The sequence below is a fragment of the Dipteris shenzhenensis genome, chromosome 14, assembly GCF_047967505.1.
Source record: "Dipteris shenzhenensis isolate YYH24624 ecotype China chromosome 14, Dip_SZ_1.0, whole genome shotgun sequence".
Lineage (NCBI taxonomy): Eukaryota > Viridiplantae > Streptophyta > Polypodiopsida > Gleicheniales > Dipteridaceae > Dipteris > Dipteris shenzhenensis.
This window is the reverse complement of record NC_141609.1, coordinates 42,663,964-42,736,052: the sequence shown is the minus strand read 5'-3', so window position 1 is coordinate 42,736,052 and position 72,089 is coordinate 42,663,964. Positions and strand designations below refer to the sequence as shown.

Below are 72,089 nucleotides of genomic sequence, written 5' to 3'. Positions count from 1 at the left end.
TCCATTCTGTTTTCGACTGTGTGTTGCTCCCTAGAAATTCATTGCTTCTAGTTAAAGTTAGTCAAGTGTTTTGCATTGTGAATTAACCTAGAACACATTTGGCAAATGCATTGTACTCCTTTAATAATTAGCAACAAGGTTGGTCGGCCTGAGCTGAAGGTCCACGCAAAGGCTGAAAGTTAGTAATAAATATATTTGTTTTCTACAACCTGTCGCAACTTCATGTGCAAGGTTATTTCATGCAAGCTGTTAGTATTTTGTGTAGTTTAAGGCTTATTTGTGACTCCAAAATCCAAGAAGTGGTATCAGAGCAGTGTCATAAGGATCTGTGGGAGGTCTTGTTCTTCAAAGGTTTCCTGAGGATGAGTTGAGTTATTGGTCGAACTCTTGAAGATCTGTTTGATTCAACTACAGGAGAAGATGCTAAGTTTGCTGCAGTATTCGATAAGGAAGATTGGGTCTTTTAGAACATGGACAAGTTTTAGAATTGCTCTGTGGAAGCAATTGTTTTAGATGATCTTGGTGGATTGATCATGTTTTAGGTTTTCAAGTTGCGTGTGTGCATATTCTTGTTGTCTTCTACTATTGCGATTGATTTGCTGGCACCGCACCTTTGTGGGTGTGGAGCTTGATTGCAAAATGTTGGGATATTTGTGAGCATGCTTGTCCAGGCTACAATGCTTGGAATCTTTTCTACTAGGCTATGATGCCTAGCCCTTGTGGACTACGATGTGCATGTGCTTTTCGAGGTTATGAGGTTTTGAAATGTTTGGTGGCAGGTTGTAGAGGCATCAAACAATATCATAATTGCATAGCAAGCAAAAGCATGATAACTATGTTGACGGAGGATTGTAGATTGCTCATGCAGATTAACCTTTCAAGCTCAAGTCACAGGTAGAGGAAATAAGAAGTTGCAGTTGCCTTTTTTTGTGTTGCTCCCCATTTTGGTCATGGGGGGGATTGTGTTTGAATGCAAGTTGCAGAATGATTTCACCCGGAGCACTAATGTAGGTCGTAGAATATTTATATTTATATTAATATTTACATATTACATATAATATATATATATGTAATGTAGATTCTACGACCTACATTAGTGCTCCGGGTGAAATCATATATATATACATATATATATATATATGTATGTATGTATGTATGTATGTATGTATGTATGTATATGTATATCTATCTCTCTCTATCTATCTATCTCTATCTCTATCTATCTATCTATCCCTTTATCTATCTATCTATCTACCTCCGTCTCTCTCACTCGCTACTTCTCTCCCTCTCAAGCTTCCAAAAAGAATATATATATTACAACTTTACTTGACTAAGACTTCCTAAGACAAAGCAACTGCTCTTTCTTCTAACTATAGACCCATGAAGAAACTCTTGACGACTCTCATAAGAGCTCCAATACACATGAGCTATCATGGGTTGGAAAAAAAGAACTATGCTCTTCATCATAACACGTATTTGTAGACAGTGCTAGACACTTTTCTCTATCGCCTCAGATCCTCGTAGTGAATCGCCATGTGAGATCCATGCATTCGACTGCCTCCAACAATATCCAATCATCTTGCACTTCGTTTGCTACCCAATCATGAATGATTGTCCGTGTCCATTGACCAACCAGAATAGACACCAAACACAATGCGCCCCTCTAAAACCCTTACACCCAAAATACATCTCCCCATGAGGTCGTAATAACCTAGACAATAATTCCAACAAATCCTTCGTAGATTACTTGACATGCACGCGCACATGTGTGTATGTGTGTGTGTGTGTGTGTGTGTGTAAGATAGAGGGGAGAGAGAGAGAGAGAGAGAGAGAGAGAGAGAGAGAGAGAGAGAGAGAGATTTTATAAGATATTTATTTATATTTTAAGATTTATTGTTTTGTGTATGTGCGTGCACACGCACGTGCGTGTGTTGGTATGAATGTATATGTTTTTTGTAAATTTTCTTAAAATTCCTCAAGGTTTGAGATTTATAAATGAAACCTTATATTTTATTAAACGCAATAGATGATTGCAATTTTGAGACCTAACGGAGCGGGTCTCTGGCCCGGCGTAGACGGGTCATGTCACTTGTGTGCTTGATGGAGTGTCCCTTTCGAAGGTGGAAAGGCCAAGGTTATAGCCATGCTAACTATGTAAGCTAATTTGGTAGGTTAGTGAGGTCACCATTGCTAACTTGGCATGCTAATGTGGCAACATGATGTGTCATGAGGCCCACCTATTTTTTGATGTGGTAGTTCATGCTTGATGATGTGTCCCTTGTGCCATCTTAGAATGGCTTTCTACATATAAAAATTGCCCCTTCAAAAAGGTTGTGGCTTTCCCCCACTTGTCCAAACTTACCACGCTTGTGTGGCATTGGTATTTTGGTTTAGTATGGCATTCTTTCTAGCTATGGAGTGTTTTTTATGTTAGAAAGGCAAAATTGATCCTTTTCCTACTCAAATTTCAACAATTTCATCATGTCAAGGAGTAGTATCCATGTGAATTTGATCCATAAGAAAAGCATGATGCTAAGAAAATAAAAGCTATATGCAAAAAAAAAAAAGAAAATTGGAGGAACTCCATAATTCATCTTCCAATCTCATGCTTCATGTATAAGACATTCTCAAAACAATGTTTTTCACCAATTTCATCATGTCAAGGAGTAGTATCCTTGTGAATTTGATCCATAAGAAAAACATGACGCCAAGAAAATAAAAGCAATCATTAGGGGAGAATTGGGGTCTAAAAAGGGCCTCATAAGGAATCGATTAGGGAATGCTTAGTGGGCTAATGCAAGGGGCTTCGAGGGTCCCAAAGAGGCCTAACCAGCCCAACCTAGGTGGGTTAAGCCCACATTTGAGCCCACCTCTCCCCCCATCAATGAGGGGAGGGGGCCACTTTTTGAAATTTGAATTTCAAATTTTGAATCTCCCTCCTCTCCCTCTCTCTCTCTCTCCCTCCCTCCCTCCCTCTCTCTCTCCCTCCCTCCTCCCTCCCTCCCTCCTCCTCCTCCCTCTCCCTCTCCCTCCCTCTCCCTCCCTCCTTCTCTCCCCTCCGCTGTCTTGCTCCTCCTCCTCCCTCCTCCTCCTCCTTCTGGCTCCTCCTCCCTCCTTCCTCTCCCCTCCTTCTCCAGCTGCCCAGGCTCCCTCTCCTCTGCTCCCTCCTATACAATCTCTCCCCTCCTCCTCCCTCCGGTAGCATGTCTCCCCTCCTCCTCCCTTCTATAACAACTCCTTCCCTCCCTTCTACACCTATCGCCCTACTCTCCTCCTCCTCTTCCTCTTTCCCTCATCTGCTTCTCCTCCTCTCTCTTCCTTGCTACTCTCTCCCTCTCACTGCTCCATCTTTGCCAGCTCTCCCCTACATTTTGGCCTGCATCACCGATACCTCTCTTTGAGTACTCATGGCACCGTTTGAGGACATAACCAACAAGTACCATGTGAACCTACAACTAGAGGCAGAATATGCAAGCACACGCTCTTTGGGATATAGTGGAACTCCTCAAAGTGTGCTCCATAATCTTCGATTGCAAGGGAAGAAGCATCTTGACCTTTGGGTGGATGGAAACTTGTATCCTTTAGACCTTGCCACCCAAAAGAGTCCTCCTTTTCATACAATGCATGATGTTGTTTGGTTTGTTGGCAAGGGACATGCTGGATTGCTTGGTTATTGCAATCGATTGAACCATTCTCAGACATTGGCTATGCAAGCAAGCGAGGTGCAGAGAGCCCAAGCAGAAGAACTTGCACATTTGGGAAATATTACTATTGTGGCAATGCATAATAGTATGTAGGATCTCTAATTGCAAAACAAAGAACTCAGCGACAAAGCACATGCACTGGACTTGGAGCAACATGAATTGGAAGAATCAATCCAGAAGCTCGCTGAAAGCAAACAAGATTTGGAAAGGTCTATCTATGGCCAAGTTCAACGTGTTGTGGAGAAGGAACGAGAGAAGTCAATAGAACGAGTACAACAGTTAAAGGGAACATCTTTGGGACTGAAGGAGAGGAAAAGACAATTGCAATCTATGGATGCATTGTCAACCAATAGTGGTGCCCGAAAGAGGAGAATACGGGCTGCAAGGTTAGTTTCCCAAATTTTCAATGAAATTTCTTACTCCAAAATATTTGTGGTATTGCATCTTTCCACTAAGACTCATTTGTACTCTAATTTAGGAATTTCATGGAGGATGTGATGGGAACAATGGAAATGGATGATAGTGATCCTTCATATGTTCTAAGAAGTTTAATAAAGCCAAGTGATGTCATGGAAGTGTTGAAGGACCCTAGACAAAAAGGGCTACGTAAACAAGTTGCTAAAGAGGTAATGGAGGCCTCCGGATCCATCCTCAATTGACAAAGAGGAAGGGATTGAGCATGACGACTCCATAGTGGTAAGAAACTATGCACTTTGAATTTCTTCTCTTGGTATACTTTTGCTTTAATGGAATTCTAATGTAATGTTGGACTATTGCAGGAGGCATTTGAGGTCGACCTATTCTCATCTCGGCAATGCCTTGTTCGTAGTAGCTTTGGCTGAGATCACTCACTGGCACATTACCTTGGCCAAGCAAAAGGGCACTTTGTGGTTATCCACAAAAAGTTTTCTCGACATGGCAATGATGACCTCCTGAAGTGCAAGGCCTTGTCACGAGTGATTGGTCATGCTGACATCAATCGCAATGCTAACAAGGTCATTTTGGTGAAGCACATGGTTGCCCTCAATGCCTTTGGAGCCAATTTTCAAGGTATGGCATTGACCACAGCAACCATGTCCCTGGCCAGCAACGACAATAGCGTTGACTCTCTATCGACTAGGTTTAGAGCTAGGAGTGTATTTGGGAATTCAAAGCCTGATGTTGTCAGTGTTTTAGAGAAGAGAGAAAGGCTCTGAGAAGCCTTATTTTATAGAAATTTTATTTTATATGAATACAGATATGCTTTTTATATAGTGCCCCATACGCACCATAGCGGATTTTGGCATTTCTGGGCTCCTTGCATGATGCTGAACACATTTGCCTTTTGCACCATGGGTGAAAAAACATCATTTGACCACTCAAATTCACACTGAACTTGCATAAACTGGTGGAAAGCATCACGTAACATGTATAATAACATGGGAACAGTAATAGAACATAAAAATATATTTTATTAATTGGCCTCAAAGGGCAGAGATTTACAAAATGATTTAGGTTACACCAAATGAACCTAAACAACATCTAGGGCCTAAGGGAGGGATGGGAGTAGATGTGCTTGGCGAGTGCAAGGTCCTTGTCCATCACTGTTACTCTTTTGGCATGGATAGCACGTAAGTTCGCGTCGTTAAAAAGACCTACTGTCATTTGCTCCGTTGCCTCCTGAATTGCTCCCATAATGCCTGAAGTGAAATGCACATCATTCTTGTAATGCTCTGCTATTTCACGTACAACACATTGGAAGGGTGCACGTGGAATGAGATTGTCCACAGTGGTTTGGAACTTGTGGATTTCCTGAAGTGCCTTCACGCCTAATTTTTTGCGCCTCTTAATCTTTGGAGGACCCTGCATTGGCCTCTGGACATGGCTGCATGGCCGCTTGTCCACTTTGAACTTCTTTTACCTCTCCTCCCTTGCAACCACCTCTTCAGACTCCTCTTCCCGTGTTTGGTGGGTCCTTCAAGGTGGCTTGTCGCGCCTAGGGGTCTACTTTGTCCTTGGTCTCTTTTCCTTTTTATGAGTCTGTGAGACAGTAGGCTGAGGCTCTTACTCAGCGCTCATACTAGAGGCTCCTCATATTTGATAATATCGAGGCACAGAGAGTCAATGGTGCTCTTTCGTGCGGTCTGCTTGGTTGGAGGATTGGGGCCAAGGTTCATTATATCTATGAGCTCACCAAATACTTCGTCTTGTTGTGGCCCCTGTAATCTCTCCATCTCCTCTCTTTGCGTTTCTTGCTCCCCTTGTTGGTCTAGATGCTCCATGCCATGACCCCATGGAGGAAGGAGGGGTAGTTGATTAGGATTGACTGGACTATTTTTCCCCTCTTGGGAGACCTCTCTACTTCCACAGTTAGTTGTGTGGAAGGACTGAGAGGACCCCTGATCGTGCTTGGATCCTTCATCATGCTCGGATTCCTCATGGTGCTCAGATCCCTGGGATTCCCCATGAGAGTCAGATGGCATTGCCTCCGTGAAGTTCCATTAGTGAGAGTGGTTCTTCAGCTTTTGCAATGCATTAAGCAAATACCTGCTGTGGCCTCAAATTCCAAGCATAAACTAGATGGAGATAGAGTAACTTATCAAGTATACGTAGTTTAGCATGCAAAGTACACACGTGTACCCGCTCCAATGGAATTGGTAGAATGGGGTCCCACTTAGGATCCTTTTTATGACGATCAGGGGCAACACTTTGGTTGCAAGAAAGGATGCCATTTTCCCACTGTAGGCTTCCCTTTTGCATCTTCTGAGAGTGGGTGCAATATAATCATGTCCATTTTCAAATTGCATCTGCACCTGTATCACAACCATATAAGCACTTGAGGGTCTTCAGATCACCAGCTAGATGCCATTCAACTTGAAATGTTCCATGCCCATCCACTATTAATGTTTGCCCTACCTCTTGTCTTCGAATAATCGATGGGATGCCGGTTCTCTCCAAATTCAATGTCTTGTGGTACTCCCTTTGGGGTCTCAAAGACAGCAAGCCACCATATGTCCTTCTCAGATTGGACTGAGAAACCCTGCTCAACTTCCTCATCCCCTTGAGCAAAATGCAAGATGTCGTTCATAATACAAATGCTCACCCTCTCTAGCTTGTGCTCTTTTACCAACTGAGCTTCATCCATTTTTATAACAAATACTAGCTTGCCATCTATACAATGAAAGAGAAATATAGTAAGGATATAGAAATGAGAAGAAATAAAGTTGAATATGAAGAGGGAATTTCTCTTACCTTCTTCTCTCATCCCATAGAATTCGACCATGGCTCTCTGCAAATTCTCTACATCCATGTAAACATTATTGAAAGCATTCATCTCAAACGTTTGGATGCCAGATTTCTTTTTACTCTTCCAAGTCATTGTGCCACTTACACAATGGTATCCTCCAAGCTTTTCTCTAGCACATTGGTTTGTTTCTTGATGTGCAAGCCTTATAGACCACGGTGTTGGCAATGGCATTTTAGACATCTTATACTTTTCCTCCATAGCAAACTTTAAAATTTTAAAAACAGACTTGTAAGCTTCACGACTTACATTAGCAGCATCACAAGCTCCAAGCGATTGATGTCTCTGCATCTTTGATTTGGGCGAGTGTTAAAGCAACAACCTCTTCTATTAAATCATCTGCTCCCAAAAACCCAGGTTCTTGCATAGTCGTGTCCACCTCGTATCCACACAGGACACCAAGAGCTTCATCCTCTTGGAGACCAAACATAACCTCTATGTCATGGAGAAAGGGGTATTGTTCTCCATCGACAAGAAGGGGAGCAAGAAACCATATCATTGTTGCAGGGTCAATAGAGGTGGTTCCCGAGGTGGATGGAATTTGAGAAGTAGAATGGGGTTCAGGAGGTTGCTGGAGCACTTCCAGGGCCAATGCAGCTTCCCGCTCCTCAACTTCTTCATCTATGGGCTCTTCATTGTAGATGTTGGGCTCATCTGCAAAAATAAGAGGATTGGAAAGGGAAGGGGTAGGGTCAGGGCTTGAGGTCGAGGCCTCCTCTTCCATTTGTCCCTCTTGGAGAAGGAAAATAAACGTCATTTCCCAGGATAGGAACCTATTTCCTGTGTTTTCGACGACTCCACATGCTAGGAGGTCATCACTGTCCACCTCCCTAAACCCTAGGGGTGTGAGCTGGGGTCTCGAAAGCCATCTAAATGCTTTACGAACTTGGGTTCTTGATTGAACAAGTACTTCAAATAATCAATTGGGAGCCATCTTTTTGTAGACTCATCAAGTTGATATGCAAAACTTGCGATGTAGTTTTGCATGTACTTGATGAGGTCTTCAAAATCATCTCAGGCTCCCAAGTAGGTGCCTAGGACATCTATGCTCTTATCAAATAACTCCTCTCTATCAATTAATGGAGTAGGGGAGATGAAATCATGGAAGGCAGACCTAGCAGAATCCATGATAGTTTGGTAGCTAGGAGAACTATGGCTATGATAGTGAAACTTTAAAACTAAAGTAACTTTATAACCTATATATACCCAAAGGTTCTAAATATAAAAAATAAAAAGAATTATAAATTTTTTGTGAAAAACTTAACATTGACATGAAACAAAACCATTCAACACTTTAAAATTAATTGCACCACTATTAATTGGAAAATGTCAAAATCCACAATTGTTCCACGGTCCACCCCACATTGTTTACAATCTTCAATATTGCGAGAGAAATAAAAGTGGCACTATGCACGAGCTTCTTTGCACGCTTTCTTACCTTTTCACCATTTAAGGTAAAGTGAAAGGACTCAGACGTGCCATCCTCCATGAGCAATAGATGTTCCCGCACGTCCCTGAGAGTCCACTGTGACATGACAGTCAAATTCTTAACCTCTCCTAAATGAGAACCAATACATAAACTTACCCCTGTATTATCATTGTCATTAGAGTCAAGGGGGAGAGGATTGCCACCTGTTTTCTTCCAGCGCCTATATTGAAAAGCAAAATATAACATTTGGCAGGAGATGTGGTACTTGACAACCACATTGTCCTTACATACATGGCATTGAAACAGATCACCCTTTTGTTCACCTGACTTGCTTCCCCAATTCACCCCAAGCAATTCCTCAAGGGTATTCTCATGTAGGCACTTGCATGACCACATTGTTTTTGTTCTGTGCATCTCGAGATTCTGAAAACAAGAAGCAAAAATGTGCAGAGGCATAAATTAAGACAACCTTACCCATTTAGTGCCAAATGTAAACTTTATGGCCATGCCCACATCCTTTTCAATCTTTTCCTTGTATGATTGCATTGTTCTTATGTCCACAATGCTGCAATCCATGTCTTCAAGTTGTGGTGTTGCAATGCATTGAAGATGGCCATAGCCTGATGTCATCCTTGGAGTAATATACTTGGCATTATACCAATAGATATTTCTCTGTTTCAAAGCAGAGGACTTCTCTCCAGCATGCATTTGCCTTCCTAAATCCTAATGAATAGCAGTAAACTTACCTAAGAAGCACTCGACTGGTTCCCACTCCTCAAAGTCTAAAGGAAATACATCTGCTATGTACAAGTGCTATTTCAAAATACAATTTCAAACTGACTCATTACACTGGTTCTATTTCAAAATACAATTTCAAACTGACTCATTACACTTCAAAATCTTACACAAAATGCAAACTTACAATGCGATGGTATTGTCGATTGATTACTTGATGGAGGAAGGCGCATGTCCTTCCCCATGTAGATGTGTTGCACCTTTGCAAGCAATCCTTTCTTCCGAAGCTTGAACTTCATGATGCGGCCCTTCCATTCATGCAAAAGATCACCTCTTTTGCTCTTGGGAAGCTTATGTGGACCCTTGGCAGATCCTCTCATGACTATCCCAAGCTGTAGGTACAAGGCACCCATTCACCCAGTGCATTTTTACTCCTATGGGACACAGAGTACATGTATGGTCTCCTCACCATGCTTGTATAGAGGTCACAACATCAATAGTGGACTCGAAAGTGCAGCTTGGAGGGAGAGAGTAGCTCTGATAGAGGGAGAGAGAGGGAGAAGGTATAGATGGTGCAACTGAAGGTTGAGAGAATCTCCAAGAGGTGTTGTAGCTAGGAATGGAGGGAGAAAGAGTAGAGGGGGATGAGCAACTACTCCAAGAGGTGTTGTAGCTAGGAATGGAGGGAGAAAGAGCAGAGGGGGATGAGCAGCCACTAGAGGAGGTACTCTAGTAGCTAGGAATGGAGGGAGAAAGAGCAGAGGGGGATGAGCAACTGCTACTGTAGGAGGTGCTGGAATGGAGAGAGAATGAGCAGCTACTACAGGAGGTGCTGGAGAGGGAGAAACACAGTGGACCAGAGCAGGAGGGGGTAGAGAAGATGCCAAATGAGTTCTCACATTTGAAAAATGGAGGGAGAATAGAGCTGGACCAGAGAAGAGTAACAAGCTGAGAGGGGGGGGAAATTCGCCCAGAAGGGCCCACTGCCTCTTGAATGACTTGTAGGTTTGTTTGGGGGAGGTGCATATGGGAGAAGGGTTAAGCATGGGTTGAGGGGGGGGGGATGGTTTGAGTGGTCCCCGGTGTAAGAGGAGTAGCCAATAGGGGTTGTTTGTACGTTTGCCCACCCTCCACCTCAACATGGCATTGCCCCACAAAAAGGAGCACTCTCATTGGTACACCTCAAATACCTCACTAATCCCTTGAAATACTAATTGGGGGCCCTTTGGAGATGCCAATTCTCTCCTAATGATGCAAAACAAAAAAGATGATTGGAGGAACTCCATAATTCATCTTCCAATCCCATGCTTCATGTATAAGACATTCTCAAAACAATGGCTCACTTGATGAAACGATTAGCACCTAGCTTGATGCATGTTAACACTAGTTTGGTAGCAAACCAGGACATAAAATTGTCCTTTTGATGTTTTGGGAAAAAAAATCACAACTTGATGTAGGTATATTTTTCAATGATTCCCACTCTTGTGCTTCAAATAGACTCATAATACTATTTTAAAAAAGTATAAGTAACATGAAAAATCATCATATACATGATTACAAAGTACCCACAAAAGTATAGTAACATTGCTTTTCACTCATGCAAGATTCAAAATAGGTTTCACAATAAATCTCGCTTTTATAGGTTTGAAGTATCCATCAACGTTCTACAAATACACATTTTTTATTGTTGGTATCATTCATTCATGACTAGAGTCAATCTATAAGTTATAAATTAGACTTTGGAAGGCTTTTAATTAATCATTATACGTTGAAATTAACATAAATTGCAAAGTAACACACAATCAAGATAAGGTTTGAATTTGATGTTCTACATCATATTAGGTCCCTTAAAGACTCATGCTACTCCATAGTATTGAAGATACATACAAAGTATGGTTGAGTTTGGAACTTGTTATACATGTCATATAATGTGTAAAAGATCAAATTTGCTTACATTTCAACATTTACAAAATTTAATTTGAGTTCATAAATCATAGTAAGGATGATTATCCAACTCAAAAAGAAATCTAAACATATGTGTTGTAGTTATTATTCGATTATGGGGTCACTTAAAAACTTCAAAAAAACTCATTCTATTCAAAAAGTATGGAAACCTTATTTAAAAGTTGGAAAACACAACTTGAAATTTCGGTGAGAGCTTGACATTTAAACATTAAGTAAAACTCAATGTGATAGGTGTGAGCTCCAATCCATAGAAATTGCAAGGTTTTTTCAGCACATAAGCTATTATGGTTATTAATCAAAACCCCCAATTTCCTTTCCAATGCCTTAAAATAATTCTAGGAAGTGGCTAAGTTAACAAGAAATAAAAGTGTCCCAGGACATTTTTATGTCCTCCTAAACTAGTGTTAAGACTAAAACACATGCCAAGCAAGTTGCATCTTAGTCGCCCAAAAACTTATTTGACCAAGCAAATTCACAATGAACGTCAAGGCTTCCCAAGCAAGGCCAAAACAAGGAGGTTTACGTGAAGTCCATACGAAGGCCCAAAGAGAGAAATATGTTCCCCTTCGAATCAAATTCAAATTAGCAGTATTAATATTAATATCAATATTAGTAGTATTGATATTAATATTAGCAATATTGATATTAATATCAATATTAGTAATATTAATATTAATATTTGAAATTCGAATTAGGAGTAATACTAATATTAGTAGTATCCACATAATATTAATTGAAACTTAGTCGTCGTTGAGTTGGTCACTTTTTCGTTTAAGTTGATGCCCATTTGATGTGCTGAGTTTCCTAGATTTTGTGGAGATTAGTTGAGAAAATAGTTGCTGATTTGAGCTGATGAGTTTTCAGTTGAAATGACAAAAATCCCGTGATTCTTTCAGATTTGTAGATTTTGAAAAGACTACTTGGAATGACAAAAATCTGAGCTCATTGATTCTTGTAGTTCCTAGATTTTGCAGAAACTAGTTCTCGACTAGTTGCAATGAAAAAAAATCTGGGTTCGGTAGTTTCCTGGTTTTTGTGAGCAAAGAGATTCATATGTGTATGCAATCCTCCATTTGGAGTTTGTACACAGTTGCTTTTACAACATTTAGTACGTTTCCAATCTTATTTGCACTGAACGATCTGTGAAATTCATTCTTCTTTAATCTGAGTGCTTACAACTTTCTCTTGAACGGACAAAATCTTAACAACATTCAGTTCGTTTCCAATCTTCTACGATCTGTCTGAGTCTGATCTTGAACTGACAAAATCTGTACAACATTCAGTTCGTTTCCAATCTTCTTTGCACTTGTAAATGTACTGCGAAATTCATTCTTCGTTCTCCGCGCTTATAACTTTCCTCTTTACAACATTTAGCTCTTGAACTTAAAATCGTTACAACATTTGGCTCGTTCCCAGTCTTCTTTGCACATAACTGTGAAATTCATTCGGTTTCTGATTCCTTTATAGCTTTCTATTGAACTGACAAAATTTTAGTCTTCCAAACCTGGTTTTGAGAGGGGACGAAACAGCAGTCAATGGCGACTGTCACTCTTCGCAAGAACGGTGAGAATCCCGATTTCTGAGCGTTGAGCAACCCCTGGCGAAACAGTCCAAAAGAACACGATTGCCCTGCGATGAGCTTCATCTTTAAGCTGTCTTCTCGCATTAATCCACCGTATTCCTGATATCAATTCTACAGCCAGGCCGGACTCTGCCGGAGTAACTTCCAGGCACACTGTGTGTCCATTGTCCCTTATTCCTGCAATCGACCAGCCGCCTCGAACCGGGGCCCTGGCTATTGGGATTGGACAGAGCGTCCTCAAACAAAAAAGCAGGCCTCGATTTGAAGGCAACAGCAGGGAAGCCTTCATTGGCTGCGGTACACTAAACAAAGCAAGATCAGACTCGAGATTGCTCGCACGACGAGAGAGAGCTAAATGACAAGATCAGAGCCTGCCTTCAGGCCAAGAGACAAAAAAGCGAGAAAGGGACACAGGGATACAGATCCTTAAATCGGCATCTCCTTTCGCTTGTTCCAAAGATGCATTGCGCAGATACAACGTTAAGACCGGCATAGTCCGTCGGCTGCAATGTCGTCTCCCCCTGCACGTAAGTTCTCAGCGAGAACATTCCTTTCCCGCAGGCAATCTAACTTAAACTTTTCTTCCGGCTCTCTCCTACGTCCACTTCCAATCCTCATCCCCACCTGCCTCACCAAGCTGCGTCTCCGAACCGTCTGTAGCTGCTTTCTTCTCCTTCACCTTGCTGCTGCTCTACCTGCACAAATACAAGCTCGTCCGAGCAAAGCCTGCGGTAAGATTTGCGAATTTCAGAACAGAGAGAACCGAGTCTCGTTGATTGTTTCATCTAGGCGCGATCGTAACCTCTTTGGTGCCAGAATCGATCCAAAAAGACGTTGCTCTTGTCTATATGAGTTTCTGATCTTTTTGAAGATCGTCATGGTCTTATTGAATCGAACTTTCTATGAACAGAGAACGTTTCAGCCCGCGGACCGATCTCCGACCACTCCGTTATTGTGCAGGACGTCCAACAAAAGGTAGGTTACAACCGTTTCCTGGTAATGAGAATGCTGAGCGTTAGCATGGGGCCGATATTGTGATCGACAGTGGCGGTATTGACTTTTGCCTCATGTTCTGCTGCAAAACAGAAGAAAACAGGCGGTGATGCACAGCACAGGCAGCTCGGGACGGTCGCACAACGCGTCGGATCTAGGCCACCACTCTGCAGAAACAAGTGTAATGCATGCAATCCTTGCGAAGCTGTTCAAACTCCAGACAACAGCAAAGTGGTGACTGCAGTTCCACCGACGAGGGTACAGGTTGATCAATACTCTAATTACAGGGCGCAAGGTTGGAAATGCAAGTGCGGCAGTCAGTTGTTCAATCCGTAAGGATTACGAACGACGAAAGATCGTTCAGATATTGATGAATATCGTCGACTGTGGATTGCAAATGAAACATCATTCAAAACGAAACATCGTTCAAATGATCATGGACTCAAATTCATATGCCCTTTACGAGTTCTAAGCATTTGAGGGAAATGCCTTCGAGAAGGGTTGGGACTTGGCCTCGTGACCCCTCTGACCCCCCCCGAGACCACAAGCTAGTTTCCGGCGCCACTTCTTGACGATTCCGAGCATTTCTCGAGCATCGCGGTTCTGAGAAAGGCGGTGCCGTAGTTACCTTTTGTAGATGTTGAATTGGTGATTGGTTGTTTAATGTTTGTTTAATGAATGCTTATGTGTGAATGGCTTACATATTCCTCTCATATCAACTTTTGTTTTTCCTACTCCATGGGTATCAAAGTGTTTTTGTGTGAAAATATTGACTTTGATCCATCAGTGTGGCAATTTACTTCGAGCAAACGTCAAACCTTGAATGCAAAGCTACATTTATTGTCTATCCTTAGTTTGTGTATACTATGTTTATCCCTTAGGAAAATATGTGACCTTCATGTTCCTCTTCATTTTTCCTATTTCCTTCATGGTAGATGGGAGTCCATCTAGGGAAACATCCCTAGATGGAAAATCCTAGGATCTCTCAAAGCCCCATGTCAACTTCTCTCAAATTTTTGGCCACTATGCTTGCTTGGGACAATTTTCCCACTTAAATCACCTAAAATTGCCTTGTGATGATGATTTTGCCACTTGAAATCTCCTTGGGATTGCTCCCCCCATTTTACCTTCTTTTTGGGAGGTGCATGAAAGATCAATTCTTCAAGGATCTATGACCATGAATGTGTAAGATAAATTGAACAAGTTGAAAATCACAACATTGAATTGAGAATACGCATTGATTGTGAGTGCTTGGATGCAAATTCATAACCATTCAATTAGAGATACAACAATGTGGGGCACATGAAGGTTGAACCAAATCTTTGCTTAAGAAAGTCTACAATTTAAATGGTGCAAATTGCTCCTCTTCCTACCATGGACCATTACGTATCAAGCTTTGTTTCAAATTTGGCTCTTCGATTTGAATTTTTTTGTTAAATCTAGGGTAAAGTGGCTACAAGAGGAGTTATACTAGAATAATTGCACTTGCCCCCAAAATATTTATTATCTCCTCGAAACTCAATGTTCACTGATGATATAGTAGTATGACAAAATGTTTAGATGTGGAGTTGTTGAGAAAATTTGCAATGATAGTGACATGTTGCAATCTAATGTTTTTACATTTGACCCCTATGGTCTGACATTTTTGGACACTCGAGTTAAGTGATAGTAAGGTTTCAAATTTGATGTTATTTAAAGATTCAAAGCATCCTTGTAACCTCTAATTATTAAAAAACATATTGATGCCTAGTTACGTCATGGGCCTCCCCTCAAAAAATGCATGTTGCCCTAAGACTAATCGATCTAAGCTAGCTATTTAGGACAAAGACAATATTTATGTATCCACGAGCAATTTTCAACCTTTTGCCATTGATTTAAGAGCTGAAAGAAGCTCCATTATTATGTCCCCCTTAGAATGTACTACAAGTGAAACATCATGAAAAAGAGGAGGTAAGTGCACAAATAAGGTTTGAGGGGCTAGCAAATGCGAAGTGTTTGTTGAGCACTTTCTCATGACTCAAAAGATTGCCTACAATTGCTCATCCAAAAAGCTCCTTCATTTCCACATACACTCCCTATTTCCTTGTTGCTCAATGAGACTAGGAAAGGTGCTCTAGACAAGCAATTGGGGTATATAATTGCATGAGAATGATCCTCCTCAATCCTTAAATTTGCTATGCAATCCTAAGCTTCACAAAATCCCTTAAGGCCTCAAATATTCTAAGATTTGTTGTGTCACAAAATCTGTTAAGGCCTTGAATATTCTAAATCCCTAATTATTTTGAGAAAGCAAGCATCATCATTAAGCCGGGCTCCTCAAGATAGGGTCATATTTTTACAATGCATGGGGATGCGTTCTAAAGAAGTATGGGTTGTGCCCTTCTAGTTGTATTGAGAAACCTTGAAGCTTGTGAATTTCTAAATTGGACTTGAAGAAGGGGACATAATCCTAAACACATTTACCTTGAAGAATTTTAAACACTATGGTTGTAATAGCTCTCGGTGTGAGCATCCAGGCCAATGTTCACAGAAAACCTGCAAACTATATGCAATGAACCTGCAACATTTTCATTTTCACCTGCCAAAAATATTTTCTCAATTTTGTAAGATCTTCAAAATTTTAGGCAATTTAGTTATATTTTAACTAATAAATTGGCAATATTTTAACTAATAAATTGGCAAATTCTCGAGAAAAACTTTCAAATGTTGAAACCCCAAGTTTTGTGATTTGTGTGAGAAAAATGTTTTCTGAGAACAGTGATCCAGGCATGTTTGACACAAACTAGAGCTCAAACTTGTCATTCAGAACTGAGAGTGTTTAATGCTCGAACTTAAATGACTTGCTATGCACATTGCAGATGTTGCAAACTTTCAAGTTGCGCGACACACGGATTTCAAGAATCGAGAACCCCTGAACGTGGCTCCTGATCACTCCATTTTTGAAAACGTAAATACGATGAGACTAAGAACGTCAGAACGTAGGTACAGCACTGAGATTAGTGTAAATTCTGATCACGGAGCTGCAAGGGGGCCTTACAACTTCAATACAAGTTATGTGGTGGGTATCAATGATCAGACGACAATCTTCATTCAGTACAAGTTGAACAAAAATCCTTTGCACAGGTGACAGATCTGGGTCAACACAAATCACGCATGCATGAGGAGTAGGTACCCCTCATCTCCTTCCGAGTCCTTCGTAGTCCTAAAGCTGCAGAAGCCTTCATCACAACGGCAGACTAAACTTTAAAGCAGTTTGTGAACGGTGAAATATTCAGTGCTATTCTCTGTACAAAGTTGAAACTCATGTGGTCAACTTCCAAGACCATAGTCTAATCGTATAACTACGTGAAGAAACCAACTCGAAAAGTGGAAGTTTGAAATCAGTGTTTCGTTACGCTGATATCTGAAGGTGGAATCTGCGTAATCCGAATTTGAGGCAGCTCCTGGCGGAATTACCAAATGGTTAAGTTTGCTGCATTCTTTTAGCTTCGTTTTTTCCAGCACACACACCCAACACTGATGATACCCTTAGGATGGTATCCGCTCCAAACAATCGGGAGTTAGCCAAGCCGTTATCCGTCTAGCAAGACACCTGCGAGTCCCGACAACATGTTAGTTATGCGCCACTCGAAACGTCAGAGGTTTGATGTCGCTCATTGGCGGCTATGGTTGGAGCTCATAAGAGGATTGGCATAAGTGGAGGTAGATGAGAATCATCAGAGTTACCTACATAGTCTAACTAGGGGCTTGCAAGTGGGGCTTAGACTAGCGCTAGCTTGGATAAGTGGATGATATGCTGATTTCTTGGCATATTTTATTGACACAAAAAGTATGGAATAGACATAGTCTAACTAGGGGCTTGCAAGTGGGGCTTAGACTAGCGCTAGCTTGGATAAGTGGATGATATGCTGATTTCTTGGCATATTTTATTGACACAAAAAGTATGGAATAGAGTGGGATTGCCTGCTAATAGAGTGCAAAGTGTGATATCCTTTCCTATTCTTACTCTTAGACATCTTCTAGATCATTGGATTGGTGAGTTATTATTAGATTGTTTTTTCCTAGTTCACTAGATTTTGGGTTTGGTCCACGTTCATAATGGTCCTCAAAGGAGTCGAAAGTGCATCTTCATTGGTTCAAGTGAGGACTCCAAGGCTTATTGGTTATATGACTTAGAATCCTAGAATGCAATGATTAGCAAAGATGTGGCATTGCAAGAGTCCAACACCCTAAATACCAGAGTATCTTGGAGATCACACATTTCTATAGACGTGGGATTAGTTGTAAAAGTAGAACGAGATGCAATATCAGACGATGCAAGGTCAAATTTGGATCGAGACCCTAGGAAACAACAAGATTCTGGCAAAGGAGAATAGGAGACCTCGTTGATGTGCCATAACATTGGAAGATTCTATGAATGTCAACGTCCTAGAGAATAGTTTCAAGGGGGTACATAGGTCTAGGAGCCTGTAGTGTATTCCCAGTGTATTATGTTTGGCCAACACCTAACCAAAAATCTACACCAAGGAATAAACACTAGAAAGCTAGATTAAATATGCCCTAGTACCTGAAGTGTACCTCCAGATGCAACATCGCATACTAGAATGGAATGGATTTCCATAGATATTGCAATTTGGATTAGGCTAAAGATGTGGACATGTGGTGATCCACATTTGGATATTGCTTTGCACTTGACTTCAAGGCCATCTCATGGCTTAACAAGAAGTGGCTCTATCCTCAAAGAACATAGGCCACATAGTACTAGTCAATCTGCATGGCATCCTAAGAGTCATCATGGTTGAGTTAGATCCTATAAGTCATGAAGGTTTTTCAATAGAGTGAAGTGGTGCAAACACCTACTGTGATAGCTAGAGCTTCATCAAAATCTCTAAATGGTATTATTTTGTGGTGCTCTAACTTGTATAAAGAGAGTGATAAGCCCTTGCTTTTGTTAAGGCACAAGCCCTCCCCTTGATGCACCTTCTTCATGTGTTGAGATCATCTTGTACAACTTCTTCTCCGGGTCCATTTTGCTTTAAAAATCTTCTCAATCCAACATTTGTAGCTCAATGTATGAGTCTCTAAAACGTGTTCATTTTGGAGTGTGAAGCGCATGGAGGCTCAGATACCACTTCAACTAGGAGCAAGGATGAGCTGATAGGAATTATCTACTACCTGATTGAGAAGAAGGCTACAGACATCTTCACCAAGGCTCTATCAAGAGAATAGATGGAGCACCTCATACTATCGTTGGACATAGACCCACTTTAAGATAGTGAGAGTGGTTATTGGTGGAGATCATTGCCTCACTTGTAAACCCCCATATGAGGAGGAGAAGAAGGCAAGTAATCTCTCAGTCAAGCCAAGTATTAGATGTTAACCCCAATAGCAATCCAAATGTGACCCATAATTTGACCAAGGATTTAGATGGGAACATGGGTTAGGTTTCAAATATGAAACTTAGCCTAGGTTCTAGTAGGTAATCTAGGATTGACTCTAGAAGGAAAGAGTCCCATGTTAGACTTGGATGGAGGGTAACCCTATAGGTCTATAGGAATAGACTTTGGTAAAGAAGGATTCCAAAGTAGTACACGGATGACAAAGAATCATGCTGATAACCTTGAGATGGGTCAGAGCACTTGATTCAAGGTTGACCCTTGTTTGACCTAACTAGTCAGATATTAGGAGATAATCTTCATAATTAATGGAGGAGATTCTAGGCAACAAAATCACAAATTAATTCTAGGAGTCACTTTGGATCCAATACCATTACAATGTCCATAACTATGGGCAAGAAAGGTAGCTCAACTAGAAGAAGGGCGGTTGAACTGATAAGATAATTGCATTGTCCATTAATAAAAATCAAGCTATTGGATTCTATGCTAGAGAAAATAGAAACTTAGCACCATATATTAGGTTAAGTCTATCTATAAGGATCATTAGATCTAAGTGTTGAGCGAGAGTGAAGAGCTACTTGTCACATTGAGATAGAGTGAGTAGACACAAGGGATTTTACTAAAAACCTACAAGGAGCAATGTAGCATCCCCACCACCATCTCTTCTTGCTTATAGGCCATCAGTTGCTATATACTTGATTGGTTTGAAACCAAGTAAAGCACCTAATAGCTTTATCTATTGAAGTTGTCATTTGGTGTGCTAGTGTTTGGACCTTGCATTCAATTGTTTCCTTGCATGTGCATTGTTCTTGAGAGTTTAGTTATGGCATCAATCAAGGATTATATTTGAGATGACAACTTAAAAGTTCAAGGCCCTCTCTCAAGGGGTGCACTACTAAGAAACCCTATATATCATGTGCATTCAAGGGTCCCTCTCTCAGGGAGTTCATTACTAAGAAACCCTATGTATCACATGCATTCAAGAGGCCCTCTCTTAGGCGATGCACTACTAACAAACCTATGTATCACATGTCATTGACAAGGGGTATTTTAAAATCCCCTCAACTAAGAAATTTCCCCCAATAAAACCACCCCTCTTTACTTATGAACTAAGGTATCTTTTTCTAAAATTGAATTAAAAAACCCCTCCTATTATTTTAATCTTGTTTAAAAAAATCAAAAAGACGACCCTCGTTTGAAGGCATGTGGTACATTAAAATTTTGTAAGGTGGACCCCCAGAGGACCCTTTGAGGGGGAATTCCTTCAAAGATCAAGGCCTTTAGGGCCCCCAAATTGGAATTCCATTGTGCATTTGAGGTAGGTCATGCCTCAAATTCAAACAGCTATATCTTCTTATGTTATTTTTTCATGTGAATTGTGCATGGTACATTTAAAATTTTCAAAATGTTCTAGCATGGTAGGCAATTGAAGCCTTGTTAAATGGGCTTATGCATCATTTTGATAGAAATGTAATTGCACTATCCAAGTAATTTTTGATGATGATCTCCTAAGTATTGATGCATTTTCTAATGTGGGAGGCACATAGTATCCACTATATAGAGTCTTCCAACACTCCATAGGTTGACATGCCTTGCTCCTTGTTCTTGTATTCGATTAAATATTTTCATGTGCAAATACTTTTGCAATTTCCTTGACAAGAAGTAGCATATCAAGAGATTTATTCCTACTTATTGGTGGTAACATCCTCAAATGGAGGATGAAAGAATTAGTTTTGAAGTTGGGGAGTCAAAGTAACAACGATTATGGCAATAGGTTGAGAAGAAGGAAAATGATTTAGATGCATAGGAGTGATGTAGGGGAAGGTTAAGAATTTCAAGGCCTTTTTCACACTTGAAATTTTTGCATTTTTGGAGGGAGAGCCATATGTGAGATAGTTTTGGGAAAGGGGGACCCTCCTTTTTGGAGATGGGGGTTCCCTAAGTAAAAGAGGAAGGTGCAATTTTTAAGGTATAGTGGAGACTTCCAAATCCTAGGTGGTGCATTGTTTACCCTCTCTTAACCTTGTTAGTTCTTAATTCTATCTCCTAATCCATTCCTGATGGGACCATTTTTGAGTCTAACTCACGGTGCACCAAAAAATACATCTTATCAAGGCAAGAAGATTTGGGAGTTCTATCATTTTGGTCATAAATTTGCCAACATTTTCCTCAAGTCTATGAAAATTATGATACAAAAGATATAGTCTAAAAGTATGATACAAAAGATATTGTCTTCTATATGAGTATGCTTTCTTATTCTCTGAAGTCTAGCGATGTAGTAAGAGCACCAACATAGAACATAGTGGGAATTCCTGTCAGAAGAATCTAAAGAACAGATCTTTTCTAGTGTGGATGGCAACCACCAACCTAACGCTCCTAATGCCCTTATAGCGACAATCTCAAAACAATTCTTATCGACTTTCATAGATGACCATGTGCAAGCCTCTAATGAGTTTTCAGCACTCAAGCTATGTGACCTATTTCAACTTGAAGCCTACAATGCCCATGTGCAACAGTTGGTTTATCGCACAAGCATCTTTGTAGACACATCTACGAAAAGACACTATGTGTACAGTCTCCCACATCGGTTAGGTGAGGCCATCATGATGCTCATTAAGGCGCAAACGAAAATTGTCAACATTGAAAATAAGCCAACCGAGATACAAAAAACAATAGATGATTTCACTTTTGTGAATTTGTTTCAAATGGTCCAAGTGTACATTCGTCATCAATGTACAGAATACTCTCTACGCCAAAAGCTCAAGAAAATCGACCTTGTATCTCCAGCAATCTGTAAGCAGTTTGTAGGTCATCACGACTTCTGTCCTCCTGTATCTACTCGTTCCTCCAGGTATCCTCGCTATTCTAAAACACGATCTCCTAAGTGCTCTTGTGAATCCTCTCAATTTCCTAAGATTTGCAAGCTTCATTGGTGCTGTCGCTATTCGCACCGACCTCAAAGGTTTCTTCGATGCCGCAGCTTCAACAATAATCGCAAGCCAGCTTCGTCAGCATGTTTTATATGTGGTAAAAAGGGTCACTTTGCCAAGGATTGCCCTCAACAGCCTTGCAGCCTGCAACAGCGCCAACTCAAGGGTTTCTTTGCAATGATTAATCAACTAGAGAATTGGAAAGTTGTTTCACAGGGTGTCACAGATGAATCTCTCTTTGAATGTTCAAAGTCGGATACTCCCCAATGCTTCCATTGTCAGCTCCATCCTGAAGATTCATCCGACCACCATGATTTTGAGGATGACCCAAATGTATATAGCTTCATGAATTATCCACAGCATCGAGGCTCTCGTATCGACATTGATGTCACTGATAGTATCATCGTCGGAATCATCGTCAAATGACTCATCATCACATGAATGTCTCTTCCTCTTCTTACCATTGATTTTCTTTTCCAATCTCTCCCTATGCTCATGCTCATTGGCCAACTGTGTCTGAAGTGCATCTAACTGCTCTTGGAGCGTGGGTGGTTATGGCTAATGTGCCATGATAATGTGATAAATACAAATAAAGCAGAAGGAAGGTAAAATAAAGACATTAAGTGTATGAGAATTAAGCAGATGAAATAAAGATGTGATTAAAGTGTATGGTAAGACAACGGATGGCGGAAGTTACTAAGTGTATGAAATATAAAGCAAAACAAATCACTTATCTCGCTTTCTGATTGGAGGTGGAAAGGACTACAGTGGGAGATATGTGACCGATGATGTCACGCGTAGTTGTTTATGCACTCGATTGATCTCCAATTAATTACTCGGTGATTCATGGTTCCAATCGCCTTCTTAGTTCGAGCTTCTTCATATTTTTCCTTGTTCTCTCTTTCTTTTCTTTTCTTTTTAAACGCACCTTCGTTGGTCGGTGGAGTAAGCTCGCACCATAGTCTGCACGCAGAGTCAAAAGTCCAAAATGATTCACTGGTCAAGACACTGCAGGTGACTGTAGGTTCGTAGACGCGCCATCACGGGGTGTGCAAAGGAGAAACTATGAAGCATAGAGGCGGCTGGGCTGATTGCACTCAATGCTTCTTCTCTTTTAATGCAAGGAAATGAAAGCGATGCAAACTGGCATTTATTCACGAAGAATTGTGGTTCTGCCCTTGATTGTAGGTCTGCGTGTTGCAAACGGGGTCGATCAAAAGTCAGAGACTTTCAAGGTCTCTAAAAACAAGGTATAAAGTTGGCCCTCTAGTTTCTCTATCATCCTGTTATGTGAAAAAAGACACTGGGATCCCACATGAAGTGTTGAAATCCTTTGTTAATGTTGGATGGTGGCAGGTAGGTAGACTCCCCTCTTCAATAAAAGTGATGCTTGTTGCCAGAACTTATCCAAGCTCAACTTCTATACATTTTCCACAAAGTCATTTCTACAAAATGGCCCACTGCTGGTTTCCTTTATAAACATGGATTCACTGACTTATACAAACTTTTCCATTAATCTAATTAGTCCTATTCCATTGTCTAGCTTCGCTCTTTTGTCTTTTCACTATGCAAACGGGTGTTGTCAAGTCTTCCACACACACACACACACGCGCGCGTATGTATGCACACACACATGCATGTATGTACATATGCACGCACACACATACGTACGTACATACATACATGTACATGCACAAGCACGTGCATGTGTGCACATATATACATACGCTCATATGCATGTACGCACGCACGCTTGCACGCATGCACATACGTAGATTCATACATGCATGCACACACATGTATGTACATACATACATATGCACATACATGCACTTGCACATGAATGCATGCGCGCACATACACACACATGTATGTTTGTATGGTTAACTCACCAAAAGGCTAGAGTCCATTATTTGAATATATTTTCTCAAGGAGCAAAGATAGCTAGTCAAGTGCATCGAGTCATTGACATCCCCATCCTGGACTTTTTTGTTACCAATTATGGGGTTCTTCATCAATTTGTGTAATAAGCAGTCTATGCCCTTTAGAATTTATTTAATTTGGCATGGCCAATAGAGTACAATTCCAAATCAATACAAACTGGGCACACAATATGATAATTATCACCATGGGCACCACTTGACTAATACCATGCACATTTCCTCTAAAGGGGATATATATATTTAATAGGCTAGGTCTAGCCTTGATAGTCCAATTGCCACCACTCAAAGGTGGCATCTATCTATGTCTTCACCTATATTTATCCATGCTCTACATAACCCAAAATTTCAAAGGCACTTCATCCCCCCCATCGGCATCTTTGTAGATCTTGATGTTGAGCTACTTCATTGTCACTATGTCAAATACAGCTTGAAAGGAAGGCCTTCACCTCTCTCTCTCTCTCTCTCTCTCTCTCTCTCTCTCTCTCTCTCTCTCTCTCTCTCTCTCTCTCTCTCTCCCCCCCCCCCCTCTCTCTCTCTTTACATTACTAATATGAAGTAAAAACTCCTGCTATGACGTAAAAAACATCTTGTGTGTATGTGATTCATTGATTTTTCAATAGCTTGCATTTTAGGCACATCTCCTTGTTGGCACACACCAAACACAAGGTTTCCTTGGTAGACATTATTGTGCCAGTCCAAGGACAACTTCAATAACGAGTATGGGCTGTTTGACCTTCATTAATTACAAAAATGATGTTTGTAAGCTACCCATGTGGTAGCTTGTGTCTTACCCACATGGTAGGCTCTTTCTTTCTCCATATCCCCCCTCCCATGCTATAGGTGCCACTCCCCTATGCCCTCCTTATTGAGGGATTACAAATGGGGAATTGAACCTTACTTTTTTACTTGACCAAGAAGGAAAAGTGTGTAAGCTTCAAAAGGTCCATTATGGTATCAAACAAGTTCCCAAATCTTTGTATGATAAGATACACTCCTATTTAGTTAGACAACGTTTCAAAAATAGTCCAACTACTAGTACCCTCTTTGTTAAGTGGATAATGGGGCTACTTACACGTAGCATGTTGTTGATTGGGAATAGTGAAGTTTGTGTAGATGAATTCATGACTACATTATGTTGGTTTAGTCCAACTCCGTACAAAATCTCTTGGATAAGTTTGGATTTTATGATTGTCATAAGACTATTTCTACTTGATAGAACACAAGCTTAAATTAAGAGAGTTTATGGTCTCAAACAAGTTCCCAAATCTTTGTATGATAAGATACACTCCTATTTAGTCAGACAGCGTTTCAAAAATAGTCCAACTACTAGCACCCTCTTTGTTAAGTGGATAATGGGGCTACTTGCACTTAGCATGTTGTTGATTGGGAATAATGAAGTTTGTGTAGATGAATGAATACATTATGTTAGTTTAGTCCAACTCCATACAAAATCTCTTGGATAAGTTTGGATTTTATGATTGTCATAAGACTATTTCTACTTAATAGAACACAAGCTTAAATTAAGAGAGTCATACGATATGGGTATGTATAGCCAAAAAATTTTATATCTTAGTTTGTTGTTTCACAAGCCCATAAGTTCATGCACAGTATAGGTACAGTATAGTTTGTTGTTTCACAAGCCCGTAAGTTCATGCACAGTATAGGTACAAAGAATTAGCAAGTTTAGGGTAAGTTTGTTGTCCTATTCTAGGGGGACAAGTCGCAGCTTTATGTAGAGAGTGATTTAGACTAGTCTAGAGATGATGATACTAAGCACATATTAGCCTCATTGCTACATTAGATTGTGTATGATTGTAGAGATTATTTGCTAGTCTTTATGAGTGTCAATAGACACCTACGAAGCACGTAGAGATACATTATCATTACATGATAGAGAGAGAGATCACGTGGTAGGGAGATTAGTTTATGAATGCATTTCCTTGAGGAAACTTTGAATCTTGTCACAAAAATTTAGGCTTCCTTTTAGAGTGATCTACTATCATGTATATACCTAACTACTATTAGAAGGTGCATCCATACTATATTAGTGCTAACTGTGAAATAGGGCCAATAGGGGCACTTTTCCACCAGACTTTTACTCCTAGACATCTGATGTATACGAGACATTGTTGCTTGTTTTTCTTAGATGGGCTTACTAGGGGCACTTTTCTCCATAGGATTTTTACACTTAGACATTTGATGTATATGAGAGATCTTATCTTCTTTGTTATTTTCTAGTTGATAGAACACTGTTTTGGTTCTGTTCATCTACATATGTGTTCTTTACTATGTCTTCTTGCCAATATTTTGTACTCATGTAATGTGTCTTTGAAATCCTTTACAAGAAAAACGTGGTGAGAACCCGCTTAAACCTTAGTTGGGAAGACAGGTGTTTATGCCCCTCCCTTGTTATCGAGGTCACAATAAAAATAGATGCTAAGCTGGCGACTTAACCAACTAGATGTGTACTTGAAAACTGAAAGAGAATGCATTAAATTGAAATTAGTATAGGGGGATTTGCAAAGGGTAGGAAAAAACAAGAGTAACAAAAGGAAAAATAAATTAGATCATCGCATGAGAGATTTGAAATGAGAAAGAAGAAGGGGGTTTAGAAGAGAAGAAGATCATTTACAAGTAAATCATGGGATGATAGAAAAGTTTAACATAATTATGAGGGCATGAGGGAATTCATATGGGATTTTTGGAAAACATAAAAAGATAAGAAAGGAAAAATAAACCTAAGAAGGGTTATGAAAGAGAAATTAGTGTATGATGAGAAGGGGAAGGGGGAGGGCATAAAGAAGGTTAGAAAAAATTGAAAATGTTTGTGGGATGAAAAAAAGGATTGGTGGGGAAGGGGGTTTGTTTAATTGGATAAGTAAATGTGTTTTAGAATTATTGAAGAAGGTAAAAAGAATGAAAGGGATAAAGTAAGGGGGTGAGGTCTAGGGAGAGAAATAAAAATCAAGAGTTTATGATTAAAAAACATAGGAAAGAAGTTTGAAATTAAGAATGGAATGAGGGGAAAAATAGAATTTGGGGGTGGGGGAGGGCGGGAGGGAGGAGAGGGGGGAGAATCATGGAGAGAATTAAAAGGGAGGGGAATCATTAATAAGAGAAAAGGGGACCTGTGAGTGTATTTGAAGAAGGGTAGAGCACATTGATGGCGGTGCAGGGATCGAGCATAAAGGGAGGTTGGGATCACATACACAGTCGTATGGGGGTGCGGGCTTGTACTCATCTTTGTAGAAGCAATAGATTACTAGAGTCACAGGGCAGTGGGGATTCTACGTAGAGGTCAGTGATGGAGCGCATAGCAGTCGAGGGACCAAAAAGCGACAGTTGTGTATAGTGTGTAGTGAAGGGAGCAGCACATATTGTTGTGCACTAGCAAGGGGAGAGTATAGGGCACGGGAGACAAAGAGGGCCTCTGAGGGAGCAGGACAGCACGATAGCTGAGGCAGCGGGACGATCGGGGGTGTGAGTGAGCAGGAGCAGGTGGAAGAAGGAGGCAGGTTTTAAAGGCTAGTTAGGCTTAGTCGCGAAGCTTAGTCAATAGAGGAGGTAGTCATAGAGACGGGGGTAGTTAGGGAGTCGGGGTAGTTAGGAGGTTTAGCTAGTTTTTCTATGTAGTTAGGTAGATAAGTGTAGATAAATTAGGACAATTAGGGAGAAAAGAGAAAAAAAGGTGGGGAAGGGGGGGGGTAGGGAGAAATTAGAGAGGAGAAGGAGACCAGGCGGGGGGTCAGCGTAGTTCAAGCACAATTAGGTTAGGCGCGCGAGGGGCCGAGAGTGAATGATTAGGAATAAGATTAGGTTAGAGAGGACTTTTTTCTTTTTAAAGAAAAAAAGGGAAAGAAACATTTGAAGAAAAATTTAGGAAATTTTATGGGAAGATAGGGAGAGAAACATTAGGTAAAATGGGGAGAGAAAAGGTAGGGAAACTTAGGAGACAAAATCAAGGATAATAGGGAGAGAGGAAAATAGGGAGAATTAGGGAGATGAGAAAATAGGGACAAATAGGAAAAACTAGGGATAGGAGAATTAGGGAAAATTAGGAAAGATGGGGAAATTGGAAAATTATAAAAAATTAAGAAGAAACTAGGAAATAACTAGGAGAAATAGGAAATAATTAGGGAAATTTAAGAAATTAGGAAAATAAAGAAAACTAGAAAAAAAGAAGAAAATAGGTTTAAAAATATAAAAATTTAGGAGACAATTTTAGGAAGAAAATTAGAAAAAAGGTAGGAAAAAATATGGAGAAAATTAGGCAAAAAATAGGAAAAAATTGGGGGAAATTAGGAGGGAGAAAATAAGGGAACTTAGGGGGAGGGATATAAGCAAATAAAGAAAAAATAAGAGAAAATATACTAAATAATTTTTTAGGAAATTTGAGAAAAATAAGGAAAACTAACGTACAAGGGGGGTAAATATTTAAAGTTTTATTTGAAGAATTTAGAAAAGGAGAGAGAGAGAGAGAGAGAGAGTAGGGAAAAAATAGGCAAAAATTAAGAAAATTTCAGAAAACTATTTAGGAAAAAAATAAAAAGTAAAGAAATTTAGAAAAAATGGAAATAATAGGGAGAATTAGGAAATAATTAGCGGAATTAGGAAAAAATATAGGAAGAACTAGGGAAAATTAGGGGAGAATAGAAAAAATTAGGAGAAAACTATGAAAATTAAAAAAGGTGCTAGAGTGGAGTAAACTGAGAGGTTTTAGGGGAGTTTAGGAGAAAGAGAGGGGAGAGAAGAGTAGAGAGAGAGTGAGGGAAAGAATCTAGAGAGAGGGAGAAAGGGGGAAAGGTAGTATAAAAGGGTTTACAAGGGATTATAAAGGGAAGAAAAGTAATTAGTATGTTCAAGAGGAAAAAAGAGGATAGTAAGTGTGTGTGTGTGTGTGTGTACACACACACACATATATATATATCTAGGAAGGGAGAGAGAGAGAGAGAGAGAGAGAGAGAGAGAGACAGAGACACACACACACACACACACACATGTATGTATCAATATACATACATACATACATATGCTTTCTATAGAGGGAAGTTGCACAGTTTGCAAAGAGGGCTGAAGGGTGCACAACATAAGTGGGAAATTTCCTATGGTGGTACTTAGCAAAAACTACACATTACAAAGTGTTCACTGACAACTGAGAGCATTTAGGGCTACAAAAAGTAGTAGTCTATTTGTGAGGATTTCTAAGAGAGGCTACACATTACAGAAGCTATTGATTACCTAAGTAGTATATATATAGAAGCTAGAATAGATTTGTTCCTATTCACATGGGGTTGAAATTTCTCTGAAATTTTAGGCTATAGTAGGCGAAAGGGAGTGTGGTACTGGAGATTTCAAGCTTGGCTCAATACATTTATGCTTTGATCCATGGTTGGAGGGCACTAGCTCATGGATGGCAGCTGAGTAGATTGTTCATGCATCGTACTCAAAGATTTCAAATTATGAAAAGTACAAAACAATATTTTTATGGGAGGTATACACAATCCTTTTCTATATTATTTTTTGTAGTCTCACTAGTATTGGTATACACACCAATTTTTTCATCAAAATTATTACCAATTATCATGGATATATCGATGCTAGTATTTTCATCAAAATTATTACCAACCATCATAGATATACCGATGCTGAGTATAGTGTAGCATATTCTAATGCATATTTTGATAGAATTTTGGCTATTGACACCCCACTATTTTTCTAATGAAATATATTTTTTTAGCTCAAATTCAAGTATCTAAAAGCATTGCCAATATACAACAAAAATAGCCTCTTGTGTAGTATTGAGATAGGTCCTATAGCTCAAAACCTATAGCCCCAGTATAAGTTTTGGTCTTCATAGCACATGTGGCATCCAGATAGTGATGTCATCAATCCAAATATGGACCTATTTAGATTACTATTCTGAATTAACCCTAAAAAAAGCCATGGATTAAAAGGAAAAAGGTAAGAAATCTCCATCTCTTTCTCTCTTCCATTCCTGGATTATGGGAGAAGTTAATTTCTAGAATATGCTTTTATCGATAAGTGTGAAGCTATTTCGAAATCTTTGTCGACTATGAGGTAACTTCACATTGGTTTAACATTGTGTCTTTTGGAAGTTTAGCTAGGCAATTCCCATGACATTTATGAATACTTGCATTACCTGATATTTCATGTCCTATTTCTTTTGTTGTAGGAATTTTGTAAAGAATAAAGTGAGGTGATATACTTAAATTTAGGCCACAAGCTATAGCAAAGTCCTAAATTGTATGGAAGGTGGCAAATCTGCTAGTGTGTAATCATATTTTAAAGTATGGTGGGAAACTATTAGTTGTTTAGGTTTTGTTAGAAGTAGCATTTGGGGCCCAATTTCTTCACAATTTATGTGTCAATTTTACGTGTGTTTCTACATGCGTGTGTGCATGCGTACGTGTTTGTATATGTGTGCATGTGCGCACTAATGTCTATGTGCTTGTATCTATGTTTTGTGTTTTTATGTGTATGTGCATGTGCATGCATGTGTGTGTGTGTGCATGTGTGTGTGCACATGCACGCATATGTATGCATGTGCACACTATTGCATACATGTTTGTGTGTGTGTATGTGTGTGTGTGTGCACGCGTGCATGCACATGCATAGATGTGCGTACACACACGCATACATGTGCATGTGCACAATGTTGCATGTGCACACGCGTGTTTGTGTTTGTACACGCGCATGTATCTCAAATTTATGTACATAAAAAGATTGCATACAAAATGTGAAGTAGCTTTGCTTGTTGTGCATGCATAAGAGAAAGGGAATAAACAGGTGAGAAGCAAGAACAAGGTCAAATGGTGGAATTTTAGACATTGATCAAAGATACAAGAGCAAGATGCTCTAAGAAAGCACACAATTTAGAGACCAATTTAGAATTCCCACTAACAAATGACACTATCATATTTATAAGAAGTAAATTATTAAAATCAAGGAGAAATATGAAATCAAGAGGGTGTGATGGATTGAAAAGGAGAACAAGGAGTATGAGACACGATTAAGTGTTAAATGTTGAGGTGGGACATAGTAGGATACATTTCTTTCACTTTTATATGCACAAGATATGTCTATTGAAAAGATTGCAAGATTGCACAAAACATACGAGTATATAAAAGACAATCCGATCAGTATTGAACAATGAAATAAGCAATACCATATTTGGGTAGGAAAAGTAGGCATTGAGAAAGCATGTAGTGCGGGCTTGTAGCCTATTTCAAAACTCACCTTTATCCAAGATGAATCCGAGGGATGAACTATACAACCCAAATTAAAACTTGGGTTAATGAATAAAGGTGCACATCATTTCAATGCAACTGTGGCATAGGGAGTGTAAAAATGCAAATATTGTTGGGATATCTCAAGGTGTATGCCTCAGGCACACCTTGGTTTCTATGTGTGTGTGCTAGAGGCACAGTTAGGTGCCCATAAGCATAGTTAGGTGGTGATAGAAGCCACATAGGATGATTGAGAGAATCTAGGAGCAAATTGAGGAGATGATTGTGGAGCTCAGAGGTCATCAGTGATGTCAGTGATCATGTAAGAGGTGCCTACTTAAGGACCTCATCTTTCTTCATTCCATAAACAAGAATTCTGAGTTTGTGTTCACTCCATGCTTTCTTTTCAATTTACCAACATGGTATCAGAGCCCTTTGATCCCCCTTGAGCCCATTTGTGCCACATCATCTTCTTCTCCATCTTCTTCTTCTCCATTTTCCTCCGTCTTCCCCAAATCTTTGAGAGCTTTGTTCTTTGCCTACAAATGACCTTTGCCCAAACCCTCTGAGCTGCAAACTCCTCTTGTATGGGCAAACTTCCAGCTGCAAGCTTTCTGTGAAATTTTGATTGTACGTGAAATGCCAACACTCACACTGATCGACGAAAATTCATGCAATTCTGCCTGTGTACCTATCTATCTACAAATTCCTCTCAGCCCGTGCTGGATGACACTAAGGGAAAGCTGCTGTTGAAATCTGAGCAGCAATGGCTGCATATTCAAGGAGAAAATAGAAAAAAACCAAACGACTTTGAAGAAGCTAGGTATGGCGACCTGACGTGGAATCGCGCCTCTCCTCCTCAGTGGATCTTCTCTGGTATAAGAGCTTTCTTTTGCTTCAGAAAGCCCCTTTCTTTGCTTTGGAGAGTGAGATACAAGCCCTCCAAGTTTAGGCCTCTGTTTTTGATAGTTTTGACAAGGTTGTGAATGTGATGCTACATTAGATGCTACTTTAGCATTTTTGAGGTTTTGAAGTTTTGAAAAGCATTAGTAAAAATGTGGCTACAACTTTCTTTTAAGTTGCTATACCTGGATTTGATTAGAAAGCTTTCATTTAGCCACCTCTGTGAAGCATGTAAGTGAAAGCATCATTGATTGAAATTTGGTCACAAGTCTTTGCTACATTAAATGCTTATATTTTGAAGCTTTTCAGTTGTTATTCTAGCCTTGTAAGAGAGAAGACACTGCCCAATTCCTGGGTTAGACCCTCTCATGGCTACCATATTGAATATAGATAAGTTCAATGGGAAGGGCTTCCACACATGGCAGATGAAGGTCAAGTTTACATTAATGAGGGAAAACCTCTGGGCACTTGTCAAACCGGCTTCAACTTCTTCTTCAACAGCCTCCAATGCTGGAGAATCCTCAGCTCCGACATGCCTGGCAAGAGATCCTGCTAGAGAGGAGAAAGCATATGGCATCATTGCTCTTGCTTTAGGAGATGACTATATTCATCACATCTCTGACTTAGGGTCTCCTTCAGAAGCTTGGCAGAAGCTTGACATTATTTTTAGTGCTAGCTCTCACATCTCAAAATTATCACTTAAGATTGCTTTCTTTGAATTGAAGATGGTTAGTGGCACTCCTTTGGCTGCCCATGTCAATTACATGCGGAGTCTCATGACTCAACTTGCTTCTATCAACTCTCCTATCACTACAGATGATGCTATGGCAGTGTTGCTCAAGAGTATGCCTAAAGATTATGATCATGTTGTTACCACTTTGAAAAATCTTCCTAATCCTAATCTTGAAGGTCTTATCTCTACTCTTCAAGAAGAAGAAAGGCACATGGAACTCCGGAAAGGCAATGATACAGCCTGTGCCATAAAAATCTAGAAGGGCAAGTTTTCACCTTGTAATCATTGTGGGAAGACTAATCACCTCTCAAAAGACTGCTTCAAGATCAATCCATGCAAACACTGTGGCAAAAACAATCATCATGAAAAGTTTTGTAGAGCCAAAAAGGAAGCAACTTCAAAGACAGAAAATGCCAATCTACTTTCAGTTGATGTGCCTCCACAAGATGAGGCATCCTTTGAAGATTATGCTTTTTGAATAATCTCCATGTATGCTCCAGATCTCTCTTTTTGTTGAGTCAAGGTACTCAGCCTGGATAGTCCTCCAAAATGAATGAAATAAATTATTGTGTGTTTTGTAAACACCTCTGGTCACCATATGATGTAGGCCATGTGTATGTGTTTTTGCTCCATGGTACCTCCTGCAAACATTATGTGCACGTACATGCAGGGGAGATAACCATTGGAAGGTCTTTTGTATCCCTTTTATTTACCTTACACCCATGGGAACCCTTGCTAGCTTGAGATCCTAGCCATTGATAGATCCATGACCACCATGAGATGGCATGTGACACCTTGTGCTAGCTGTATCCTTGACATAGCCTGAGGCATTCCCTTGAGGGGTGGTTTTGTTGGGATATCTCAAGGTGTATGCCTCAGGCACACCTTGGTTTCTATGTGTGTGTGCTAGAGGCACAGTTAGGTGCCCATAAGCACAGTTAGGTGGTGATAGAAGCCACATAGGATGATTGAGAGAATCTAGGAGCAGATTGAGGAGATGATTGTGGAGCTCAGAGGTCATCAGTGATGTCAGTGATCATGTAAGAGGTGCCTACTTAAGGACCTCATCTTTCTTCATTCCATAAGCAAGAATTCTGAGTTTGTGTTCACTCCATGCTTTCTTTTCAGTTTACCAACAAATATATGCAAAATTGTGAGCTTGATCTTCTTTAAAAGAATCTTTTTGAACGACCAAAAGTAATGGCCCAACTCCTATAACACATATACATCGATAGAGCTTTGTAGCTAATATTGTTAAAGTCTTTAAGCTAGCTAGTGAGCCCCAACATGTTTGTGTTTCAATGTGAACTTTCATAGGTTAAGACGTTTAAAGATCTCATAGATATTGATGGTCCAGGGAGAGTGTCTGAGAGGTGTGTGTAAAGGATTGAAACAGAGAGAAAACCACTTATATTATAGTAGAACTAGATCTCATACAGCAACATTTGAGATTAGGTTGCCATTAGTTCCACTATGCATCCTTCAAGGGACATATGGACATATAGTATGTCTAGATATCCCCTCTTAAATTATACTTAATAAGTAGATGCTTTTAGATTTTCTAGAATTAACATAGTAGTATGTGCACTTGCATTGTAACTATGCAACATCAGAAGAAAGTATAGGGAATATACCTAACGTTTTTTATCTTTCTTAAGTTGTCATCTGTTCTAACCAATGCAAAGCTATTTCTCACGGAAAAGTTGTTTGGTAAAGATGTGTGCAACATATTCTTGTATCCAAGATGTATTTCACCACTAAGAACTCCTTCACTATGAAACGATAGTGCACTTCAACATGCTTGTCCCAACATAAGATATAAGATTCTTTGGTATTTGTATGCTACTCATAGTTTTGTTAGATCTCTAGAGAAATTATCAATCTTTGGTTCTCAAAACCCTGATGCTTAAACCCCGATGCTTCACAAGCAAATTTCATTTGATCGTTGAATAGGGCCCTCCAACAAGAAAAAATATTTGATTAATTAGTCCATGCGTGTTTGGGCAAGAGGGGGGGGGGCAAGGGCAACGGGATAAAAATTAAGGTAAGGTGGGGGTGGCATGATTATTTAGAAGTCTCTAGAAGCAAGGGATTAATCAAGAAGCCTCCAGAAGCTAACAGGTGAGGTTATAAATACACAAGGGCGCTAATTGATTGCAGAGGGAGAAAGGGGAAGGAGAGGGCGCATCAGAGGGAGCAAGGAGGGAGAGAGAGAGAGAGAGAGAGAGAGAGAGAGAGGGGGGGGGGGGGGGGGGGGAAGGGCAACGGGATAAAAATTAAGGTAAGGTGGGGGTGGCATGATTATTTAGAAGTCTCTAGAAGCAAGGGATTAATCAAGAAGCCTCCAGAAGCTGACAGGTGAAGTTATAAATACACAAGGGCGCTAATTGATTGTAGAGGGAGGAAGGGGAGGGAGAGGGCGCATTAAAGGGAGCAAGAAGGGGAGAGAGAGAGAGAGAGAGGGAGGGGGGGGGGGGGGGGGAGGAGGAGGGAAGGAGAGATGCAAAAGGAGAAAGAGGGGATGCAGAGCAAAGAGCAAGGGTGATTGCGGCGTAGGTCAATTCACGAGCAATACTTAGGTTAATTCAATTAGGTGATCAATTGAGGAGATGCGTGATTAATTAGTTAATAGTTTTAGTGGGAGGGGAGCGATTAGGAGTGAACACTTTTAGACAATCATTTGATCCTCGATATTCTCCTCTTGTGGATGTAAGGCCACATTTGGTTTTTTTCTTGTGTTGCTATAAAACCAACAAAGGAATAATTGCTTACATATCTTCTACCATCAACACTATCAACCCAATTGACATCAATAAATAAACAAAATTTGAGATATAATAATGTCGTATTTAAGACCATAATCCCATGTGTCTATGAGGTTTTTAAAGATTCTCATTGCTAAGATGATTCTTGTTAAGACTTTACATCAATCAACTAAGGACACCAGTTAAATAACAAATGTCTAAGCATCCAATGGGTTTTCTAAAGTAATAATTCCCTGGGAAAGGATTTACAATCATACAAATAAAACTACTTTAACACTTCCTAGGTGTACTTTTTCTTGGTCAATATTTTACAATTTCCATCCCCACATATTTCTACATTAACCAAATCATCAATGTCTTCCATCTCAAATAAAATAAGAACCAACAATTTAAACCCGTGATGATCCAATCCTCAACATAAAGGACAAGAAAAATGTCTTCACATGTTTTCTTATGTAGAGTGGAAGATCTAAATCCAATGATTGATATCACTTCCAACAAAAGATTTCTATGCGATGTCACTACCAGTCGATGGCATATTTCTACATTAATAAAATCATCCATCTCATTTTGGATGGGGGTTACAAGGCTTATAATCATTTTGGATGGGAGTTACAAGGCTTATAACACTACAAGTCGATGGCATATTTCTACATTGCAGAAATCATCAATGCATCCCATCTCATTTTGGATGGGAGTTACAAGGCTTATAAAATGAGGACTAACTAATAAACCTGTGATGATTGAGTCGTCAAGACAAAGGACAAAAAGAACGTCTTCATATGCTTTCTTGATGGAGTGACAGATCTAAATCGAATGATTGGTATTGCTATTGTCTATGCAATTCATTTCAAGTCAATGGCACCTATTTCGATCCAGACAAGAATTTCTATAGCTTGCCTACTTTATTATCTTGACTTGGACAACATACCCTTCATGTTATGTCGTGTAGATAATTTCATTTAAATAAGCATGAAGAAATGAATTCATAACACTCATTTTCGTAGAAGGCCAATCAAGATGCGGGACCATGGAATGCAATGCATGTACATGCACCCCATGGTGAAACACGACAAGACATGCAATGCCAGCCCAAACACCCTCCCACAAGCAAGATAGTCCATAAAGCCCACAAAAGACATCAACAGCTATGACAAGTGTGAGTTTAATCTATTTAATACTTGCCAGTCCACCTATATAAGCATGGAATAGACTGCAAAACAGAAGAGTAAATTACCATCTTACCTTAGAAAGCTTTTGCTTTCCTTGTAAGTTTTGAAGAAGATCGTGAACAGACACAAAAGAGAGCTTCATGAAATAATGATCCAAAACAGAAACAAGAAAGAACACGACTCACTTAATAAATATGAAGTTACACTTGCCCTTCTCATAGAGCATAGCAATGTTTGATTTATGGCACGTCAATGTTTAATTGGCCTAGATCCAAGGCAATAATAACATTGAAGAATGCAATGGCAGAAGCTGTATAGCTTGTGATATAATAGAATGCCCTCGCTCTCACAAAATGTTCTGTGAACTAGTGCCTAAAAAATGTCTGTTCACTCATATTATTCCTCTGCTTGTCCTTTCTCAGGGTATAAATGAAATAGAAGACCTGCTTGCAGGCACATGATTTTAGGCGGTTCCGACTCAATGTGGAAACAGAAAACCTTCACTCGTCACTAGATCTTCTTTGGCCAAGGAGAAAGTTAGAATTGGCATGACTCATATTACAGAGCTCAAAAGCGGTTGAGGTTTGGCAGGACGGACCAGAAAATAGAGCAGGGAATGCAGGGGGAAGCTCTAGGCATGTCCCAAGAGCCATTTTCGACACTCTAAGCCCACGAAGCAAATAACAGCCACACTAAAAACACAGTAAAGCGAGTAACGAACTACAACAGACGAAGTCACGGCCTCCTGAATAAAAAGATGCCATAATGCAATCCATAAACCAGCCATGCCACAACCAAAGCCTGCTCCCACTATCACCTGTGCAGGAGTATGTAATCCTTGAGAGATCCGCAGCCATGCCTGTGTTTGAAATTATGGATATTATTACTCCAGAAAAGAATGACTCTCTCTCTCTCTCTCTCTCTCTCTCTCTCTCTCTCTCTCTGTGGATGAGCTCATCTTGTCCTGTCTATCCTCAGCCGCCCGATGGAGTTGGTCCTACAGACAGCATACACAGGTCCTGTCACTCAGATGAATGGATACTTGATCAGGTAGCCAATGGCAAGGGATCTTCCTCTCTGTCCTTGCTTTGGGTTTCTCTCTTTCGCGGCAACAGCACGATGTATTTACTTTCTCAGCCAATGGCAAGGGATCTTCCTCTCTGTCCTTGCTTTGGGTTTCTCTCTTTCGCAGCAACAGCACGATGTATTTACTTTCTCATATCAGACACCAGCCTTGGGCTGTGGATGAGCTCATCTTGTCTATCCTCAGCCACCCGGTGGAGTTAGTCCTACAGACAGCATACACAGGTCCTGTCACTCAGATGGATGGATACTTGATCAGGTAGCCAATGGCAAGGGATCTTCCTCTCTGTCCTTGCTTTGGGTTTCTCTCCTTCGCAGCAACAGCACGATGTATTTACTTTCTCATATCAGACACCAGCCTTGGGCTTGGGTGCCCTTTTAATGGCCCCACCCTTAGCTTTCATTGTATTTGGGTTTGTTTTCAGTCTCATAGACATTTGGTCTTTCATAGACGTTAATAAACTTTCTTTCTTTCTCAGAAAACCGGGTAACAACCTAATCCACAAGAGCCTCTCTCTCTCTCTCTCTCTCTCTCTCTCTCTCTCTCTCTCTCTCAGACAGCAGGATCTACTTAAGAGGAACATCTTACTTTATCACTGAAGATAGAACGCCCAAGCAACAAGCAGAAAGACGCCAGTCCTACGAAGCACGCAAGAAGAGACAAGAGGCAAAAGAGGACACCACCCTCTAGGGACACGCGGCTCATGGGACCCAGAAAGAACTCAAAGTAATGTTTTGGAACTGCAGAGGTTTCCCCTGGCAGAAGGGAGCAGGGCTTAATGATGTGCTTGAGGATGCAGATGTAGTCTGGGAGCAGGGCTTAATGATGTGCTTGAGGATGCAGATGTAGTCTTTCTTGCAGAGACATGGGAGAGGGATACGCATAGACTACCTCCAATCAATGGATACATAATACATTCGATATGCCAAACACACACTGGTACAAGAGGGCAAGGAGGAGTTGCATGCTTATACAAAGAACACTTACAAGATAGTATTAGCATATGCAAAGATGACCCTTACAAACGATTCATCTGGATCATGGTGAAAGCAGAGCCCCTACCATTTTTCATAGTTGGATGCTACATACCGCACTCGGGGTCAACATACTATCAACGATATGATAGAGATGCATCAGATCCATACGGAGACTTATGCTCAGATTTGGTGGAATTTAATTCCAAGGGGAGAGTATTGATTCTAGGAGACATGAATGCACGCATTGGGGACACCCAGTTTCAGTCACTTACAGGACATGAATATGACAAAGATAAAGAAATTGAGATAGACCCCAAGTGGCAGAGATACTCGGAGGACAAGGAAGTAAATGCACATGGAGAGGCATTGACAAGCCTAGTGAATGGGCTTAATATGATAGTGCTGAATGGATCAGGCCTCTTTCCACATACAAAAGTTCCAACATGTTTCCCAGCTAGTGGAGGGTCAAGTGTGATAGACTACGCCTTAATTTCACTAGATGCAGTACATTTGGTACATGATTATATAATTGGCCCAAAATATCCAGAATCAGATCATACCCCCCTTTATCTCAAAATGCACATACCTCATTCGGCAGAAACTACAGCCCAGGCAGCAAAGAATTGGTCTTTTCGGATGGACATAGACAAGAGGGAGGAGTATGCTGACACCACTGATGCTCTTATTAAGAATGTTTGCAGGCTGAACTGGAGTGAAATGAAACAGGCTTTACTCTCAGCTGCACATACAGTCATGGGACAGAAAAAGATCAAGAGAGTAAGCACAAAGGGTTTACCACAAAACAAATGGTTTGATGGTGAATGCATAAAAGTCAGGCTGAAAATTAAACAGATGCCAAATGACTTGCAACGTAAAGAGGCTGAAAAGCACTTCCATGCACTTACTCGGAGAAAAAAGAGGAAATATCAGTTAGACAAAGAGTGGCAAGATGCCATTGATTTTGCTAAGAACCCGAGAGGAACATGGAGACAAACTAAAGGGAGATCAAAAGAAATCATGGGAGACTTCACAGATGAGGAAATGCTTCAATATGCCAAGCAACTTTACACCCATCCACATGCCTTACCTATATTCACAGACATAGCTCACTACAATAGCCCACATATTTTCTCTTTGGACGATGTGAATGAGGGCTTGAAGAAAATGGCCAATGGAAAAGCAGATGATACATTGCATATAAAGGCTGAGCTACTAAAATGGACAGGGGACTACACACGAATATGCCTAGTCTCTTTGCTTAATGATGCAATTGCCAATGGCTTCCCCCCAGAGTGGCAAGAAAATTGGATAAAACCAATATATAAAGGTGGAGATCGTAACCAGCTTTCCAATTATAGAACCATCATGGTGGGATCCACCATGGCCAAGCTCTTTGGCACAATCATTGAGACAGAACTTAGTATATGGGCAGAACTAAATGGTAAGAGGGCCATCGGACAAGCTGGTTTTCGAAGAAACCATAGCACTGTGGATCACTTGGTCACACTACGGGTTCTAATGGAAGAGAGCCGGTTGCAAGGAAAGCCTCTCTATTGTTGCTTCATAGATTTCAAGAAGGCATTTGACACAGTGCCTAGAAACAAGTTGGGGGAAAGAATGGACCAATTAAGAGTGCCAAACCACTTAAAAACAGCAGTTTTCAGATTGTATGAGAGGGTAACTTGCCAACTCAAAGGCAGAAACGGATTGTCAAATACATTCCACAGTAATATGGGGGTTAAACAGGGTTGCCCTTTGTCACCAACATTATTTGGACTATGTATTGACAGATTGGAGGAGTTGGTCAAAGAAATGATGCAAGAGCAGCAGCTAGAGGGCCCTGAAATATGTGCATACACCGTACTACTGTTGTTATATGCAGATGATGTTGTCTTTTTCTCATACACAGCAGAAAGTATGCAGAGGATGATGCCCATTCTACACAAGCTCTGTGCAGAGAGTGGACTCATGGTAAATGCCACCAAAACTAAAATGATGATAGTAAAAACAAAGCAGCCTGCAAACACCCCAAGTATTATGTTCAATGAGCAGGAAATTGAGAGGGTAAACACATTCAAATACTTGGGAATAGATGTGCCAGCAAATCATAGATGGAATGATTGTGTCCATAGAAGGATAGATGCTGGGTGGGGAAAGTATTATCATTTTGAAAATGACTGCAGAAATAGTGACACTAAGAGATGGAGCATCAAACGGATTCTATTTGATGCATATGTGGTGCAAACAGTGCTATATGCAGTAGAAGTATGGGGAGGAAGCATCTCAGCATCAAAATGGAATGATATTGAAAAAATACAGAAATCATTTCTAAGACGGCATCTAGGAGTCAAAATTACTACACCGTACTCAATCATGCTTATTGAGACTGGTACAAGGCCCATTGAACTGAGAGCACTACGAAGGGTTTTCAAATATGTGAAGAAGGTCAAGAACATGGGGTGGCAGAGATTACCAATGAAAGCATGGGAAGCAAGTAAAAGGCCTCAAAAGACAAACAAAAGCAAGATGTTATCATCTGGTTGGTGGCAAGACATTCAAAGATGGTTCCAAAGATGGAGAGTAACATCCTACCTTGAGATGTCATCCGGGGAAATGGATGAGAAGGCATTTCATAAAGCTTTGTTGGGAATATTGCAACAAAAATGGCAATCAGCTGAGAAAAGGGCTAAGTATGAGTACTATTGTACACATATCAATCCCATTTATTGGGACACCTACTCCAAGGAGGAAGATAATGCACAAAAGTACATAACTATACCCATACCTGCAAATGCAAGAAGAAGTATTGCACTCATCCGCACCCGATCACACACTTTGGAGGTAGAGAAAGGTGCTTGGGGAGATGTCTCAAGGGAACAAAGATTTTGCAAGTTATGTGACCAAGAACAAGTAGAGACAGAGGCACATGTCCTCCTTACATGCCCACGATATGCATGCATAAGGAGGGACTTTAACAACATTACAAAGGAACACGACACCCTCGCAAGCTTGCTTTCACATACCCATATAGCCACTCTGGGCAATTTTATTGCCAAGATTCTTCAATATCGGGAATGTTGTATTACTCAATGTATTTCAGAATAGTTGTTTTCCTACCCCTTCCATAAAAGAAGGGAGACACTTGTATTGTAATTTTCATGGGTCCCATGGGTCGGTTTCTCGGCCCCCAGAGGACGGTAATACATTCTTCTTCTTCTTCTTCTCTCTCTCACCAACTTGTAAATACTCCAGAGTCAGAGTTTTAATTGACCATTTATTTGATCAAGAGTCTCTCGTTTATTTAATTATGTTCAAAAAGTTATCTTTTATTGGTCAAAGTATTGACTTCGGTCAAAGATACTTAACCCTGGTTAAGTATACTTAACCATGGTTAGGAAAACTTGGTGTAAGCCAAGAGGGTTAACTGCGGTTAACCAAAGAACCTCTGACTCCGGTCAGAAAGATATACCTTTGTAAGACTAGAATAAGTCCAATCATACAAATTTAGAAATTTTGTTGTGAGAATAAGATTAGCTGTTGCGGCTTCTGCACCCATGTAAGATCAAACGATGTAGTTGAACAGCCGGTCAAAAAGAGTTGACTTCGGTCAACAAGACTTGGCTTTGGCCAAAGCAAGCTGACTCCAGTCAACCTAGATCATCACCGACTCCGGTCGGAGAGTTCTAGCATTAATTAAGGCGCCTTGACCCCTGGTCTAAGTCCTTAATTACGGCTAGAAGGGTTGGCTTCGACCACTAAATTAGTTATTTTATGTGCACATGTTTGCTTGGTGGGGGACGCCCACAGAGACTAGGAGTCTAGAATTTATTTGCATGCAAAAGCGCTAACGATTAATGGGTGTCATGGCTATGTGCACTTTAATTAATGGTTGCAGGTTCTAAGAGGGGTTGATTGCCCGAGCGCTATGGAGCTCAGTGGGTATGTGACCAAGGGCTACGAAGACCCTAGAGTTTTGCCATTTGAGGCAAGTAATTAGAGATAGTTTAGATTTTAGACCAGTGGCTTGTTGCCAAGAGAGTTTGAGCTTGTGAGCTCTTTGTAAAAAAAAGATTCACGTATGTTTCTCAAGCATGAGCTGAACTTTGTACTCAGTTTTCATTGAATGCATAAAAACCTTCAGGGGGTCCCCGACAAGTTGTCCTGGGCCCTAATGACTTGCAGAGAGAGAGGGAGAGAAAGAGTGAGAGCTTGAAAAGAATAAGGCTATCCTGAATTTTCGAAGGTTTTGAGTGACAGGTTCTCTCTCTCTCTCTCTCTCTCTCTCTCTCTCTCTCTCTCTCTCTCTCTGAACACCAGATCACAAACTAGTTACAGCATCGGATCACAAACTACTTCACAAGAGAGGATCCCGCCCACACATCACATGACCTTGATCCTGACATCCATACACCCCAGACCAATATTAGGACAAATACAGGGTCAACAATCAGACACCCCATTCAAGGTACCTTCCTCACAGCTTTGCAGGCTGTCCCCAGCAAGACCCAGCAGGGGGACAACATAGATAGACCTTGAAAATGCTATAAAGACATCAAACTTCTACTAGGAACCTAGCCTGGCCCATGCAAATGGTCAGGTCCATCCACCTCACATCAAACGACTTCACATTGCCAGACTGCTTCACAGCGTCCAACACAGTAAATCAGATGTCGTGGATGCAGATCTAGGTTATGTTTCAGGGATATCAGGGCCCCAAAGTCCCAATCCAAACAGAGTCCACCCACCTACTATCTAGATAATCCCAGCTCCTTTGCATTATCCATTGTCAATGTTATGCTCTAGCCGAGATAGCATGACCTCGGAAAGATCGGTGGGCATTTTCTCTTAGATGACCGACTTTTGTAATATTTAATGTGCGTAAATAAAATGGTCAAGAGAAGTAACTGCCAAGGTCCTAGGTGAGGGTGAAATGGCATTGACTAGGTGGTTCTGAGTGCTAAGGCCTAGGTGCACCTAAATATGTAATAATGCCAAGGGGCAAATGGTTTAATTGTGCCCCAAGAGAGGGGTAAAAGGTGTACCAAGTAAAAAGGGCTAAAATGATGACATGTGGCAAGAGGAAACCATCTAGGGAGTTCTGGGTCTTGTGGATAGGCATGAGGAAAAACGAAATACGTATCTGTTGGAAATTGCGATCCATGGGGTGGAATAACCAGTGCCATCGCCCGTGATAATCAAGTCTAGTGAATTAGCTCAGGTGTGTAATATTTGGTATCAGAGCGCAAGGGAAGAGAGACGATCTGGGTGACGGAAGAAAGGCTTGGAGCGCAGAGGTGACGCAGGGTGGAGCGTTGTTCGACGAGCAGCTGGCCGTGATTCAGAATTTGGACAGCGAGGGTGAGGCAGAAGATAATCCAAGGCTGTGACAAAACCTACGAACGGACAGCAGGCGTGGAAGAAGGAATACGGCTGTTCGTGACGTGCGATGGATGGGAGGATCGTTGGCCGTGACGAAGACGTCCGTGGCGGTTGAATTCAATGTGCGGGAACCTTCGTGGTGGCTGAGAGCAGGCTGGCTGACGTGCTGCGATAGCGTGGCGCACCCTCTACGGACGGGCCTTGCGGGGTAGTGGTTATGCCGGAAACTAAGCCTACGGGGATTCGGTCAGTCAACAAAATTCCAGGCCTAGACCTCCCTGGTGGAGCACCGACGGGCGACTGCATGGAGTCAAGTGAAGGCGGAGCGGGGCGATGACCTGCGTATCATAGCTACCGTGACGAATTGGAAGGGCCAGAACAAAGTCGCAGTTGCAGGCCATATGTTTACAAGTTTAATTCTGAGCGCAGTTGGCAGTGTGCTGTTGACGTGACAGATTTGCACACAGGGAAAATAAGGAAGCAAGAGGCACACAAAATATCAATTTTTTCCCTCGAACTTGTCTCAGAGCGAAACGCGCATACTCAGTCTGCGTGGAGCTTCCAGGGAGCACTTTTTTCTCCTCTATACAAATTTTGAGTTGCAGTCGATTTGTTCTGTACAGCAGAGGCTGTCGTTTATTTTTCCTGCATAACAAAAGGGGAATCTGAAGAAAAAAAAAAATTCTATTTTCCCTTGTGAAACTATGGAGGCAGAGGGACAAAATTCTAGAGTGAATCCTAGTGAGTCTAGAGCACGGTCTACACAACAAATGTCCCATCACACAACACCTACTCTGGTCAATAGGATTTCGGTATTAGAAGATGCTTTACAGCAAATTATGAACCAGCAGCTTCAAGTGAATGCTGGTCAGAATGAGATTAGGGAGATGGTGCAAGCCTTGTCGGCTAGACCATCTAGAATTGATAAGGGCAAAGCTCCAGCAGAGCCAGAGCCCAGTATACATTCATCAGAGCGTGCGAGGGTCAAGGTGCCTAATATTGCTAACTATAGACCAGAGAAGTACGCTGGTCGGATGACCGAGCGCAGTTCTGATGTGATCGAGGTTTGGTTACACAAGTGGGAAGAAGCCTTTGCCATTTGTGAAATCAGATCTGATCTAAAGAAAATCCGTGAGGCCACTCACCTGTTTATTGAGGCAGCGGATAGATGGTGGATAAAGCAGCAGAAGGATCAAGTTGCTCCTACCACCTGGGAAGGGTTTAAAGCTGAATTTAAGAAACACTTTCTTCCACCTGATGAAGAGTCCCGAGCTTGGGATGCTTATAGAAATCTTCGTCAGAGGAGTCTGTCGGTGGCAAAGTACACTGACAAATTCAGGGAATGTGTCATGAAAATAACAGACCCTCTCCCTATGTCAGTTCAGTTAAAAGACTATATCTATGGACTGAATGACAAAATTAAAATGGAAGTTCGGGTTAAATATGTGACTACATTAGATGAATCTATTGCAGTAGCCCTGAACTATGAGGATGCCAGAGGCAGATCTAGTGGATTTGTGCAGGCAGGAACTCAGTATGAGTACCCGAGAAAAGGGGGATTTCAGAGGAAATGGACTTCAAAGGCAAGTGTCTCGCAGCCAAGTGGCCAAACCAAGCAGGTGAAGCCGGTTGAGGGACCAGCAAAAACAAGTACCACCGTTGGGGTGAAAAGGAAAATAACTCCAATGGCAACCCGAGCTTGGTCAAAGTCCTCGTTGACCCCTGAACAAAAAGAGAAAGCTAGAAAAGAAGGATTGTGCTTCGGCTGCCTTCAGCGACATCAATGGAAAGATTGTCCACTGAATAAAGACCGGCTAATATGATAATATATGAATGCGACGCGGAAATGCAGGAGAGTCCCAATGCGGAACATATGCAGATGCAATTGGCGGGACCTTCTCAGAGATTAGTATCTGTGTTGTTAAGCGTGTCTGTTACTAAGTTAGTAAGCGGTGCACCTGATAACATCCTTTCAAAGCCCGCAGCAACGGGGTATACGGTTTTCGATGAGCCCGAGTTGATTAAAATGAAAGGGCAAGTAGCCAGTCATGATGTGATTGTGTTGTTTGACTCAGCGTCAACACACAATGTAATCAACTCGAAGCTTATTAAGAGGCTGAAGTTGAAAACCAGTCCGTCTAACTATGCTTATACGGTCAGGATGGCGGATGGAAGTTCAACTGAAGTATGGGACCAAAGGGTTACCCAGTTGGAACTTCGAATTCAGGACTATGTTGAGAAGCTGGACTTTGAATTGACCAGACTTGCTCACGCAAATATAGCCCTAGGCATGGCTTGGCATTTTTGGAAAAATCCAGCCATTGATTGGAAAAAGCATATTTACCAGTTCAAGATGAACGGGGTAGAATATGTTTTGCAAGGAGAAAAGGATTTACCTCGAGGACCACTGATTTCAGCCATGGAAATTCGGAGGACTCCGAAAGAGTTTCTCTGTCTGTGTATAGCATCGGTAGAGTCGATTGATGATGCATCGACTAGCACTGAGGCTACCCAAGATGGGAAGATGGCCGAGTTGGCTAAAGAAATATCAGAGAAGTTCTCTGAATGTTTTAGGGATGAACTACCTTATGGGTTACCTCCAGAGCGGAAAGTTTAGCATAAGATTGAACTGATCCCGAGGGCAGAACCTGTAAATAGGCCGCCCTATAGAATGAGTTTTACCGAAGAGGTGGAGGTGCGTAGACAACTGGAAGAATACCTCAAGTTGGGGCAGATTCAACCAAGTTTCTCACCTTTTGCTTCGCCAGTGATATTAAAGAAGAAAAAGGATGATACGTTTCGCCTCTGTATAGATTACAGAGCATTGAATAATATCACTGTTAAGCACAGGTATCCGATGGCTCGGATTGATGATTTGCTAGATGCATTACATGGAGCCATGATTTTCAGCAAGATAGATCTTAAGTGTGGCTACCATCAGATCTAGATTAGAGCCGAGGATGTGCATAAAACCGCTTTCAGAAGTAGGTTTGGTCATTATGAGTTTTTGGTAATGCCCTTTGGACTTACCAATGCTCCAGCGACCTTCGTCATGCTTATGAACGATTTACTACGTCCGTATATCGGAAAGTTCGTAGTACATTTATTGACGATATCTTGATATTCAGTAAAAGTATTACTGAGCATCGTGAACACTTAAGAATAGTGTTCAATACTTTGAGGAAAGCCAGTCTTTATGTAAATAAAAAGAAAACTATACTGTGTATGGTTAGGCTTGAATATTTAGGATTCATAATTACTCCACAGGGGGTAGAAATGGATCCGAAGAAAGTGGCGGCAATACTAACTTGGCCAATCCCTCAGAGTCTGACCGCGTTGCGATCATTCTTGGGATTTGTCCAGTTTTACAGAAGGCATATCAAAGGATATTCCGGAATAGTATCGCCATTGACTGATCTGACCTCAGATAAAGTACCTTTTATTTGGGGACCGAATCAACAAGAAAGTTTTAACACCATAAAACAAGCTGTGGTCTCAGGACCGGTGTTAAAAATAGTTGATCCCCAAAAACCGTTGTTCCTAGAAACCGATGCAAGTGGCATTGCGGTAGGAGCAGTTCTCCTTCAAGAGGGAAGGCCAGTAACCTTTGAAAGCAAGAAGCTTTCTCCCTCTCAAAGGAATTGGCCAACTCATGAATTAGAGTTGTATGTAGTTATCCATGCTTTGAAAACATGGAGGCATTATTTATATGGTTCAGAGTTTTATGTGGATGTGGATCATGATACTCTGAACATTTTAGTAAACAACCTGACTTGAGGGGCCGCCAAGCTAGGTGGGCAGAGCTCATGCAGGAGTTTAATTTGACGATTCGGTACCGAAGAGGAAAGGATAATAAGGTGGCTGATGCGTTGTCTCGCATTATGCATAACCTGAGTTTCACGGTATTAGGGAGTGCTCTAATGACCGAGATTAAAGAAACTCAAAAGGTGGACGAGTTTGTCCAGAGCTTATGGCCTAAGGCTCATGTGTTAAAACCCGGGAAAAATGAAAAGGATGACCTGGCATCCAAAAAAGGCCAAACATATGCAAGATATACCATAAGGGATGGTATGCTAGAAAGAAATGGCAAGGTCGTAGTAACTAGTCAGAATGATCTCAGGCAGAGAGTCATTCGACAGTGCCATGATAACCCGTGTGCGGGACATCCAGGAGTCGAGAAGACATATGATCTCGTGAAGCGAGATTTCTTTTGGCCAAAGATGAAAAAGCATATTCATGAATATGTGACACGGTGTTTCTCGTGTCAGGTAAGCAAGGCCGAGCAAGTGAAGTCACCCAGAGTTTTACAGCCCTTGGAGATACCACTAGGTAAGTGGGAGAGCATTTCCATGGACTTTATTGTAGGGCTGCCTACGACACAAGGAGGATATGATTCTATCCTTGTGGTGGTTGATCGTCTAACCAAGATGGCTCACTTCATTCCGACTAGGGAGTCTGTTAGTGCCCCGCAAGTGGCGGATTTGTTTATTAGACATATATTTTGTCTGCATGGATTGCCGAGATCCATAGTGTCAGACAAAGATGTCAAATTTACCGGTCATTTTTGGACAGCGGTATTTGAGACACTAAGGACTGAGTTGGGAATGAGTAGTGGGGATCATCTTGAGATGGATGGTCAGACGGAGAGAGTCAACCAGACTTTAGAGGATATGCTGAGGGCATATGTATCATTGAGGCAACATACATGGGACAAGTGGTTGCCATTGTTGGAGTTTGCCTACAATGACATAAAACATTTCTCTACAGGGTTCAGTCCGTTTGAGCTGAACTATGGTTATAGACCAGCAAATCCAACTATAGTTGGAGTACCTCAGAAAGTGCCTAGTGACGCGAACTTTGTGGTTCAGATGCGGGAGATGCTAGCACTTGCGAGAGCTAATATCCGCCAAGCTATGGATAGAGCCAAGGTGTATGCGGATGAAAACCGATCTATAAGAGTATTTAAGGAAGGAGAAAAAGTTTTTCTCAGAGTTCCTTCACACTTGACTTCAGGAGTGTGTGCTAAGTTATCACCTCGATATTGTGGGCCGTGGTTAATTCTGAAAAGAATAGGCAAGGTAGCCTATAAATTAGAATTACCACCGGGGTGTAAGGTGCACCCAGTGTTTCATGTTTCTCGTTTAAAGAAATTTTTGCATATTGGTGACTCACTAATCGACGGTGTGGTTTTGTTTCAGGAGATAGAGGATAATGCAAGACGCAAACCAACAAGAATCCTGGACCGAGGAACAATGCAAATACGAAATCGGAAGGTACCCACGATGTTGGTTGCATGGCATGGTCAGCCTCTATCGGAAGCTACCTGGGAATCCGTATACCAGTTACGGAGAGTGTTCCCAGATTTCATCATCGAGGACGCTGATGCTTGAAGAGGGAAGGAATGTTATGCTCTAGCCGAGATAGCATGACCTCGGAAAGATCGGTGGGCATTTTCTCTTAGATGACCGACTTTTGTAATATTTAAAGTGCGTAAATAAAATGGTCAAGAGAAGTAACTGCCAAGGTCCTAGGTGAGGGTGAAATGGCATTGACTAAGTGGTTCTGAGTGCTAAGGCCTAGGTGCACCTAAATATGTAATAATGCCAAGGGGCAAATGGTTTAATTGTGCCCCAAGAGAGGGGTAAAAGGTGTACCAAGTAAAAAGGGCTAAAATGATGACATGTGGCAAGAGGGAACCATCCAGGGAGTTGTGGGTCTTGTGGATAGGCATGAGGAAAAACGAAATACGTATCTGTTGGAAATTGCGATCCATGAGAGTAAGGCTGGGTGGAATAACCAGTGCCATCGCCCGTGATAATCAAGTCTAGTGAATTAGCTCAGGTGTGTAATAGTCAAGATATAATTTCAGTATTGTTTGTCAGTTTTTTCCTTCACTCTACACACTGTAGAGGGTGCTAGACACCTCTAGTTCCCCCTCTTGGGGTGTATGAGGATAACATATCTCACCTTTGGTCTCATAGGCCTTATAGAGAAGTTAATGTCTCTCCCTCTCTCTCAATCTCAACAAACCTTTTACTCAGCCTCGCTCATGCTTTTCCCAAACTCCCCCAACCCCTCCACCGCAGCTCAGCAAGGGTCTTCTTTAAGGGATCCCCCATCTCTACATTGAGCCTCTCCCGTAGCCCAACATGGAGGTACCCTTCAATAGAAGACTATTAATAGGCTATCCACCAAGGAAACTTAGGCCAAATCCAAATCCTCTTCTTGAACACCAAAGGTGTCACCCCATCTACAGTCCCCACAAGTAGTTCAACAGTCTACACAAGTTGTGTTGTCAGCCTCGAAGGCGCTCACCCCTTTCCCAAAATTATATAATGTAACATGAGTATATTTCATGGACTGAACTAGATCAGTTGACTCCACCCTCACTGTTGCTTCATCTAAGGCTCCATTTTCAGTCCAGCTCTTGCATCATCAGGGAAAACTCAAATTTCATCATAAGGCCTCTGCTGATCATGTTCATTCATCAAATCTCTCTTTGTACCCAATGCTGTCTCCCATATGGCTTGAATATCCTTTATTAACACCTCACCATCCCATGGCCACCAGGCAGAAGAGAACATGTGATTAGAATGATCTTTCAATTCCATCTGCCCAGACCCTGAAATCTCATGGAGCTCGTCCTGTACCTGCTTCATGAGGATAAAAATTCCCCACAAAATCATGGGTGGGTATCCATCCAACAAGCAGGACAACTGTTTGCTGACCGCATGGCAGCCTTATGTTGCCAATGTGGCCGCCTCTTCATTCCTCATCCTTCCCCATATCTCTTCGGAGGTGTCACTCCCCCATGCTCTCCTTATTTCGGGGCTTACAAGCGGGGAAATCTAGCCTTCTATTCTAACATGATTAAGGAGGGACAAAAAGGTGAGTGCACATGACCTTGATTCATGAGAGTTGACAATCATCTGAGAAAACTCAAGTGTGGAGAGAATGTATGGATGAGGACTGAGAATGGTATGGAAGGCATGTGACCCCTTAATAACTCTACTCTTGTTTGATTCGAATTTAGACTTTAAAATTCTTCCATATTCAAACATTTCTCTATAAATGTCTGCTTGTAGCATGATGTGCTGCTTCAATAGAGTTGATCTAAACACTGCAAAGATTCTCATGGGGTTTTGTAGCATGATACTCAGTCAAAGCAGAATGATAGAAGAGCTAAATGAGAGAATACAGGTTTTGGCAATGATAGCAGACAAGGCTGTTGGTTAATCTCATCATACAGTACCGCAGAGAGAAAGGGGCGAGCTGTTTTGTATGCAGCTGCGATTTACATCTATGTTTAGCCTATTGTAGCGGAAGCTCAACTCAACAAAAAGGTTTCTTGCTGCTTCATAAACTTCTCAAAAGATTTTGACTCTCTTTCTAGAGACCTTCTAGAATTTCAGTTTCCATTAATTGTGCAGATTGGCTGTCATGGCATACAACACACTGATACTTTGTTCACGAAGATAAGATGGATAGTAGCGTGTCGTTAAGCAATGCTAGATTTATTGAACTTGAAGGTCTACACAGATTGCTCAGTGCAACTCGGAATAAGATTTTTCCACTGGAGGCATACAGGAATTATTTATTATAGTTTTAGTTGATAGCATCATATTATAGTGAATGACTATCTATGCATTGCACTGTTCATGTACACTTTCTATATTGTTTTCTACCAAAGAACTTACCCTGCCTTAAACAAAAACATTATCTAAATGCTGAGAAAAGAACAATTGGAAGCATACCAAATAGGCTGCGCAAAGAAGGATCAGGATGGCAGCAGCAACGATTAAAATGTGCACACCCTGCGACAAGATCACTGAAGCAAGGTCCAGTTGAACATGACGTCATAAACTAGCACACAAATATATAATATGCATGTCAGAAAGGTCAAATTGTAATGTGCCTTAACGTGTGCATGATGCATTACTTAAGTGCAGGAAGAATTCATTATGTACTTTCACAGAACCTGTTATTACCCTCAGCAATGACAACTTTTTCACTTCTCTCAAAGATAATCGTGACAGGTAATGAAGGACACCTACAGGCAATAGCAGCATAGAGACCCAAGTATCCCAACGACTGTGCATGAGATGATGGCATTCCAGGATCAGCCTTCAAACCCAACGCTGTAGTTGGACGTTCCTGATTGAAAACTTTTTTAAGAACCTTCGAATTTCCAGCATTCAGAATGCCACCTGTGACGGCCCATACCACTTGGTTATCATGTCTCCATGCCACCACAGCAATGACAATTGCTACCACTATCCATCTGCTCTGCAAACATGGAAAATAAAGAGCTTAATAAAATGTAAGAACGATTGTGCTGTGAACATGGACGTAATTGTCAAAGTAGTCAGGTCCGGTATCAATAGTGTCTCTATACTTTGCTGGACTGCAATATGCCTAGTTAACTAATTAAGCGAAGCGCATTCAGGTTCAAAAACCCAACTACTGCATTGGATTTGTCTGGACAAAAATTTAAAATGCTTACAAAACTTGCTACCACCTTTCATGGGCTCTCACAGGTTACCCCTACCATCCATTTAGCTTGAAAATCAAAAAAGAGCTCGCTGAAAAACATTACGGCTCATGTATATCATCATGAGCATGCCAAGAGTTTGTCATCCATGCTACTGCTGCAAGCCCTCATTTTAAATAATCTCATGTAATTACGAGTTTCTATACATTGTAAGTCAAGGTTAGTGCTGAAGCTGCAACCAAGCTAGTATAAGTATAGTCCCATTAGCTACCAAGCTCTCGTGGAAGTCTCTCTCTCTTCAAATATACTTGCAAAACTCTTCCACTAAGTAACTGAGATCGTACAAAAACAAATTTCAGACAGAGAGAAATCCAACAAACGATAGAATATGCATCAATCCCTTAAGTACGTACAGTATGCAGCACAACGGCAGCATTTAACTAAAGACGACAGACAACATTTAACTAAAGGCGCTGCACTTTAGTTAGCAAGTTCCAAATTTAAGTATTAAAGTGAAGGTAGCACAATACTCAGCAAGGTTCAACACACTAGAGGTCAAGATCTTTCTATAAAGTCAAAGAGGCTTGACCTCGAAAGAAATCTACACCTTGAATTTCATTTAGTAAGTATTGAGCCGCACAGTGAAAATCAACGGGGGCCACATAGATGCCCAACTAACCGGGGATGCAGCAAGGTAGTATCATAGGTAGAACGGCATCTACGATACATTTGCAGTACGATAGAAGAGCTATCCATTAAATGACCATCGAGAGAAGCTCTGTAGGACTAAATCCAGCATTCCAAATCCTTCCTGGTCAGCTACGGGGGGAAGGATAAATCAAACGCTTGTGGATAAGATGATTATCGTTTTAACGCATAAAACTCAGTGCTCTAAGCAAATAACGCAAGATGCGCTTTGTATCTTTTTTCTTTTCCCAAGAAACCAGTGTCTCCGTCCGAAAACAAAAGACCCAACTCACCGACGCATTCACGAAACGACCCACTCGATCGACCCTGGGAGGGTGCCCAGAGACGGCAACTGGGTGCTGAGGCTGCTCCATGCTGAGATGCTGGGCGAGAGGGGGTTTGGGTCTGGGCTTATGGAAGGCTGAGAAGGGATAGCTAATGGAAGGCATGGAGGGTAAAAGAGACGATTCAAACTGGGGAGGATGGCGATGGTGATGAAGCAAGAAGCATGGAGTAGAAGGGGGGGAATGAATGGTGTGCATGGAATCAAGGGCATGAACAAACCTTGGCTGCATTGCCATTCTTGCAAACATTGCTCTTTTCCTTGCTATTGGTAAATGCTTGTCCTTTACAGAAGAGACAATGCTTTCCACTCCTCTCAAAGTATCTCCTAAGGCTCCATGTAGAATGTATGATTGTGCATGGTTGGAGGGAAAGGTTCGAGGGAAACGGCATGGGTCACCCTTTTCCGATCGGGAAGCCATCGGGAAAGGTACCAGAAAAGGGCGACCCATGCCCTTTCTCGGCCGTCGAGGGCTCAAGAGAGGGGGTAAAGCCCAGTTTTCGACAAGGTAAATTTCGACCTTATTGGCGGCGGGAGTTATTTTTGCAAGACAAGATTATTCAATAGGCCACGTCATACGTGCAAACGATTTCGATAGCATGCATGCCAGACTGTGGCAGCAGGACTAGACTCTGTAGGATTGTCCCGTGCACGTCAGACAAATGACGTGGCAGCATGATCGAGTGATGTGGTGTGGATCGATGTGGTTTGCGTGATGATGTGTCACAAGATTGTGCTACGCGGTGGGTCTACTCTCTGCGAGAACTATGCCTCTGCAAAATATGTGTGATTGTGTCTGGCCGCATGGGCATTGAGGTGGCGCTATGTGGGCAATTGTTTGCTCCATGTAGACAGCCTATGTGTCTGGTCTATTTCGCATGACAGAGATGACATGGCGAGGCGTGAGTGGCTGCACAGTGACATGATTGATGTCTGCCATTCATCAATGTGTACCATATGCCCATGAGTAAATTCGTCCTGGGTCATTTTCTTTTCTTGGAATGGTTTATGTGTCAGTTCGTGATGGAGTTTCAGTTTTTCGATTGTGTTTTACCTTGCTCCGGTTGGCGTTTGACCTTCATTTTGATCTGCTAAGGGTCTAGGGAATCATGGGGAAAATTTTGGCTAATCGAGGTCGAAGTTTATTTTCCTTTGTATATGCTCAAGTTGACCCTAATAGCAAGTGGGTTGGTGTCAATTAAGTTATTAATGGGCATTGAAGGTTGCCTTTACCTTACTAGTGTTCCTTTCATCAAGGAGTCGTTTTCTTTAATACCAGCTCAACTACTCTTCCTTTCATTAAAGTATGGCCATAATGGTTTTACCACCTTGTTTTCCTTTGGGGAGGGAGAGCAATATGTGTTCAAAGCATTGGTCTCCTTAAGGTTTGACTATTCCATATACAAATATATCACATAATGCATGTTGAGAAAAACCAGCTAAGGGATATGCAGTTGCATCTGCTTTCATAAGTATTTATTTCTAACATTCAAGTGCAGGTAGTGAGATTCATGGTTGTCAAATGCTCCCCATTCCCCATCTACCTAAACTCAAGCATTGCAAGAAATACTATCATCATCTTTTTTAAGGGGCCAAAAGTATTACTTTGTTCAATTTAACTGGTCAAAAGCACCAACCTTACACCATAAAATTGCAATTTGACCTAGCTTACTAAGTCATAATGCTTATCCGCCTTTAACCCTAGCTTACTACATGTCACTAAGTCATAATGCCTATCCGCCTTCAACCCTAATTTTCAACCTTCTCCCTAGTGTCAGACAAAGTATCTAATAAATGAGGCATTATCGTGTGTCCCCCAACAACATGTGTCCTCCAAAGCAAAAAAGTTGTCAAGCACTCAAAGGCAAAATATTCCAACCTTGTGCAAAAAAAAAAAAGTAGGACTACTTAGTAGATGCTTTACCCATTGAAGGATCTTTCCCAATCCCCTACAATGGTGTAGGTATATTAAAGTTTCATGATGGATTGTTCTATAAGGCACTCCCATATAAAAGGCTACTACACAATTGCAGTTTTTTGGCAACTCATAAATGAGGATAAACGTGGTTCAGTTTTGCTTTTTGGTTATTTACTTCACCTAGTTATTCACCTGACCCTAAAAGATTTATTACGTTAATCATGCTTATCTTTGGTAACGTTATCGACTACCTCTAATTTGTTATAAGTAAATGCATCTCTAATGTGGCTTCATTTACTATTCTTCCTTTGTTGACTCATTTATTATGATACTTAATTCCATTTGTGTGCGTGCATGTGTGTATGTGTGTGTGTGTGTGTGAATTATGCAGTTTATTATAGTCTAGCGCAAATGTAGGTTCCCCCTTTGATGTGGGCTATTGCTTGATGCTACAGCTTGTAGTCCCTCTACCAATGAGATAGCGCATCCTTGCAGTAGAAATCCCAAAAAAAAAAACTAAATATGCAAACTCGTAAACACTAGGCGCCAAAATTCAATTTATCGCAAAAGGTTGATGGCAAAACAATTGAGAAATTCAATTCACTGACATAAAAGCATTTATTTTTGCAGTACTAAGTATTTTGTTTGGCATGGAATGTTGTTGATGTGAATACCTATAGAGTTGCTTGCCCCGCCTCCAATCTCTTTTTGCAAAAGGCCTTGAGCATAGCCAAGCTCTTATACCACTATAATAGAAACATAAACTAACCATTATGAATTAGCAAAAACATGAATATAGAAACCATGAACAATGGGATCAAAGGAAACTAGCGAGTGACAAGAAGAGAAATAAAGCAATGCAGCATTAGGTCCAATTGTTCCACTCTAGATGGTGGCTCTAGATTCCCATCTAGAATATTTACAATATTTCATTGAAAAGCAAAAAGAGCCATAAATAGTACATCCAAAGCATCCGTTGTCCACAATTGGAGGGATTGCTCAACATAGCTTAGGCTTAATATGCCCTCATCCAAACTTCATGAAATAGATTAGCCCACAACTTCATATACACTATCTTACAATATCAGTCCCATGGCTATAAACCATTCAATGTTTTACTCAATCATAATTATCTTCACCATATCCATTCCTCATTACCAACTCATCATCAGCCAGTAATAATCAATTGGTGAATCATTTACACCAACTAATCCCAACACAAGTATGCCTGATATTGAAACATTACAATACACAATACATTCGATTTCAATAACACCATTTACACCAGTGATAATAGTATTAACACCTAGGCTTCTAATAGTTTAGTGGGAACCCAACAATATTGTACCTTCCTTGCTGGATGGCGCCATTTCATCCATTGATGTCAAGGTTTGTTGTTTAAATGAAAGGGTGGCTTTTGGTGTCAAGTTTTTGTTAGAACCAAATATACGATTCACCTTCAAAGTACCCTTGTGCCTCTAGTAGATTCTTTCATACCCACACTTGCTTGATGGCTCTTCTTTCTTTTCTTTATTGGTGAGGTGCTCGCAAAGGTTGAGAGGAGGAAGTTGATGCAAATGCTTGAATGTTGGTCCATTTGTTAGCATCTCGGTGGGCTAATTCATCACCAAAAGACCCTTTTGCAAGTGTCTTAGATCCTACTTTTACCAAGAATCATGGCTTGCGTTAAGGTACCTATAGGTGTTACAAAAAACTTGCAAGGCACAATGTGACCATTCATGGAAACATTCATCATTAAAGAACTAAGAACCTTAATTGTGGCACTCCCAAAATCACAGACTTGGACTACCTGGCTAGGACATTTTAATGTTTCCTAAGGAATGAGGTTGTTGTGTGCTCGACCATCTACCATGGCCTATATTCGGCATGTTGTACCTGCTATTGTTGATGTCAGCTCTACCCTAAGTTGAGATGGATTAATATCTATGACCTTGTTATAAATGGAATTATCAATTGCAAGTTCAATTTGATTTGGTAGTACCACAATGATGGTGTAAAAAGGTATAATGGCAGTAGGTTGATCATCATCAAGGTGCATAGATTGAGTTTCTTTAGTGATTCATGGTAGATCTATTGTGGCCAGTGTATCTATTCTGGTATGTGTGTGTGTGTGTGTGTGTGTGTGTGTGTGTGTGTGTGTGTGTGTGTGTGTGTGTGTGTGTGTGTGTGTGTGTGTGTGTGTGTGTGTGTGTGTGTATGTATGTATCTCTCTCTCTCTCTCTCTCTCTCTCTCAAGCTTCCAAAAAGAATATATATAGATAGATAGATATCTATATATACTCTTCTCTCTCTCTCTACCTCTCTCTCTCTCTCTCTCTCTCTCTCTCTCTCTCTCTCTCTATCTATCTATCTATCTATCTATCTCTATCTCTCTCTCTCTCTACTTCTCTCTCTCTCAAGCTTCCAAAAAGAATATATATATATACATATACATACACACACCCACACACACACACACACACACACACATATGCATATACATATATACATATATAAACATATATAAATATATGTATATACATATATGTAACATACATACATACATACATACATACATACATACATACATACATACATATATATATATATATATATATATATATATATACTTCTCTCTCTCTCTCTCTCTCTCTCTCTCTCTCTCTCTCTCTCTCTCTCTCTCTCCCTCTCTCTCTCTCCCTCTCTCTCTCTCTCTCTCTCCCTCTCCCTCTCCCTCTCCCTCTCTCTCTCTCTCTCTCTCTCTCTCTCTCTCTCTCTCTCTCTCCTTCTCTCCTTTTCTCGTTCCTCCCTGCCTCCCTCTCTGTTTCTCTATCTCTCTCTCGCTCTGCGGCTCCCTCCATTTCTCCGTCCCTCCCTCCTCCCCCCCCCCCTCTCTCTCTCTCTCTCTCTCTCTCTCTCTCTCTCTCTCTCTCTTCCCCCCCTTCTCCCCCTCTCTGTCACTCTCTCCTCTCTCTCTACTAGCCAACACAGAGAGATACACACACACACACTCTCTCTCTCTCTCTCTCTTTTGCCCCCCCCTCAATCTCTCTCTCTTGGGCCGGTCTTGGCTCTTCTGTCATGCCCAGTCTGCGATTCGCCGTGTGGCCTTTGATTTGACCTAAGTCACTCCCTACTACCACGTGGAGCCCATGTTGACGGGTCAGCTTCTTTCTTACATTACTGCCATGCGAGATCCACCTTGCCACGTCGCACGTCACCACATCACCACGTCGGTCTGTTTGTCTGCCCGACTGCACCATGTAGCCCCTCTTGCTCGTCTATGCTGCCACGTTGCTTGTGTGCATTGCCACTCTGACCGTTTATGTTGTGTGGCCCTTTGGCCCATCTAGGTCGCCACATCGCCCCTTTGTTCCAATATATGTGGTGGGATCTCAGGCCATGTATCATCACATCAAACTGCTACTGCGTGTACCATGCGATGTGGCAGTCTGGTGTACCCTCTCTCTCTCTCTATTGTTGTCCCACTCTCAGTGTGGCAATCTAGCGGTGTGTCCTCCTCTTCTGAGCCTCCCTATTCTCTTCCCAAGCCTCCATATAAGTGCCACCTAGGCAAGTTCACCACGTGTTAGCTTCTTGTGCCTCCCACCGTCCTTAATATATAGTATGATGTACCATGCGATGTGGTAGTCTGGTGTACCCTCTCTCTATCTCTTTTGTTGTCCCACTCTCAGTGTGGCAGTCTGGCAGTGTGTCCTCCTCTCTTGAACCTCCCTATTCTCTTCCCGAGCCTCCATATAAGTGCCACCTAGGCAAGTTCACCACGTGTCAACTTCTTGTGCCTCCCACGTCCTTAATATATGGTAAGATGTCATTTAAAACCTCGTATATATGGTGTTACCTCATAAGGTGCATGTCATCTACTACCTCAAGTATGATGACAAATCATGCCATGTATCACCTTGCCAATTATTATTGCCAATTCATACATTTTAAAACATCAAAGACAAGTCATCAAAGTTCTTGCTCCCAAATGGTCCCATGCAAGGCCCCTCCTTATCACCTCATACTGCCACCCCATACAACATGACACATTATTAAGGAGGCCTCATCAAATCACTTTGTGCCACTTCATTCTATGCAAGACCCTTCTTGCCACCTTAGCTTTCACATGTCCATGAATGTAATACGATCTATGTGCCAGATTATCAATGTGAGATAACACATCATCATTTTCCATGTTGCATCATCATGCATGCATGAATAGTATGACATCCTCTCATCCTTATCATGACATCACACATCTCTCTCTCTCTCTCTCTCTCTCTCTCTCTCTCTCTCTCTCTCTCTCTCTCTCTCTCTCTATATATATATATATATATATATATGCATGCATAGCAAGCTATGCTCATTTAAGAATTCACTATGTATACAAATGAACACAAGACCATGCCTTTATATGCCTCATGTTGCAAGTAATGATTATTTATAGTAACTTTGTATACAAATAAACACAAGACCATGCCTTTGTATGCCTCATTTTGCAAGTAACTATTATTTGTAATAAGCAACCTTTTATCAAGTGAGATACTACCAAAATAAAGACTCACTTAATCCATTTAAACTTGAATCAAATCTAAAAGAGAGACAATGTCTAGGTTCTTTATAAAAGTCCACAATCCTTTTGCTAATTTCGTTCATTCTTACTTTGAAACCTAGTTCTCATCACATCTCTATCATATGATCTCCTTCCCACTCCTTATAGCTTAATAGAAAATGGCCTCTCAAACCCACAAGAGTAAGAAGTGTGATGGGAAAGTTGATGAGCAAAACAGAGAGTGGAGAGCACAAGCTTGGGCTATTGCTAATGATGATGAACTAGTACATATATGATCCTTTATGATGCCTTTTATCGATGCATTTTATTAGTTATGAAGGGCATTGATATAGACATTCAAAAATAGCCTAGAACAAGCATCAATAAGACCATCACAATAGGCGTCAACAATCATGCTTAGAGTCTACCATAGACTCAATAATACCATTGCAATAGGCATCAACAATGCTTAGAGTCTACCATAAACTCCATTGTAAACTTGCAAATTTTCCATGGGCGTCACTTTGACAAGATACATTCTGAGTTTTCCAAGTGTATTTGCATGAAAATTGTGTTTAAAATCTTTAGCACATAAGAAGCTAGATTGAAACCATAATATAATTCATGAACGCATGAGCTCTTGAAAGATGAGTATAGCATAACAAATTTTGTGATGTCTAGCTGATTATGTGAATCATTAGATAAATCCTATGCATGATCCTTCAATAACACACCAATACCATGAAATATATTATATGCTAAGTCTTTGATGTCCTTTGCATCAAAGTCTAGATCCCCCACATCCATGTCTTAGTAATGATTTGGCACTATCAGTCTCTTGTGGAGGTTGACTCATGAGGTGGGGAAGAGCATTGGAAGTGCTTGCTTCCATGTCATTTATAGTGACATTTTGTAGCTCTTTCTTGATGTCCTCATCTTCAAATAAACGTCACTTCCTTGGTGCAACTTGAATCACATACCACCATTTTGCATCCAAGCGATTTAGTTGAAACATAAGCCAAGACCAACTTATGCCAATTAGATGCATCAAAATCTATGGTCCAAAATACTCCATAAGAAATGGTTAAAAAATACATGTACCTATCCAAAATGATGAGGTAGCACAAATGTATCCGTAAGGTTATCCCAAAATTTGGTTGAATCAATGGCAAAAGAAAACATGTGAATCTTTTCTCAAGGTTGCTTCAGCACCTCTACACACATGAACCATTTCAAATCCAACATAAAGACATTGAATTCTCAAAAGCTCACTTTCATGATAGCTTGTATGGTTCCAACATTATCTAGCTCACTTTCCACTATTCAGGTATCGCTTGCACTAGCTCGACTCTATTGGGAGAAGTTTGCCATGAATCCACGATGAAATGTGCTACTTCACATCAACCTTCTCTACAAAAACAAGACAACCATATAACAACCACATAGCACTTGACAAAAAATACAACACATGAAATCAAATGAAAATTTACCATTTCAAAGAAATCAATGCTAGGTATTTCCAACCTCTCATCATGAGAACCATAAAAGGAGGAGACTATTGATTATGTGACGATTATAACACTAGACAATTTTCATTTCCTACTACTCAAAATCTCTCCCCTTTGATAAGCCTCTATAATTACATCTTATATTCATTCAATTTTGTATTTGTTTGGCAATAGAAATAAATCCTTTGGATACCTAATCCCTCTATTGCTGCTTCTAAAATCTCTTTACCTTCCTCTCTTTTTTTTTTGCCTCTTTGTATCTTTCGACCATTTCTCCATTCCCTCACAATTATAGAGACAAGATGTGTTCATCTTTAAATCTAAGGCAACATCCATCTTTCTTTTCATGCCTTTCCCTTGACCCATGTTTCCTTCAACACTTGGATCATGCCTATCACCTCAAAGCCATTGTATAGAGGGATTCCATCACATGACTCTATAATATAAATTATTAATTTTTGTACCAACCAAGCTTCTTCCATGCTACCTTCTAGCCATGTCTTTTTCCTCACAAACCCTTTCATGGAAACCTCCAAGAAGAGTCTGTACAGTTCCTGCATATGCCAACTAATCCACTAGATGGACAACTAGATGTAGTTGAGTATCTAGAATGCTTGTTGGAAATGCTTTCTCAGTCAGACATACTCCTTTGATGTCTTGAACTCTCCTTCAAGTTGACTAGATTCATGGATTTGCAATCTCCTTTAATGACATCCACCAAAAATATCCCCAAGATATTCATAAACAAATTATGTTTATGGATGAAAATGGATGCGCTGCAATGGTGGACAATGAATTTGGGATGCACACTCAAAATATCATAGCTTGTTGATGGCACTCATAACCTCCTCCATTAAGAGTTGTAAAGTACTATTGAAAGCACATACTATTGCAAAGATAATGTATTGTTATATGCATGATGGATATTATTTAAAATCCCTTATCTCATTGAAAATATGAAATAGTGAGTAGATTATAACTACCCGTTACATCTTATGGCGATTGTTGACTTTAGACCACTTACTCATCCATCATTGGTGAAAACCCTTCAAAGAATGCATGTACCTTGTCGAGATTTTAATGATCACAATCACACTTTTGTTGAATCTATATTCCATGGGAGAAAGGATCCATAGTGCCTTTGGCAACTTCCTCTTTCTATTCACCTCTACTAGCCACATCCTACTCCTTATTCTTATGAGCCTCAAGTCCTCTCATTACTTTAATTCTCTTTTTCTCCTATCATAGGTTTCCATAAGATTTTAGAAACATTTTTGAATATGTACATTGGGTCTAAAAGATAGCTAACTTTTAAATAATTCCAATAAGGAAAGACTCAGAAAAGAGAAAGTTTTTCCATCCCATGTGGAGTTGTTGGAGTTAGGATCATGCCATTGCACCAACCAATCCCTTATGTTAACAACTATCATTAACCATGTAGGCTAAAAACTCTGAGATAACTTGGATCAGAGCACACCTGAATTTGTCTATGCAAATATTATATGCCAATATGGATGTCCTCTACAGCTTGTCAGTGATCAAGGTGCACATTTTCTCAATGATGTGATGTAGGTGCTTAGAAAGGAATTCAAAATCATGCACATAGTTTCCACTACTTATTATGCTCGTGGTAATGGTGAAGCTGAGTCAACTAACAAGACCTTGAAGCTCATCCTCACAAAGACAATACAATCTGCTAAAGGTGAATGGGGCATCAAGCTATACTCTAGTTTGTGGGCTTATAGGATGACTTACAAGATAACTATCAACCTCACACCTTTTCGTATGGCTTTTGGCCTGGAAGCAGTTGTTCCCTTAAAATTTATGGTTCTAAGTCTTCAAGTAGCTACCAAGCATCATTTAGGTAAGACAAAAGCAATCAAGGGGTGATTGCATCAGCTAAGTCAGCTAGATGAGTTACAAGTCTGAGCTACTTGGTCATAAACAATGATATAGTAAGCTTGGCATGATCGACATATTGTGCTTAAGCATTTAAAGAAGGGTATGCTCATACTACTCTATACTACTAAGTTGGGGTCTATCAAAACCAATTTTAAGTTGGGTTGGAATGGACCCTATTGGTTGGTGGAAGTTTATGAAAATGGAGTAGTGCAACTCGCAGGCTTGGAAGGTAATGTGTTTTTCGAGTTGTACAATGGAAGCAAAGTCAAGCCATATCAAATAGTGAGTTCTTTACACATAGGGAACTCGGAAGTAAATTACTCGGTTGACAATGCCTTGGTGAATTTTTCACAAGTCAATGTGCCAGCTAATTATGGTGGACCAAGTGCATCATGTGCCACCACATGGCATGATTAACATTGAGGGATCATTAATGCTAAAACATCATGCTAAAGTAAGGGAGATCCATGCAACCCCTGATTTGATAGGAACTACAGTCACAGGTTTTGAACAATCATTTGATCAAAAGTCCGACTGATTAAAACCAATACCAATTGAAAATTTATTTCCTCATAGACTTCTTTCTCTGTATCTAGCCTCGTCATCTTTGTAGTGATGGTAGATCATCAAGCTTGCTCGAAGAGGAAGCACAGCTCTCGCATTTCTCCTCTACACCCTATCAAAACAATGTCCTCACTGGCATTCTCACGTCAAATCAGATCCTAAAATTTGCTCAACTACAATGGAAGGACATCTACGATGAGGAGCTAGCCGAAGAGATTTTAGATTCATACGACAGGATGATAATAGCCTCATCACAAACAAAGGGGCCAGAAGGGGTCGCGGCCTAAACATATTGATGTTGCATTCTAGTCAGGAGACACATGCCGATCATATGGTACAAACAGACTACAATTTTGATGTATCAATGCAGATCCGAGTTTTGGTAGAGGTAGTAGAAATTAGGAGGTGCAGATCGAGGAGCTCGTATATATCAAATCCAATTTTGTCGGATGAAGGTCTCTCTGTTGCTATAGCTACCACAAAAGTTTGGTGGCATGTTCCAGGTAGGGAGGAGACGCCCATCCGTTACCTCTGAGTGTTAATTGTTGGCACCTGTTTTGCACCCGAGCACCCCTATCTTAGGATTGCAAGAGCAAGCATATTCACGAAGCATAGCAAACCACGCATTTTTAAGTTAGCAGGGTGAGTGATCAGAAATGTCAACAAAAAGTCCAATCCTTTTTTATTTGCTAGATAATATGTGCAAGGCTCAATATGATCACATACTATTTAGAACCACATTTCAATTTACATTATTATTGAGATTTGCTTTGTTTTCAATCTCTAAACCATCATGACCCTTAGAGTAAGTGGTGTTCAAATGGTTTTTATAAGTACAATTCATAAAACCTAAAAAGGGCAACTGATAACCATCAATTTTCCATCACATGGTCTTGAATCCTAAAATCCATTAAGAGAGGACAAACGTGAGAATTCTATAGGAGGAATGCAAGATTTGTTGTTAATGTAAAGTAATCTAGTAAAAATAAACATTTATTATGCACTTCTAAACCTTAAAAAGACTAATTGTAGGTCTCATTATAAAATGACAGTGTTACATGTAACATGGATTAATAATTGCAAATAAATTCTTTGTTGAAAATTTAACAGTTCACTGATGCACAATCGGAAGCTCTGAAATCACACATCATTGTTATTAAATTATCACTTTACATACCCTTGGGGAGAATGGAACCAGTGCCATTCCTCCATAGTAATTCTATGGGTAGAGCCATTGAAGTAATATTAGGAGCCATTCTTCCCAAAAGTTTAATATGGAAAATGTAATATTGCCTTGACCAAGTTCATAGATTACTCAATCAAATATCATGCATAACAATTAGAAAGCAAAATACACAATTGGAAAGAAAGTAATGATTTAGATTAGCAGTGAATGTATAAAGAAGTCCAATGTCTTTAATCACAACCCATTGTCTGCAAATAGTTGCTCTCATGCACAATATCCATGTCTTCAACACAAGTTTGAATAAATAGGGGAAAAGAAGGAAAATGTAAAGATTAATAAGAAAAAATTAAGAGAAATTAAGAAAAAATAACTGAGAAAAAAAAATCGAGAATAAGACAAAAATTAGAAGAAACTTAAAAATTAGGAGAAAATTTAACAACTTAGGAGAAAATTTAAGAGGAAACTAGATACTTAGAACAAATTAGAGAAAAGGAGGAAATTTTAAGAAGCAATTAGGGAAAAATAAGGGATAATTAGGAAAATTTAAGGAAAAGAAAGCCAGGAAAAAAGGGGGAAATAGGCAAAATATAAAAAATTAGGAAAAAAAAATTAGGAAGAAAACTAGAAAAAGTACAAAAAATAAAGGAGAAAATTGGAAAAAATTGGGGGAAACTAGGAAAAGTAGGGAAAATTAGGAGGGAGAAAATAAGGGAACTTAGGGGGAGGGATATAAGGGGGAAAAAATTATTTAAGAAATTAACAAGAAAATAGGAAAATGATGGTAAATAGGGAATTTTAGGAGAAAGAGAGGGAGAGAAGGGTAGAGAGAGAGAGTGAGGGAACAATTCTCGGGAGAGGTAGTTTAAAAGGGTTTTCAAAGGATTATGAAGGGAAGGAAAAGTAACTAGTATGGTCAAAAGGAAAAAAGGGATAGTTGTGTGTGTGTGTGTGTGTGTGTGTGTTGAAGAAAAGAAACCTCTAAACAACACAGCACATGATGCTTAAAAAAGGGTGGAAAAATATTGATTTTCAAAATTATTTGACATATGGATACTAATAAGTACAAAGTGTCGAATCCATCTAGTAATCTCCACTCTGAGGTTGGGGTCCACTTACCTACCACCATCCAAACAAAACAATGTGTTAGAACATCATAGTTTTGTGAGGGAAGACAAGTAATGCCTGTAAACCCCAGCTTGTTATCGCTTATACCAAAGAGCAAGATACCTACCAGGATTCTGAAATAAAAAATATTTTTTTTAAAAACAAAAATCACCAAATTATAAAGTACAAGAAGGGGGATCCTGCACCTTTATAAGAGATGATTAGCTTCCTCCCATTTAAATGAGGAACAAGGGGGGCATCTCATCCATATTGCTAGAACATATTAAAGAAAAAATGATTGAATAAAAGCATATCTTGCCAATAGGAGGAACACATCTCTCATAAAGGAACACAAAAATAGGTTAAGCAAAGAAAAGATCGAATCAGTGAGTAGTGTTTAAGATATTAGGCAACTTGAATCAATTTTCATATGGTATTTGAAAAAAAGAGACCCTCCAAAGGTACCTTAAAATAGAAAATATTAAATTAAAAAGAGGAAACTATCAGACAAATAATTAAGTAACTTAAACTGGGCTTAAGTCTATGAAGTCATGGTAATCACTGTTACTATGTTCCACTACACCATGTGGTGTATTCCAAGGCCACTAAAAAATAATTTTTTTGCTATAGAAAAGAGGTAGAAATTAAGGTGTAAACATGATATTCTTTTAGTAATTAACCCATAAGCTAAGGTACATGCTTTTTAACTAAAACTAGTTCAATGTAAGATGAATTAAAGTAGTTGATTTAAGAAATAGTTATTAACTTAAAAGAAAATAGGAAAAGAAGTGAACAAACAAAAAAAAGAGGGGGGGGGAATTAAAAGGGGATTAGCTAAGGAAAAGAAAAAGGGGGGATTTTTTGAAAAGACTGAGGTAGCGAGGGGTCTATATAAAAAAATAGAGAAGGGGATAGGGGGGGCCAAGCGCCACCAGTGGACTAGGGTGCAGAGGGTGGAGGCGGAGAGGGGATATGGGGGTACTATGTAAGTACCTAATAAAAGTAGACAAGAGGTGGTTTGTTTAAAGAAAAAAAAAACACCTAAGTATCCATGGGGCAGTCGTGCACAGTGGGCAGCCGAGGCGCAATGGGTAATAGGCAGTCGTGAGTATTCGTGCATAGTAGGCAACTATGAGTGGTCGCAGTCATGCACAGTGGGCAGCAGTGAGTAGACTCCTACCATGCGGTCATGTCCAGTACTAAAGGTAGGTTATGCCACACAAGGTATGGGAGGGAGGAAGAATGATTAAGGACTTGGGAGCTTGGTCGCTGCGAATGCACAGAGCAGTGGGCAGTGTATAGTGAGCTAGGAAACAAAGGCTTAGTAAAGCAAAGCAACTATGGAGCGTAGCATAGCGTGTAGAGGCTAAGGGCAGTAGTCAGTGAGGTGAGAGTAGGGTAGTATAGTTTGTTTTATAGGCTCCATTGTTGGGAAGTCGAGTATGTAGGTAGGATTTAGGGTAGTTAGGTTGCATCTCCATTTTAGGGAGGCAGGTAAGTAGGCAGTCATAGGTGGCTATTGTGTAAGTGCGTGCCAAGTGGGGGAGGGGGGGTTAAGAATTATTCTAGAGAGGTGGGCCGAAACAAATTTTAAGCTAAGTGCTATTAGGAAAAAATGCAGTTGGTTGGGAGGGGGGGTTTGTTTGGGATTTTTCTCATCTTTAGTAATTAATTAAGAGTAAAGGGTAGTTAAATAGAGATGGGATTCTTAATTAATTAAAAATAATATAGGAAAAACTTAATAAGGGGGTTTAAATAGGAAATGTATAAAAAAATAAGGGGGAATCAATATTTATCACCACAATTATTTTTATCACCGTATTTGTGATAGAGACGTCTTGGGATTTTTCAAAGGAAACATAAGGCAAACTTAGGGGGTTTTTTCTTAACCAAAAGAAGGGAAGTGTGTGTGTGTGTGTGTGATTTTTTTTCCAAGACAAGTAGGGAAGTGTGTGTGTGTGTGTGTGTGAGAGAGAGAGAGAGAGAGAGAGAGAGAGAGAGAGAAATGCGTGAGAAATCAACTTTGGGCTGACCGTGCACACTTGGTCTTTTGAAGATCATTTTAGGTGGAGTGATTTTGATTAGCCTGATAGGGCCACTGGCCAAAGGACCAAGGACTATGGGTATGGCTACTTGGCTCCTCTTGTGATTCTATGGTTTCATATGCTAAGAATTGATTATGTCTGTTGCCATTTTGTGTGAGGATCAAGGATGAGAGGCCTTATGTATGCGGAAGGTTTCCAATAGAACATTGGGCACCAAGGTCAAGGAACCCTTCAAACTAATCGAAACTAAGAGCCATGAGATATTCACAAAACTACCCAAAAAGGATCTCTGATGATTACTAATTGCTTAAATGATGCCCGAGCTTTACATAAGGCCTTTTGACAGAGCCATGAAAGCTTGGGCTTGAGATCTTTCATGTATTGAAGAAATTGTGTAGGTGAAGGGGATGATTGCCACTAACAAAGAACAAAATAAAGTAGGAAGGAGATCCTACAAAGGTGGTGGGCACATCAAAAGGAAGTTTGGCCCTGAGCAAAATCCCAATAATGACTTGGAAATTATTACTGAACAAGAAGATAGGAGGGAGACGGGCAAGTGACAAAAAGGGAGGGGGAAGTAGATGCAACAATTAGGGAAGAGTCCATGCAAGAGAGGATGAGAGGCAAGCCCATTCAAGCTTATAGTTTAATTGGCTTTTATGGGAGGGCTCTATGTTTGCAAGGTTAGAACCACTTTGGTTTGGCCTTCCATGAGTGGAGAAGGAAGTAGAATGTAGGTAAAGCATGATCACCTAAGCAGCTTCCAAAAGTAACTTAAAGCATGTGCACTAAGTTGGATGGCAAGTCACCATTAATAATTTTCGATGATGCATACTTAACATGGTTGTTAAGATCTTTCATCAATTGGAGGATTCATAAATATAGTTCATCATCGTTTTCCCTTAAAATTATGTGCATATATTAGGTGATCTGTAAAGTTTCAATGTAGCTATGAGTTGATTCTTTTTCTAACCAAGGCTCTTTGAGTTAGGTTTGCAAGATCCAATGTCTACATGCAAGAGGAGATTTATGATGTGAGAGATCTATTAATAAACAAGCCAAAGCTTAGGGACGTCCGTTCTAAAGCGTGGACCCTAAGTGAGAAATATAAGATCTACCCATTTGATGATCCTATGTAGGTAGACCGCCGAGCTCATTTCGTTGCTTGAAATTAAACATAACCTTAAATCCCAACCTTAAGACCAATTTCAAGGCAACCTTAGATCCCAACCTTCAGACCTGATGGAGACAAGCTTCAATCCCATCGTAGATGGGTCATGTAGCTTGTATATATATATATATTCACACACGCTTTTTTTTTTTGGGAAATTCCACAATCATAATATTATAGTTTTAATATTTTACAAAGAGATTCTCTAAAGAGTAGAATCTCATGCACTTCAAAAACACAAGAAAACAATCTCCATACAAGAGCTATGAAGATCACCCTCCTGACAGGCATCATAAACAAAGTGCCTCAAGGAGGCTCTGAAGAACTGATATGGCTGAGTAAACTATATGTGCAGACACACCATGTTATGTTCAGTCCACAAAGTCCAAAGATCCCAATATCTTATCCAAAAAAGGAGCAAAGAATATTGAGTCAATGGAGTAGGACATCTACCAAATAGCCATAAAAGTTTTCCAAAGGTTGAGTTAGGGAAACAAAGCCGCAAGAGTGTCCAAATCTGATGAAGTAATGACTTTGTGCAGGGGCAATGCCAAAACAAATGAGCTATTGTCTCAGTTGGTGCAGTACAACGGAGACAAGAGGATGTGGCTATTCTCCGCTTTGCCAATATGACACCCATAGATAAGGTACCTGTCATGCACCGCCACAAGAAGAGTTTTTGTTTCAAAGGTAGCTTAGCATGTACAAATTCTTCCTCCACCAAGATAGTGGTTTTTGCATGTGCCACAGAGCATTGGCATGATTATGTATCCAAGGCATGGGCTGCAATAGCATGTATGTTTTGATAGATGTGAGCTTACAAAGAGGCACAGGATGGAGATTCAACCCAACAGGCTGTAATTTCCATTCAGCCAATCTCTATCCAGTTGAAAGAGGAGGGATTGGCAAGAATGGTTGGAACAGATCCTTAATTTTGTTCCAAATATTCCTGTGATGCAAACCTAATCCATAGGTAGCCATAGCCTGAGGAAAAGATAAAAACTGCCCTTGATCATCTACCACATCAGCTATGTAATGAATGCCCCTTTTACTTAGATTATATGCCCTGACAAGCTCCTGCAATGCAAGTGGAGGGTCAAAAATAGCACTCCAGTAAATACTCTCCATGCGTAATGAGCTGGCAGCAGGATGTGGAGGATCCCATTTAATATGTGAGAGCACCTGTTTTCAATCTTGGATCAAAGCAGTGACAAATGGGCTGCCTGGAATCTTTCCCACATATTTGCCTAATATGACCTCCCATATATCACTTTCCCATTTTCCATAAGCATCAGTAATCAAAGTATGACACATATGTGGTAGCATAAGTGTCCATGGCTGAATCTACTGAAAGAAAGTAAGCATCATTGAAATCTTTCTGGACAATGTATGAAGGCTAAGGTTTAGCACATTCAGCCCTCCATTTCTTATTGGAGAACATACTTTATCCATTCTCAACAACCTCAGTGCCTTGATTGAAGACTTAATTTTCCAAAGTAGCTCCATAGCTTCAGAGATACATGCTGAAATGTCTTGAGTAGTCCAGTGTATTAGAGGCAAATAAAATTGAACATAGGCCATGACAATGGATTGCACTATCCGGAGCCTAACATGTAGAGGCCATGTAGAAATCTTCTAGTATTGCAGCTTAGCATGAACCTTCTGAAATATCCATTTTAGCTGCTACTTTCGAGTAATCAGCCAGCCAATAGGATAACCCAAATGTTTGATTATTGCCTATGGCTCCATGATTTGCCCTAGCCAAAGAATAGCATGCCAATCACATTGTTTCAAAGGTAAATGTTTGGATTTTTCAAAATTAACATGAAGACCTGCTGCCAAGGCAAACAGAGAAAGAGAATCCATCAGATTTTGACGCTCCTATGGATTGTTCTGAGGCATAAAAAAGGAATCATCTGCATAAGCTTGAGCCACAAATGAGGATGCTCCTAGAAGTTGAAGGCCTCTTAAATGTCCCTCTCTAGTGAGATGATCAAGATACAAAAGAAGGGGATGAGTGGCAATGGCATAGAGCAATGCACTGAGTGGACATCCTTGTCTAACTAATCTTCCCAATGTCCATGAGTCAGACAAATGATTACCAAGCATGCATTGAGCAGATGAGTCCTTATATAGCCAGTAAAGTGCATTCACTATCTTGGGTCCAAAGCCCATCTTTATTATGGTTTGTGCAATAAAATTCCATTGAACACTATCAAAGGCCTTAGCTATGTCCATCTGCAGAATGAGGACATCTTGTTCATTGTATTTTGCATACTCCATAGCAGTCATCACATTTGCAATGTTATCATAAATTTGCCTCCAAGGCACAAAACCATATTGATGTGGATGCAAGCCATCATGAAGTATGTCATGTATCTTGTAGACCAGC

General features: G+C 40.5%; 1 protein-coding gene across 2 annotated transcripts; it reads right to left on the bottom strand.

Moving 5' to 3' along the window:
• Positions 1–36,971: 36,971 nt before the first annotated feature.
• On the bottom strand, positions 36,972–54,014 carry LOC147894659 (lipid phosphate phosphatase epsilon 2, chloroplastic-like). Of its 2 annotated transcripts, none has more exons than XM_087385025.1 (4): positions 53,692–54,014; positions 52,275–52,506; positions 51,975–52,048; positions 36,972–37,639 (listed from the first exon to the last, which is right to left on the bottom strand). In XM_087385025.1, the coding sequence occupies exons 1-4, from the start codon at positions 53,989–53,991 to the stop codon at positions 37,412–37,414; spliced, it is 834 nt and encodes a 277-aa protein (XP_087241151.1). In that variant the 5' UTR covers positions 53,992–54,014; the 3' UTR covers positions 36,972–37,411. The 2 variants fall into 2 exon arrangements, with proteins under 2 accessions (XP_087241151.1, XP_087241152.1); XM_087385026.1 differs by having other exon boundaries at positions 52,275–52,501.
• Between the last annotated feature and the right edge of the window lie 18,075 nt (positions 54,015–72,089).

Bases quoted from the DNA above. Each gene is read 5' to 3' on its own strand.
- LOC147894659 (XM_087385025.1), bottom strand. From the start codon at position 53,991: ATGTTTGCAAGAATGGCAATGCAGCCAAGGTTTGTTCATGCCCTTGAT. The intron at 52,049-52,274 runs GTAGGTGTCCTT...ACCTTGCTTCAG, and splicing joins TCTCTATGCTGCTATTGCCT to TGATCTTGTCGCAGGGTGTG. The intron at 37,640-51,974 runs GTATGCTTCCAA...TTTCAAACACAG, and splicing joins TTCTTTGCGCAGCCTATTTG to GCATGGCTGCGGATCTCTCA.